Source organism: Pistacia vera, unplaced genomic scaffold (genome assembly GCF_008641045.1).
Source record: "Pistacia vera cultivar Batoury unplaced genomic scaffold, PisVer_v2 Contig52, whole genome shotgun sequence".
Taxonomy (NCBI): domain Eukaryota; kingdom Viridiplantae; phylum Streptophyta; class Magnoliopsida; order Sapindales; family Anacardiaceae; genus Pistacia; species Pistacia vera.
This window is the reverse complement of record NW_022196357.1, coordinates 2,021,253-2,093,341: the sequence shown is the minus strand read 5'-3', so window position 1 is coordinate 2,093,341 and position 72,089 is coordinate 2,021,253. Positions and strand designations below refer to the sequence as shown.

At 36.9% G+C, this 72,089-nt stretch overlaps 2 protein-coding genes and 2 pseudogenes across 2 annotated transcripts; all 4 read right to left on the bottom strand.

Annotated features, from left to right (window-relative positions):
* Positions 1–27,767: 27,767 nt before the first annotated feature.
* Positions 27,768–35,717, bottom strand: LOC116106669 (annotated as a pseudogene).
* A 3,864-nt stretch (positions 35,718–39,581) lies between these two features.
* On the bottom strand, positions 39,582–42,389 carry LOC116106668 (annotated as a pseudogene).
* Positions 42,390–48,739: 6,350 nt separating this feature from the next.
* On the bottom strand, positions 48,740–49,685 carry LOC116106540 (pentatricopeptide repeat-containing protein At5g16640, mitochondrial-like). Its single transcript, XM_031392912.1, has 2 exons — positions 49,512–49,685; positions 48,740–49,195 (listed from the first exon to the last, which is right to left on the bottom strand). The coding sequence occupies exons 1-2, from the start codon at positions 49,539–49,541 to the stop codon at positions 48,959–48,961; spliced, it is 267 nt and encodes an 88-aa protein (XP_031248772.1). The 5' UTR covers positions 49,542–49,685; the 3' UTR covers positions 48,740–48,958.
* Positions 49,686–63,152: 13,467 nt separating this feature from the next.
* LOC116106667 (pentatricopeptide repeat-containing protein At1g62720-like) lies at positions 63,153–65,605 on the bottom strand. Its single transcript, XM_031393020.1, has 2 exons — positions 64,841–65,605; positions 63,153–64,525 (listed from the first exon to the last, which is right to left on the bottom strand). Exons 1-2 carry the CDS (start codon positions 65,603–65,605, stop codon positions 64,205–64,207), a joined length of 1,086 nt encoding a protein of 361 aa, XP_031248880.1. The 3' UTR covers positions 63,153–64,204.
* Between the last annotated feature and the right edge of the window lie 6,484 nt (positions 65,606–72,089).

The following is a 72,089-nucleotide window of genomic DNA, read 5'->3' as shown; positions in this document are numbered from 1 at the left end:
TGTTTTTGATGAATTTCAAACATTCAGGGACTAAAATAAAATTTTACAGAAAACGGTCCAACCGACTGATCCAACCGGAAACCGGACCCTTGAACGGGTCGTAGTCCGGTCCGGTTTTTGGAACATTGCTTTTGGTCGCTATATATGTGACAGACAAATTGCAAGGCAGCTCGGAAGCCTACAGTTCCAAGCATGGGGAAGAAACCATAGCAGATACAAGCAATGTAGCTGAAGAAAAATGATGTTTGAATGAAGCCAGACATATCTGAGCGAGCAAAGTAGTAATACAGGCAATAGGCGTAGATAAAGAGGCCAGCTAATCCACCGCAGAGGAAAGATCTGTAAAAAAATCATACATAAATATCAGTTTGAATAAACTTTCACAGCTCCAAGCAAACAAGTACATGATTCAAGCAATAAAATTTCTAATTCAAGGTAAATCAAATATGCTTCACCAAGCCAACACAATCAGAGCTTCAGTTCTTAAAAGGCAGTAAAGTGCTAAAAAATTAATAAAATTACTTCTTCCAGATTCAGCAAAGGAAATGTTTGCATGAATCGACATATCTGAGCAAGCAAGTAGTAATACAGCAAAGCGTGATTAAAGAGGCCAGTTGCTCCACCGCAGAGGAAAGATCATTAACAAAAATCATACATAAAAGATCAGTTTGAATAAACTTCATAGCTCCAAGCAACAGTACATAATTCAACTAATAAAATTTCTATTCAGGTAAATCAATTATGCTTCACCAACACCAACACAATCAGAGCTTCAGTTCTTAAAAGTTAGTAAGTACTAAAAAAATATAAAATCACTTCTTCCAGATTAAAATATTCTGAAGAGCCCTCCTAAATATGAGAAAAGGAGCTACCTATGATACACACACTTACCACAGTAAAGAAAGCAGTGACTATCACAAAATAATAAGATGATAAACACAGATGCTGTATATAGTGTAATCTTGTGACCCCATACACGGCCAACATATAATAAACTTCGATGTAATAGCACTAAATGCAAGAAACCCTACCATTGCCATCTGTGGAATTGCCCCTCGGTACCACAGCAATGGTGCAGCAAAAGGAGCTTGGAATTCAGCCTTGCTATTTTTCCTCCCTGCTATTCCACCCAACACCAACAAGGTGAAGTAACAGAGTCCGTATATATAAGACTATCACCACTATTGTGCCAAATGGAAGAAGCAGCTGTAGCAGTGTAAGCAACTGCAACGATATTTAAAAGCAAACATAAGGAATAGTGGCCCACAGGATCAGATCATAGGCTTAAAACGTCTTATCAATTTCAACATCCTCGTGGCTTCCTCCATCTTCCTCACCTTGCAAAACCCACTGTACCATTGTCTTATAAGTCAGTAAATTAGGTGCAAACCTCGATCCCCATCTCACACTAAAAAAACTCTCAGACTCCTCCAATTTTGCCAAAAACACCAACCGTAAATTAGAGAGTTAAAACAAACACCATTTGACTTAATTCCTCTACTCTTCATTTCCAAAACAATTCTTTTGCCTTATCTACCAACCCCTCTTGCAAAGACCATTGATAATACTACCATAAGAAACAGTATCAGGCCTTACCCCAAACACAACCATTTTCTTGAACAACTCCATACCTCCAAACTCCTATTCTTCCAACACAAACCTTAATCAAGAATTAAAAGTCACAACATCTAGGTTAAAACCCCCACCCAAAATACTCCTACAATTACTTTATATTAAGTTTACTTTAATATAAAGTAATTGTAAATATTGAATTTCACTAAAATAGATCAAGGGAACTTACTTTGCACATTTTCTTCTTTCTTCACTTCGTTCAAAGATTGACACCAATCCCATCCACATAAGAGCATTTCCCACCATGTCGGAGAAAAGAAGCTTGATATTGTCAATAACCTCCTCCCAAAACTGAATGGCGACTCTGAAGCAACCGTAGTGATCGGATGACTATATCTCACGAGCCATCATAGACATATAAGGTGCTTGGTGAATTTGTCTTCCATCATTGTAAAGCATCGACTGCCTCACGATCCGCCACACCCTTATGACACCTCTCTCCCATAACATCTACCTTAGACTTATTTGGCTCAAATCCCACCACATCTAAAAAACTGCTAAAGTCATCCCAACTCGTAGCTTCTGAAGCCGTTGCCTCCCTCACCACACGCTCCAACCTCCATCCCCTACTAATGGAAGCCCACGGGAAATAGTAATGCTTATTAGCTTCAACATACTCTCCATATAGCTCATACAGTGCATCCTGAATGGTACAGTATTTTGCACGGCTTCTAACTTAGAATACATCTCGGGGAAGGCCCAATGAATTACCCTCATTTTAAATCGGGATCCAATACAGCAGCCATGACATCAACATATTACATTCCCCCCATATTTATTGAACTTTTTCCTTCATCTTTCTCACAATATTTCTAATGAACTCATCTTCGTCTTAACTCTTACTATTCAACATCATTTTCACTAAGTAAACCCCATTTAAAATAATTAGATGTCGGATAATCACTCCCACTAATGAGAGTGGTTGGTACCACTAAACCTTTAAATGTCACACACTTTCTCCCAATCCTCGTCATGTGACAGTATGATAAAATTAAAACTTAATACTCCCTCCCGACTTTAAAAACCCCCCCCCCGCCCTTAAACACCCCCTGGCAAAAAAACCCATAGTAAATATAAATAAAAAATCAGCCCCATCAAAAAAAATAAAAGAAAAAAAACCCCCCCCTCCCCCCGTAGATAAAAAATAATAAACTAAACTATATTTAAAAAAAAAAACCAAACGAAAAAAAAGAAACCCGAAAATAAAAAATAACCCAAAAGGTTCCCCGCCCATACTAAAAAAAAAATACAATAGAAGAACGCCATCACAACGGCGCCCCCTAAAACATACACCTAAAAAAAAATACCAATATACAAAAATAAATACTAAAAAAAACTAACCCGTGCCCCCAAATTCCAACTAAAATAATACAAAAAAAAATAATAAACCCCCTCCTACAAAAAGAAACTCTTGAATCCCTTTCTTTCAACCTGGGAAATACTTTTTTAACTTTATGTCGTTGCTAACATTTCATAAGTTGAATTCCACCTTGTTTTACAATGTAGAATAAGCTTCCGAAATGGCAATTTAAGTTGTTGCACAATCTCAGTAAAAACCCTAATCCTACTCTTTGAAGCATTGATGTATAAGACGCTCTCATGAATGTCGTCGATGATATGCCTAATCTAATAAAGTCCATCTTGAACAATGAGGTTCAAGATACGGGCACAACATCTAACATGAAATAGTTTACCTCCACAAATTAAATTCCCCATAACCTCAAAAATTTCCCTCAGAATTCTGATTGCAACGTCATTACTTAAAGTGTTATCCACTGAGATAGTGTAAACCTTATTTTCAATCCCCATTCCATAAGGCACTTGGAAATGGATCAACAATCGCATACTGGTACGGGGAGGAGGTAAATGCACAAAATTGAGGACATCTATTTATCCTCCAAGTACCATCTATCCAATGCCTAGTGAGTACCATGTACTCCATCTTTTGATTGCCGAAATTCCACAAATCCGTAGTAAAACTAATCTTGGTCACATTCTTAACAATGTCTTCAACTTCACTTTCTCACTCTCATATACTTTCATACAATCATTTTTGCAAGTATGGGGGGAAACCGAACTCCATTCAGGAATCCCATAGTTCATCATATGTTCAAGCCCTCTTCCTCTACAACTGAAAAGGATGCTTATGCATAACCACCCAATGGGCGATAAGTTCCCTTCTTCATCATGTCAAACTTTCCACTTAAAGTAGGCAAAACAGAAGTTCCAATATCAGAACCGACAAGGGGAAAAGTGATGTGTTGTGCCTCATGGAAGCTATTCTCTTTGAACACCATTTTCAAATGTCTATTAAATTGGGTGGTGTTTCTTTCGGTATTAATAAACAGCTTGGCTTTGCAATGAATACACTTTGCCTTTTTTGTACCCTTCGAGAGAACCACCCCCGTAAACTCTGTCCAAACAACTGATGTTTTAGCTCTCTTTTTCCTCTGAATTGGATTCCTATTCTGCCCACCATTATCTGGGCTACTAACACTGTGTTCTCATTTGTAGTGGTCTCATTGAAGGAACGTTTATTGCCTTGTAATCATAATTGTATCTTGCTCTGTAGGGTTACTTGAGGTACTGTCGACCATTTCCAAACCTATAATACAAAATAAAACAAAGGGGGTTGGCTACATTTCATATGAGTAATATAAAGTAAAAGCAAATCTTGCATTTAATATAAAGTTCATTCCAGCCGTGTAGCATGTAATATAAAGTTCATTACTCCTCATTCTCAACATACCCAAATACCATCCTAAATAGCACAGTCCACACTCCATAGCACAAACACATTATACATCACAAAGCATTTTCATTTTTCAACATTTGTTACATAACACATACATTTATTTAAAGCCTATGCTGCATTTAATATAATTTTTTTTTCCAACCGTATAGCATTTAATTTAAAGTGAATGTGTCATTACTCATTTACTCCTCATTCAGTCATCTCAACACACCCGAATAATTTCCTAAACAACACAACACAACAAAAACACTCTGCAACACAAACATTACACTTACACAGCACAAACCTACACTTACACAACACGAACACTCCACAGGACCATAGCAAAAACCTTATAGTTACACAACACAAAACCACAAAAATTACACTTACACAACACAAACAGTTCCTCAACAGTGAACACAAACGCAATAGCCAACAGTAGTTTCAGCACAATGCACAACATTGGCATTTTTCAACTTCACATATTTCACATTTCAATCATTCATATTTCCATACAAGTATTTACATTGGGAAAACAAAGAAGAAAATGGCCAAAAAAAATACCTGACTGAGTTACTATGATGGCGAGAAGACGGCGGACAACGGCAAGATCTTAGGCAGGAGGAGAAGCAGATTGCGACGAAGGAGCCTGGCTTGGCCAACAAAAATGGTGAAACGAGGAGAAGAGGTGAAAGGCGTAATAGGTGACGTCGACGACTGTAATAGTGGAAGAAAACAACCGTGGGCAAAACACACGGTGGAGGTTGATTGGGATTGTCAATTTTGGTGGGGTTCTTTTTTAATTTCGGGATTTGGTTGAATGGGGTAAAATCGTGTTTTAGTTTTTTACAATGGGGGAATTTGTGAAATTTTAAACTATTATGCTTAATAATGCAAGTTTATTTACCCCCCAATAGATTAAAAACCCTTTGCGTTACCCTCTATTCGAGCACAAATGGCTCGCGAGTAGGGATGAGGCACGAGCCGAGTAGCTCGAGAGCTACTCGAGCTCGGCTCGTCGCAAACTCAAGCTCGACTCGAAACCAGTCGAGTCGAGCTCGAGCTCGAGCCTTGTGAACAGTAGAGAGCCGAGTTCGATCCAGCTGAGCTCGGCTCGTCGTGGCTCATGAGCTTAAACGAGCTTAGGGGCCAATTTGCAAGATTTCAAAAGTTGTTTTATTTTTAAGTGGTCAAAATTAACAACAACACCCATGACCCATTCATAGACAAAAATGAAAACTCATTTGGGATTTTTCATTCAACCCTACGTCCTAATCTCCATTGCCATTCATCGTAAATCAGTCACTCAAGAGTCACGCCGCCGTTGTGGACAACTTCTCCAGTGCCATTCGCTGTCACCGACTCATCTAGTCACCGTCATCTCTGTAGACCAGTGATTTCGTTCCAGCCTTCCGATAAGAATCTTATTTGTTAGTCTTTGGATACCTTCATCTTATGTCTACATTAATGGCAGTGAAGTGAGTTATCTTCTCTTACTTCATCTTTAGTCTACAAACAAACATTTGCTCGTCAGTTTGCATTTGCGTTATCTTCTCTACTTCATCCATTAATGGCAGTTTGCGTTTGTCCTTTTATGAACTTTAATATTAAAGTTATGATTTTTTAGCTTCTGGGTTGTAGCCTTGCATATATGTTGTTTGATTTTTGCTCTGTTCAGCATTTATGAATGTAATGAATGGATTTTTTTAGTTTTCCATTTGAATCACAAATCCAAATCCAAATCCAAAGTCCAAACAAAGGTTTCCTGCTGTCAACAAGCAGCATGTTTACTTAAATAAAATACTTTCATCTGATACGGGCATTGATTCTTAATAAAACAAACATGATTGTCTCTGTTAATTCCAAGCCTTACAACCTCACAACAGTTTGACGGACTAGCGTAGTGGACAATGACCACCCTCTAGTTGGTCCAGCAAAAAGTTCACGAACAATTGGAATTAGTCTTGCAAGCTAAGTTGGTTGATCACTGTAAATTTCTGAATACGTGAATTGGAGTTGCTAGTTTTGTTTATCAGCTATAATTTCATTAATTCGTCCCATAATACTAAAGGATTGTTGGCTTTATGTTGAATGTCCAGTATTTGTGGTTGGGTAATGTAATGTGATTTATACATTTTGAAGTAAGAAACTTATGTTTTAGTCTTTTGTTACACATTTGTTTACTAATCCAAAATATGCAATTATTCTTGTACTTTAATCTTCAAAATTAGTAGAATAAGTTTTATTCTTTCTTCCATATAGGCATGGAAGGCTCATCTAGTAGCCGACCCACGTTGATTGACTCAAGTTCACCAGTTCAAACCCCAGGAAGTAATTCGGATCCAACTGTAAGTGCAAGTGCAACTTGTGGTACTAGTGCAGCTATTGAAGAGAAAATGATGATGTTGATAACCCATTCCAAAGGAAAAAGAGTGAAGACATCTCCTGTATGGGCAGAATTTAGAGAGGTTCTTCAACCCGATAATACGAAGAGAGGTAGAATGCATCCTTGTAAGGCCAAATTGTCCTGAATGCAATTGGAAGCACACTTAGTTTGATATTTGAAGGGGTGTCTAAGGCTAGGGTTTTCAGTAATCAACAACAACAGTTTGAACTTTCCAGCTACAGATGCAATGGCAGTAGGTAGTGGGCTGCCTCCTCTTATAGGTGGGAAGTTTGAGATGGCTCGGTGAAGGAACTAGTAGCGCAATGGGTGCTTATGCATGAGCACCCATTTAGAGTTGTCGAACAAGAGGTTTTAATAATTTGCTAAGATATGCGAGTCCTAGTTGGGAAAAAATATCACGCTTCACAAGTAAAAATGATTGTATGAAGGTGTATGAAAATGAAAAGAAGAAGTTGAAGGCTGTTTTGAAGATGTTGATAGAATTAGTTTGACTACTGATCTGTGGAATTCAAGTAATCAGAAACTTGAGTACATGGTTGTGACGGGGCATTGGATAGATACTAATTGAGGTTGAACAAATGTGTGCTCAGTTTTTTTCGCTTAAACCTCCTCGTGTGGTGTCTAGATTACTGATAGCTATTTAACTGTTTGCGGGAATGGGGAATGGAGAACAAAGTCTTCACGATATCAGTTGATATGCATCCAGTAATGACTTGGCAATCAAGGTTCTAAAGGAAAACTTTTCTCTAACCAAGAAGCTTCTTTGCGGGGGAAAGTTGTTTCATGTTAGGTGTTGCACCCACATATTAAATATAATGGTGCAAGATGATCTTAGTCAGATTAGACACATTATCAAGACTTCGTGATAGTGTCTACTACATCAATCAATCGGAGAGTAGACCACAATCTTTTCAGAAATTGTGCAGCAATTACAATTGCCTCAAAGAAAGTGATATTGATTGTAAAACGAGGTGGAACTCAACTTATGAGATGTTGGCAAGACCAGCATTTCACTTCTTTTCCTTGAGGAAGATTGGGTAAAATACTGAAAGTTTGTGAAATTTTGAAGGTTTTCAATGTTCCACTAACATCATTTGAGGGTCTGAATATCTAACATCAAATAAATTTCTTGCCGAGCTTTGTAAGGTGAAAGTTTTTTTGGATAAACTTTGAGGATGAAAATGAATTTTTGAGGACCATGGTGACGAAGATGAAAAGGAAATTTGATAATTTGGGGGGAGTGCAATTTGTTGATATCTATAGTTGTTGTTTTGGACCCTAGTGCAAAATGAGAGTGTTGGACTATGCTTTCCCCAGATTTATGGTGATCTTGACGCACGGGTTCATTCTACAATAGTTCGGGATGCCTTGTACGAGTTGTACAGGAAATGTGGCCGCTAGTCAATCATCTGCTGATCAACATATGCCTGCAACTAGACAGGGTAGGGGGAACGGGAACGGGAACGGGAACGAGAGTGGGAGTGGGAGTGGGAGTAGGAGTGGAACGAATGTAGATGATGACTCTTCTGGTTGGTCGGATTTAATGAATTTTGGACGTAATTGAAACTGTTGCCCTGGAAAAATCGTAGTTGTATCCTATTTCGAAGAGCCATGTTATAAGTGTCAGGTGGATTATGGGAGTTCGATGCCTTAAAGTGGTGGTAAGCAAATAGTTTGAAATATCCAGTGTTATGTAAGGTGGCTCGTGATATACTTGCCGTTCCTATTAGCTCGGTAGCTTCAGAGCGACCTTTATGCGGGAAGTAGAGTTATTGACAATTATCAATCTCGACTGTCTCCGACACAGTGAAAGCATTACTATGTAGGTGATTAGTGTCGCAGTCTCCTAGGACTAACAAAGATTGATGAAGTAATTCAATTACAAATAAATTATTACTGTTTTTATGTCTCGTTTATTTTGAATATTATTTCTTTTACTCTAACGTTAACTTTCTGATTTTTTCTTATAATGTTTTAGACGGATGAAGAACCACTGGAGATTACCCTTCCTATCTCTTTATTTGAAGGGATTGAGTAGATTGTTTGACCCTCGAACATATACCGCAGGTTCGTAAATATATAGCCCTTTTGTAGTTTTTTAATTTCTATGCAGAGAACTTGGTTATTCAATATAGATATTCAGATTATTTAGTGGTTTTTTAATTTCTATGCAGAGAACTTGGTTTTCAATATAGATATTCAATTATTTAGTATTGTTGTGTTGATTTTGATTTGGGAATGGTGATTGTTGTGTTGATTTTGATTTGGTGAATGGTGAATTGCAAACATTGATTTGCAAACTATTTGCTTCCTTGTATTTACACTTTCAGGTGAGAGCGTGGGAGGCCTGGCTTTGGGTGGCTTTTGTGCCTTTCTTCTACTTTGTGGCTTTTGTGCCTTTCTTTCTACTTTGGGTGGCTTTGGGTTTTTCTCTCTCTGGTCTACTCGGATTTTGCTGTCACAAAGTCTATATTTCTTAAATTAGTTTCTGCTCTTTGTCTTTGTATATAACTTCATGGAGTATACTTTTGTGTTTGCATATAGCTTCATGTGTTTGGACATAGGTACATAGCTTCATGTAGTGCACTTTTGGTTTGTATATAGCTTCATGTGTTTGTACAATTGTAATGCTATTTCACCCAACACTTTACACTGTCATTTCTTTTATGTTTTAGAAGATTGTTGGTGTTGGAAATTGAAGATTGTGTTGAATTATGGGTGAAATTTGTATTTATCTAAGTCAATGTTGACAAAATTTGCTTGAATTAGGTTTGTTAGACAGATTCATAGGTGGGATATTGTATTGTATGTAGATGGGTGAAACCGTGGAACTGTGGGAAATTAAAATTACAACTGTACTCTGTCTTGAGCTCGATAAGGCTCAAGCTCGAGCTCGAGCTCGAGTTCACCTTCACACTCACGAGCTCAAGCTTGAACACGAATATTGAAGCTCAACTAAGAGCTCGAGGTGGCTACTGTTCATCACGAGCCGAGCTCGAGTACTGAGTATACTCGTCAGCTCGGCTCATATACATCCCTACTCATAGCAGTCGACTCGATTAAGCTCAAGTCAAGCTCTTGATGAGCTTTTGTCGAGCCGGCTCGTAAGCGGCTTGATTCTAACAGTCCTATTACATACAACCCTAAACTACCGTCTTTAACAATATTGAAGATGGTTTGTTCTTATGGTCAATTGCATCACATTTATCATCCACCTTCTTGTTGGCTTTTGAACGGAAATGAAAAAACAACTTCAAACATTCATAGTAACTTTCATCTACAACTACGAAACTGTGGATCAAGAAACTTCAATACCTTGAGATCTTTGGCATGTCATTATCAAATATTCTACCATACTCGCTTCAGATATCCTCATTAGAGAATTATAACAATTTTATGGCATTAGAAATCTTAACATGCTTTGAATCATTGGAACATAAATCGCAATCAACTTTGAAAATAGGAAAAAGCTCTAAAATTATATTAAAAATTTCTACCATATTCAAAGTACTGAAAATATATTTCCTCATACAAGAAAGAAAAATTCTCCTGATGTACAACAAGACGTGATGAGATTCCTATCTAACTTATCAACAAAGCAAGGAAGTAGGAACATATCCGTCAAATACATATACGAACAAATTTACATCTTGATATGAAAAACTGAAATACAACTTCTATGGGAAAGGAAAATCATACTTCATAAGTCTCCAACAACATGAATTAATTCGAGCAAATACAGATGGTGCGAGCTGATATGGGTTGGAACTTCTAAGGCTATGATTGCATTAGGTCTTCAGAGCCTCAGATGCAGAAGGATATGTCCTAAGATTACTTCAAGCAAATGAGCAACAGAGTCATTGAAGCCCTGGTCCCCCATCAGCAATCAGTGACATAATGACATTTTGTGGTATCAGGTATTGTCTGTTGGTTTCCAGAAAAATAGAAGACTACAACATGCAATCACGACTAAAGAACTTCAGTCAGAATATGCCACAATATATCTAACTTGTAGGACATGTATTGTAAAAGGACAAGAAGTTATCAATGATTGACTAAAATACAGTCCAAAACAATGATATATAGTATTGAGCAAACACCAAGTTGGACAAGTTCCATAAAGCAAAATAATCATTGGATGTTGCAGTTCTAACTTCATGCATTGAGAGAACTTGGGTAAACGAGCATTTAAACAAAGAAAAATGTCTATTTCCTCGTGGATCTCATAAAATTTTCCTTCAGGGTAAACACCTGGCGGCACATATTTGCAAAGACTATCAAGTGTCATCTTACCTCATGGCATTATACTCTCAGAATATCCAGAGCTCATTGCAAAAATAAAGCTAAAATAATTAGAGGAATAGAATTCAGCTGACCATAACAAATTGAAATAACCAAAAAAACTTCAAAAATAATATAAAGGGTTATTATGTCAAGACTTATGATCGCAGGACGGAACATATAAAGATACAATCGGCCTAGGGACTTACAGAGGTCAAGACTAGAAGATCAGATCATAGGCTGCAAGCCTGCACACTCTTTGACTCATTAAATCCACCAACCCATTAGCTTCCTCAATCTTGCCCTCCTTGCGAAGCCAACTTGTCATTGCGGTATACGTCACAACATCAGGCTGCAAACCTCTCTGACTCATCAATTCCACAACCCATTAGCTTCCTCCATCTTGCCTTCCCTCCAAAGCTCACTTTACATTGTGGTATACGTCACCACATCAGGCTGCAAACCTCTTGGCTCATCAATTCCACAACCCATAGCTCCTCCATCCTCCCCTCCTGGCAAAACCAATTTATCATTGTATTAAAAGTCACAACATTAGGCTTCAAACCTCTTTGAATCACAAAATTCCAACAACCCATTAGCTTCCTCCATCTTCCCCTCCTTGCAAAGCACGCTTATCATGTATTAAAAGTCACCACATCAGGCTGCGACCTCTTTGACTCATCAATTCCACAACCCATTAGCTTCCTCCATCTTCCCCTCCTGCAAAGCCCATTTATCATTAAATTAAAGTCACCACATTAGGCTACAAACCTCTTTGAATCATCATTTCCATCAACCCTAGCTTCCTCCATCTTCCCCTCCTTGCAAAGCCCTTTTATCATTGTAGTAAACGTAACCACATTAGGCTGCAAACCTCTTGAATCATCAATTCCAAAAAACCCATAAGCTTCCCCGTCCCCCGTCCCCTCCTGCAAAGCCTCTTATCATTGTATTAAAGTCACCACATCAGGCTGTAGACCTCTTGACTCATAAATTCCAACAACCCATTAGCTTCCTTCGTCTTCCCCTCCTTGCAAAGCCCACTTATCATTGTGTTAAATGTCACCACATCAGGCTGCAAACCCCTTTGACTCATCAATTCCAACAACCCATAGCTTCCTCCATCTTCCCTTCCTTGCAAAGCCCTTACCATTGTAGTAAATGCACCACATCAGGCTGCAAACCTCTTTGACTCATCAATTCCAACACCCATTAGCCTTCCTCTGTTCCCCTCCTTGCAAAGCCTGCTTATCATTGTATTAAAAGTCACCACACAGGCTGCAGACCCTTTGACTCATCGATTCCAACAACCCATTAACTTCCTCCTCGTCTCCCTTCCTTGCAAAGCCCACTTATCATTGTGTTAAAACTCACCACATCAGGCTCCAAACCTCTTCGACTCATCAATTCCAACAACCCATTAGCTTCCTCCATCTTCCCCCTCCTTGCAAAGCCCATTTATCATTGTAGTAAAGTCACCACATTAGGCTCCAAACCTCTTCGACTCATCATTCCAAACCCATTCTTCCTCCATCTCCCCTCCTTGCAAAGCCCATTTATCATTGTACTAAAAGTCACCACATTAGGCTGCAAACCTCTTCGACTCATCAATTCCAACAACCCATTAGCTTCCTCCGCTTCCTGTCCTTGCAAAGCCCATTTATCATTGTAGTAAACGTAACCACATTAGGCTGCAAACCTCTTTGAATCATCAATTCCAAAAACCATTAGCTTCCTCCGTCCTCCCCTCCTTGCAAAGCCCGTTATCATTGTAGTAAATGTCAACATTAGGCTGCAAACCTCTTTGATTCATCAATTCCAACAACCCTTAGCTTCCTCCATCTTCCCCTCCTTGCAAAGCCATTTATCATAAATTAAAAGTCACCAAATTAGGGTGCAAACCTCTTTGAATCATTATTTCCATCAACCCATTAGCTTCCTCCATCTTCCCCTCTTTGCAAAGCCCTTTTATCATTGTAGTAAACGTAACCACATTAGGCTGCAAACCTCTTTGAATCATCAATTCCAAAAACCCATAAGCTTCCCCTGCTTCCCCTCCTTGCAAAGCATGCTAATCATTGTAGTAAACGTCACCAATCAGGCTGCAAACCTCTTTGAATCATCAATTCCAACAACCCATTAGCTTCCTCCATCTTTCTCTCCTTGCAAAGCCCATTTATCATTGAATTAAAGTCACCACATTAGGCTGCAAACCTTGATCCCCCATCTCAATAAACAAACTCTCAGCCTCCTCCAATTTCCACAAAACACCAACCATAAATAGAGAGGTACAAAACAACCACATTTGGCTTAACTCCTCTACCTTCATTTCCAAAAACAATTCTTTCGCCTCATCTACCAACCCATCTTTGCAAAGACCATCGATAATAATACCATAACAAACAATATTAGGACTACCCCAAACGCAGCCATTTCTTGAACAACTCCATAGCCTCCAAACTCCTATTCTCCCACACAAACCTTTAATCAAAGAACTAAAGTCACAGCATCTGGGTTAAAACCCCACCTCAAAATTCTCCAAAAAACAGCAAAACCACACAAACTCGACCCACATTACAAAAACAATTAATCAAATATTTAATGTAATTAGATCTGGCATCAACCCTCTGAACCCAGTCGTTTGTAAAGCAAATAACGTCTTCTAAAACTTCTTCTTAGCAAGAGCTCAACAACCGTTTGAATGACGAAATCGGTGGTTTGGGTTGCATATGAATCATTAAAAAAAGAAATAGCGTGCGTCACCCAGAGTGATATTACCTTGTTTACAGTCTTTTCGAAGGAATACTCAGCCTCGCTATATCTTCAACGTTATATCTGAATCTTGTATGTCAAGCCTCGCTACATCTTCAACGTTATATACTGAATCTTGTATCTCAAGCCTCGCTCATCTTCAGCGTTATATACTGAATCTTGTGGTATGGTTGTAGTCACTTTACATGAATTTGTGAATAAAGATGAGTTTTGGTTTCAGAAGAGAAGAAAAACGACGAAGAAAGGTTTTGGAGGCCATTTGGGTAGTGGCGTTTGTGGATTGGCCAGGGTTCAAAGTGGTTTGGTTTTATGTGCGTTTAGTTTTATGTGGGTTACATTTATCTGAAACCTGTAGGTACAAAGTAATTATCCGCACATGTTAAAGAAACAAAATTATAATAAATTGAGTTATTTGCTCAATTTCAACCCACAATGTTTTCATAATTGACTTTTGTTTATTTTCAGGTTATTTAAATTTGTTTTTTCTAGGTTATTTTAATCATTTTTGTTTATAAAAATATAAATAAATCACACAAACCAAAATATCCAACATTTGAATATTCCTATTAAATAACATTAATACTATAGTATAATTAATCTTAGTCATTAAAGGCTCTCAATAGAACATAATACAATCATATAAATTAAATTATATTTTATACTAACTCAGTCAACCTAGTAAAATTTAAATTATGTAAAAAGGTTTAGTTGAGTTCCTTTTTTAGATAAAATTTTGTCAAAAGCAACCACTATAGCTTGTCAACACCAATGTTTTAATACTTGACCCGAGGTATCACCTGACAAAGTGGCCACGTCATAGGTTGACTTATTGGATTTGACCGACCAATGGATTGAATCTAGGGATGGGCACAAAGCCCGATCCTCGAGGATTTGCCTTGACCAGTCTCGAACGGGCGGATTTTCCCCAATTTTTTCGGGATTTGGGCCGAGATAGGGCCCATTTGGCCTCGAAATTCAGGGACGAGCCGGGTCGGATAAGTGTTACCCCGACCCGAATATAATATATATTAATTTTAATATTAAAAATCAATTAAAATTATACAATAATATATATATGTGGTACATTATATTTAATATAATATGCTATTATCTATAATCTTACGTTATATATAGTATATTGTAATATTTATTGGTTGTTTGATTGATTATAATGAATCAATAACTCACTAATATTTAGTATGATAATTTTTATATTTAATATGTATATTATATATTTAATTTAATTTTTTTTTGGTAATATAATTTGGAGAAAAGAATAATAAAAGTATAAAAATAAAGGATAAAAAATACAAAAATCCCCAAACGGGGAATTCGAGGATGGGCTTTTTTCGGGGATTCCCGAATTCCCTGAACGGGCTTCGGGCCAGGACGGGGAATCCCCTTGGGCTTTCGGGTCGGGGCCATAGATAGTGGTCCCCGCCTGTGCCCATCCCTAATTGAATCAATGACATCATCATGATATAACCCTTGTTTGTAGTTTGATAGATGAAAAAATATAAACTTGAAAATTTAAAAAATATATTCCGATTGTTATTTTGCGCAAAAAGGACGAATTTTGAAGGATTTTTCTAGGTTTTGATTTTGTGAAGAAGATTGCCTGTGCAAATGGAAGATTCACTCAAGCTGAAGTGACAATAAATGAGGTAAAGTGAATTTTAAAATGGTGAAAGATTAACTGTTGGACCTCAAAGCAATGGTTATATTCCATGCAAGAACTACTAATTTTAAGAAGGGCAAAATTGTCATTTTAATAATATTATTATGTACCAAATTGTTGTAAGAAAAGTGTTGCAACTCTTCTTTTGCTTTGAAAAGAGAATATATTCCTATCACTAAAATGTTCCAGTATTATTTCGTTCTTCAATTAATTAATTAATGTGTGTCAAAACCACTTTCATAAGTTGCGGGACTTTCAACTTCTATGTATTGAATTCAATTAATTCAATTCCTGCTGAATTACAAATTGACAATTTCAATCTTTCATCACTTGCATTTTATCAAATGAAAAGAGGAATGTGAAAAATCGGTACTGCATACATTAATTAAATGCATGTGAATCATCCCTATTTTATCAACACCAATAAGCAGCAAACATGGGGACCAATTAACGACATCCTAAATGGCAATCATATAACGATTCTCAGCAATCTTTAAACATAAAAACCCGACTGAAAAAAAAAAAAAGAATAATAACAAAGTATTCTATTATAATCAATATTTGACATATTTTTTTGTGAAACAATAGTCATTTACAATTTCTTAAATATAAAAATTCGATAATAAAATAAAAACAATATAATAAATAAACTCGCGTAACGCGCGGGCGTGCCATTTAATAAATAATACAAACCAAAATATCCAACATTTTAAAAGGGTCCATTTGTTTCATTATTTTGGATAGGATTTTTGATATTTTTAGAGTTGGATGGGAATAACGAGATAGAATTTAAAAATTAACAAAAACACCCCTCTAGGTTTGCTAATTTACTAAACACCCCATTAAATAAAAAATTTGTAAAATAATAAAAACACCCCCACCCATAGTTGCCAGATTTTGCCACCAACGCAGGAATCTGGCGTTACGGCCCACGATCAGCCGGATCTGGCCGTTCGTGTGCGGATATGGCCTTTTTGGCCAGCTCCAGCATGGATCTGGTCGAAAAAGGCCAGATCTACGGCCATTTCTGACAATCGACGGCCAGACCTAGTTGTCAACAACAGCTATATCTTGACCGTTGTTGATGACTAGCTGCGGCCAAAGATCTAGCCATCAACGGCCAAATCTTTGGCCGTTGATTTGGCCGAAAAATGATAGATTGACACACCATCGGCTAGATCCAACTGGTAGCATGCCATTATACCAGATTCCGGCCACCTTTCGGTAGTGGTGGCTTAAATCTGACAAATGTGGGTGGGTGGGGGTGTTTTTATTAATTTTTAAACTTTTTTTTCTAAGAGTGTTTAGTTAAATTAATAAACTTAAGAGATTTAAAAATAGTTGAAGAAAATATAATAGTATTTTGAAGATAATGAAACAAACAATTATTTTGAGGATAGGATTGGAAATAATGAAACAAATAGTTATTTTGAGAATAAGATTGGAAATAATGAAACAAACAGACGTATTCCTATTAAATAACATTAATACTATAGTAAATACTTAATCTTAGTCAATTAAAGGCTCTCAATAGAACATAATATAATCATATAAAATTATATTATATTTTATACTAAGTTCAGTTAGCCTAATAAAATTTAAATTATGTAAAAAGGTTGAGTTGAGTTCCTTTTTTAAGATAAAATTTTATCCAAAGCAACACATGTAGCTTGTCAACACCAATGTTTTAATACTTGACCCAAGGTGTCACCTGACAAAGTGGCCAGGTCTCGGGTTGACCTACTGGATCGGATCGACCGATGGATCGAATCGGTGATGTCATCATGATATAAACCCATTGTTTGCAGTTTGATAGATTAAAAAAAATATAAACTTGAAAATTTTAAAAAATATATTCCGATTGTTATTTTGCGCAAAAAGGACGAATTTTGAAGGATTTTTCTGGGTTTTGATTTTGATGGAATGAAGATTGCCTGTGCAAATGGAAGATTCACTCAAGCTGAAGTGACAATGAAATGAAGGTAAAGTGAAGATGAAATGAAGAAAAAGACAGTGAAGAGAGAAAATGTAGGTTAGGGCTCACTTGTTGAACGAAAATATGGTAAAAGGATTTTGAATGGGGTAAGAGTTAACCCGGTGTTGCCAGAAAATCAGTTGGACCGTCGGTTCGCTACAGTAACCCCAATCCAACCGTGGTTCAAACCGGATGAATTCACACATCTGGTTTTTCATTCTGATTGGCTTGGCTTAATGGCCGGTTCCAGTCCAACCTGTTGAATTGGCCAGGCCGGGTTTTAAAACATTGTTCAACACCACCGTCAAACCCCTACATAGAGATTAGCAACTCTCCATCGTCAACCATTGTTTCGTTACTAAAGTATGCCCTCATTGTATTGAAGGCTGATAATGATGGGGAAGGTAACGGCTTTTGGTCGCTATATATGTGGTAGACAAATTGCAAGACAGCTCGGAAGCCTACAGTTCCAAGCATGGGGAAGAAACCATAGCAGATACAAGCCATGTAGCTGAAGAAAAATGATGTTTGCATGAAGCCAGACATATCTGAGCAAGCAAAGTAGTAATACAGGCAATAGGCGTAGATAAAGAGGCCAGTTGATCCACCGCAGAGGAAAGATCATTAACAAAAATCATACATAAAGATCAGTTTGAATAAACTTTCATAGCTCCAAGCAAACAAGTACATAATTCAACTAATAAAATTTCTAATTCAAGGTAAATCAAATATGCTTCACCAAACCAACACAATCAGAGCTTCAGTTCTTAAAAGTTAGTAAAGTACTAAAAAAAATAATAAAATCACTTCTTCCAGATTAAATATTCTGCAAGAGACCTCCTAAATATGAGAAAAGGAGCTACCTATGATACACACACTTACCAACAGTAAAGAAAGCAGTGACTATCAACAAAATAATAAAGATGATAAACAAGATGCTGTATATAGTGTAAATCTTGAGACCCCATACACTGCCAAACATATAATAAACTTCGATGTAAGTAGCACTAAATGCAAGAAACCCTACCATTGCCATCTGTGGAATTGCCCCTCGGTACCACAGCAATGGTGCAGCAAAAGGAGCTTGGAATTCAGCCTTGCTATTTTTCCCTGCTATTCCACCCAACACCAACAAAGGTGAAGTAACAAGAGTCCATCTATATAATAACTATCACCACTATTGTGCCAAATGGAAGAGCAGCTGTAGCAGTGTAAGCAACTGCAACGATATTTAAAAAGCAGAACATAAGGAATAGTGGCCCACAGAAGATCAGATCATAGGCTGTAAACGTCTTATCAATTTCAACATCTCGTTGGCTTCCTCCATCTTCCTTTCCTTGCAAACCCACTTATCATTGTATTATAAGTCAGTAAATTAGGATGCAAACCTCGATCCGCCATCTCACTAAACAAACTCTCAGCCTCCTCCAAATTTCCCACAAAACACCAACCGCAAATTAGAGAGTTACAAACAACCACATTTGACTTAATTCATCTACTCTTCATTTCCAAAAACAATTCTTTTGCCTTATCTACCAACCCATCTTTGCAAAGACCATTGATAATACTACCATAAGAAACAGTATCAGGCCTTACCCCAAACACAACCATTTTCTTGAACAACTCCATAGCCTCCAAACTCCTATTCCCCAAACACAAAACTTTAATCAAAGAATTAAAAGTCACAACATCTAGGTTAAAACCCCACCCCAAAATACTCCTACAATTACTTTATATTAAGTTTACTTTAATATAAAGTAATTGTAAATATTGAATTTCACTAAAAATATGATCAAGGGAACTTACTTTGCACATTTTCTTCACTTCGTTCAAAGATTGACACCAATCACATCCACATAAGAGCATTTCCACCATGTCTGGAGAAAAGAAGCTTGATAATTGTCAATAACCCTACTCCCAACACTGAATGCAGACTTTGAAGCAACCGTAGTGATCGGGATGACTAGTATCTCACGAGCCATCATAGACAATATAGGGTACTTGGTTGAATTTGTCTTCCATCATTGTAAAGCATCGAATGCCTCACGATCCGCCACACACTTATGACACCTCTCTCCCAAATAACAGTCTACCTTAGACTTACTTGGCTCAAAAGTCTCCACCACATCTAAAAAACTGCTAAAGTCATCCCAACTCGTAGCTTCCGAAGCTGTTGCCTCCTCACCAACGGCTCCAACTCCATCCCCTACTAATGGAAGCCCACGGGAAATAGTAGATGCTTTATTAGCTTCAACATACTCTCCATATAGCTCATACAGTGCATCCTGAATGGTACAGTATTTGCACGGGCTTCTAACTTAGAATACATCTTGGGGAAGGCCCACTGAATTACCCTCATTTTTAATCGAGGATCCAATACAACAGCCACAGACATCAGCACATTACATTCCCCCTAATATTTATTGAACTTTTCCTTCATCTTTCTCACAATATTTCTAATGAACTCATCTTCGTCTTAACTCTTACTATTCAACATCATTTTCACTAAGTAAACCCCATTTAAAAATAAATTAGATGTCGGATAATCACTCCCACTAATGAGATTGGTTGTACCACTAAAAACCTTTAAAATGTCACACACTTTCTCCCAATCCTCGTCATGTGAACAGTAATGATAACTTGAATCACTTTCTTTCAACCTGGGAAATACTTTTTTAAACTTTATTGTCGTTGCTAACATTTCATAAGTTGAATTCCACCTTGTTTTTACAATGTAGAATAAGCTTCCGAAATGGCAATTTAAGTTGTTGCACAATCTCAGTAAAAACCCTAATCCTACTCTTTGAAGCATTGATGTATAAGACGCTCTCATGAATGTCGTCGATGATATGCCTAATCTAATAAAGTCCATCTTGAACAATGAGGTTCAAGATACGGGCACAACATCTAACATGAAATAGTTTACCTCCACAAATTAAATTCCCCATAACCTCAAAATTTTCCCTCAGAATTCTGATTGCAACGTCATTACTTAAAGTGTTATCCACTGAGATAGTGTAAACCTTATTTTCAATCCCCCATTCCATAAGGCACTTGGAAATGGAGTCAACAATCGCAATACTGGTACGGGAAGGAGGTAAATGCACAAAATTGAGGACATGTCTATTTATCCTCCAAGTACCATATATCCAATGCCTAGTGAGTACCATGTACTCCATCTTTTGATTGCCAAAATTCCACAAATCCGTAGTAAAACTAATCTTGGTCACATTCTTCAACAATGTCTTCAACTTCGCTTTCTCACTCTTATATACTTTCATACAATCATTTTTGCAAGTATGGCGGGAAACCGAACTCCATTCAGGAATCCCATAGTTCATCATATTGTTCAAGCCCTCTTCCTCTACAACTGAAAATGGATGCTTATGCATAACCACCCAATGGGCGATAAGTTCCCTCTTCTTCATCATGTCAAACTTTCCACTTAAAGTAGGCAAAACAGAAGTTCCAATATCAGAACCGACAAGGGGAAAAGTGATGTGTTGTTGCCTCATGGAAGCTATTCTCTTTGAACACCATTTTCAAATGTCTATTAAATTGGGTGGTGTTTCTTTCGGTATTAATAAACAGCTTGGCTTTGCAATGAATACACTTTGCCTTTTTTGTACCCTTCGAGAGAACCACCCCCGTAAACTCTGTCCAAACAACTGATGTTTTAGCTCTCTTTTTCCTCTGAATTGGATTCCTATTCTGCCCACCATTATCTGGGCTACTAACACTGTGTTCTGCATTTGTAGTGGTCTCATTGAAGGAACGTTTATTGCCTAGTGTAATCATAATTGTATCTTGCTCTGTAGGGTTACTTGAGGTACTGTCGACCATTTCCAAACCTATAATACAAAATAAAAACAAAGGGGTTGGCTACATTTCATATAGAGTAATATAAAGTAAAAGCAAATCTTGCATTTAATATAAAGTTCATTCCAGCCGTGTAGCATGTAATATAAAGTTCATTACTCCTCATTCTCAACATACCCAAATACCATCCTAAATAGCACAGTCCACACTCCATAGCACAAACACATTATACATCACAAAGCATTTTCATTTTTCAACATTTGTTACATAACACATACATTTATTTAAAGCCTATGCTGCATTTAATATAATTTTTTTTTCCAACCGTATAGCATTTAATTTAAAGTGAATGTGTCATTACTCATTTACTCCTCATTCAGTCATCTCAACACACCCGAATAATTTCCTAAACAACACAACACAACAAAAACACTCTGCAACACAAACATTACACTTACACAGCACAAACACCTTACACTTACACAACACGAACACTCCACAGGACCATAGCAAAAACACCTTATAGTTACACAACACAAAACCACAAAAATTACACTTACACAACACAAACAGTTCCTCAACAGTGAACACAAACGCAATAGCCAACAGTAGTTTCAGCACAATGCACAACATTGGCATTTTTCAACTTCACATATTTCACATTTCAATCATTCATATTTCCATACAAGTATTTACATTGGGAAAACAAAGAAGAAAATGGCCAAAAAAAATACCTGACTGAGTTACTATGATGGCGAGAAGACGGCGGGACAACGGGCAAGATCTTAGGCAGGAGGAGAAGCAGATTGCGACGAAGAGAGCCTGGCTTGGCCAACAAAAATGGTGAAACGAGGAAGAAGAAGGTGAAAGGCGTAATAGGTGACGTCGACGACTGTAATAGTGGAAGACAACAACCGTGGGCAACAACAACGGTGGAGGTTGATTGGGATTGTCAATTTTGGGTGGGGTTCTTTTTTTAATTTCGGGATTTGGTTGATATGGGGTAAAAATCGTGTTTTAGTTTTTTACAATGGGGGAATTTGTGAAATTTTAAACTATTATGCTTAATAAATGCAAGTTTTATTTACCCCCCAATAGATTAAAAACCCTTTGCGTTACCCTCTATATCGAGCACAAATTGGCTCGCGAGTAGGGATGAGGCACGAGCCGAGTAGCTCGAGAGCTACTCGAGCTCGGCTCGTCGCAAACTCAAGCTCGACTCGAAACCAGTCGAGTCGAGCTCGAGCTCGAGCAGCTTGTGAACAGTAGAGAGCCGAGTTCGATCCAGGCTGAGCTCGGCTCGTCGTGCTCATGAGCTTAAACGAGCTTAGGGGCCAATTTGCAAGATTTCAAAAGTTGTTTTATTTTTAAGTGGTCAAAATTACAAACAACACCCATGACCCATTCATAGACAAAAATGAAAACTCATTTGGGATTTTTCATTCAACCCTACGTCCTAACTCTCCATTGCCATTCATCGTAAATCAGTCACTCAAGAGTCACGCCGCCGTTGTGGACAACTTCTCCAGTGCCATTCGCTGTCACCGACTCATCTAGTCACCGTCATCTCTGTAGACCAGTGATTTCGTTCCAGCCTTCCAGATAAGAATCTTATTTGTTAGTCTTTGGATACCTTCATCTTTATGTCTACATTAATGGCAGTGAAGTGAGTTATCTTCTCTTACTTCATCTTTATGTCTACAACAAACATTTGCTCTGTCAGTTTGCATTTGCGTTATCTTCTCTTACTTCATCCATTAATGGCAGATTGCGTTTGTCCTTTTATGAACTTTAATATTAAAGTTATGATTTTTTAGCTTCTGGGTTGTAGCTCTTGCATATATGTTGTTTAGTGATTTTTGCTCTGTTAGAGCATTTATGAATGTAATGAATGGATTTTATTTTAGTTTTCCATTTGAATCACAAATCCAAATCCAAATCCAAAGTCCAAACAAAGGTTTCCTGCTGTCAACAAGCAAAGCATGTTTACTTAAATAAAATACTTTCATCTGATACGGGCATTGATTCTTTAATAAAACAAACATGATTGTCTCTGTTAATTCCAAGCCTTACAACCTCACAACATGTTGACGGACTAGCGTAGTGGACAATGACCACCCTCTAGTTGGTCCAAGCAAAAAGTTCACGGGAACAATTGGAATTAGTCTTGCAAGCTAAGTTGGTTGATCACTGTAAATTTCTGAATACGTGAATTGGAGTTGCTAGTTTGTTTATCAGCTATAATTTCATTAATTCGTCCCATAATAACTAAAGGATTGTTGGCTTTATGTTGAATGTCCAGTATTTGTGGTTGGGTAATGTAATGTGATTTTATACATTTTGAAGTAAGAAACTTATGTTTTAGTCTTTTGTTACACATTTGTTTACTAATCCAAAATATGCAATTATTCTTGTACTTTAATCTTCAAAATTAGTAGATAGGTTTTATTCTTTCTTCCATTATAGGCATGGAAGGCTCATCTAGTAGCCGACCCACGTTGATTGACTCAAGTTCACCAGTTCAAACCCCAGGAAGTAATTCGGATCCAACTGTAAGTGCAAGTGCAACTTGTGGTACTAGTGCAGCTATTGAAGAAGAAAATGATGATGTTGATAACCCATTCCAAAGGAAGAAAAGAGTGAAGACATCTCCTGTATGGGCAGAATTTAGAGAGGTTCTTCAACCCGATAATACGAAGAAGGTAGAATGCATCCATTGTAAGGCCAAATTGTCCATGAATGCAATTGGAAGCACAACTTAGTTTGATATTTGAAGGGGTGTCTAAGGCTAAGGGTTTTCAGTAATCAACAACAACAGTTGAACTTTCCAGCTACAGATGCAATGGCAGTAGGTAGTGGGCTGCCTCCTCTTATAGGTGGGAAGTTTGAGATGGCTCGGATGAAGGAACTAGTAGCGCAATGGGTGCTTATGCATGAGCACCCATTTAGAGTTGTCGAACAAGAGGGTTTTAATAATTTGCTAAGATATGCGAGTCCTAGTTGGGAAAAAATATCACGCTTCACAAGTAAAAATGATTGTATGAAGGTGTATGAAAATGAAAAGAAGAAGTTGAAGGCTGTTTTGAAGAATGTTGATAGAATTAGTTTGACTACTGATCTGTGGAATTCAAGTAATCAGAAACTTGAGTACATGGTTGTGACGGGGCATTGGATAGATACTAATTGGAGGTTGAACAAATGTGTGCTCAGTTTTTTTCGCTTAAAGCCTCCTCGTGGTGGTGTCTAGATTACTGATAGCATATTTAACTGTTTGCGGGAATGGGGAATTGAGAACAAAGTCTTCACGATATCAGTTGATAATGCATCCAGTAATGACTTGGCAATCAAGGTTCTAAAGGAAAACTTTTCTCTAACCAAGAAGCTTCTTTGCGGGGGAAAGTTGTTTCATGTTAGGTGTTGCACCCACATATTAAATATAATGGTGCAAGATGATCTTAGTCAGATTAGACACATTATCAAAGACTTTCGTGATAGTGTCTACTACATCAATCAATCGGAGAGTAGACCACAAATCTTTTCAGAAATTGTGCAGCAATTACAATTGCCTCAAAGAAAGTTGATATTGGATTGTAAAACGAGGTGGAACTCAACTTATGAGATGTTGGCAAGACCAGCATTTCACTTCTTTTCCCTTGAGGAAGATTGGGATAAAATACTGAAAGTTTGTGAAATTTTGAAGGTTTTCAATGTTACCACTAACATCATTTGAGGGTCTGAATATCTAACATCAAATAAATTTCTTGCCGAGCTTTGTAAGGTGAAAGTTTTTTTGGATAAACATGTTGAGGATGAAAATGAATTTTTGAGGACCATGGTGACGAAGATGAAAAGGAAATTTGATAAATATTGGGGGGAGTGCAATTTGTTGATATCTATAGTTGTTGTTTTGGACCCTAGGTGCAAAATGAGAGTGTTGGACTATGCTTTCCCCAAGATTTATGGTGATCTTGACGCACGGGTTCATTCTACAATAGTTCGGGATGCCTTGTACGAGTTGTACAGGGAATATGTGGCCGCTAGTCAATCATCTGCTGATCAACATATGCCTGCAACTAGACAGGGTAGGGGGAACGGGAACGGGAACGGGAACGAGAGTGGGAGTGGGAGTGGGAGTAGGAGTGGAACGAATGTAGATGATGACTCTTCTGGTTGGTCGGATTTAATGAATTATTTGGACGTAATTGAAACTGTTGCCCTGGAAAAATCGTAGTTGTATTCCTATTTCGAAGAGCCATGTTATAAGTGTCAGGTGGATTATGAGGAGTTCGATGCCTTAAAGTGGTGGTAAGCAAATAGTTTGAAATATCCAGTGTTATGTAAGGTGGCTCGTGATATACTTGCCGTTCCTATTAGCTCGGTAGCTTCAGAGGCTACCTTTAGTGCGGGAAGTAGAGTTATTGACAATTATCAATCTCGACTGTCTCCGGACACAGTGAAAGCATTACTATGTAGAGGTGATTAGTGTCGCAGTCTCCTAGGACTAACAAAGATTGATGAAGTAAGTTCAATTAACAAATAAATTATTACTGTTTTTATGTCTCGTTTATTTTGAATATTATTTTCTTTTACTCTAACGTTAAACTTTCTGATTTTTTCTTATATATGTTTTAGACGGATGAAGAACCACTGGAGATTACCCTTCCTATCTCTTTATTTGAAGGGATTGAGTAGATTGTTTGACCCTCGAACATATATCCGCAGGTTCGTAAATATATAGCCCTTTTGTAGTTTTTTTAATTTCTATGCAGAGAACTTGGTTATTCAATATAGATATTCAGATTATTTAGTGGTTTTTTTAATTTCTATGCAGAGAACTTGGTTATTCAATATAGATATTCAAATTATTTAGTATTGTTGTGTTGATTTTGATTTGGGGAATGGTGATTGTTGTGTTGATTTTGATTTGGTGAATGGTGAATTGCAAACATTTGATTTGCAAACTATTTGCTTCCTTTGTATTTACACTTTGCAGGTGAGAGCGTGGGAGGCCTGGCTTTGGGTGGCTTTTGTGCCTTTCTTCTACTTTGGGTGGCTTTTGTGCCTTTCTTCTACTTTGGGTGGCTTTGGGTTTTTCTCTCCTGGTCTACTCGGATTTTGCTGTCACAAAGTCTATATTTCTTAAATTAGTTTCTGCTCTTTTGTCTTTGTATATAACTTCATGGAGTATACTTTTGTGTTTGCATATAGCTTCATGTGTTTGGACATAGGTACATAGCTTCATGTAGTGCACTTTTGGTTTGTATATAGCTTCATGTGTTTGTACAATTGTAATGCATATTTCACCCAACAACTTTACACTTGTCATTTCATTTTATGTTTTAGAAGATTGTTGGTGTTGGAAATTGAAGATTGTGTTGAATTATGGGTGAAATTTGTATTTATCTAAGTACAATGTTGACAAAATTTGCTTGAATTAGGTTTGTTAGACAGATTCATAGGTGGGATATTGTATTGTATGTAGATGGGTGAAACCGTGGAACTGTGGGAAGATTTAAAATTACAACTGTACTCTGTCTTGAGCTCGATAAGGCTCAAGCTCGAGCTCGAGCTCGAGTTCACCTTCACACTCACGAGCTCAAGCTTGAACACGAATATTGAAGCTCAACTAAGAGCTCGAGGTGGCTACTGTTCATCACGAGCCGAGCTCGAGTACTGAGATACTCGGCTCAGCTCGGCTCATATACATCCCTACTCATGAGCAGTCGACTCGATTAAGCTCAAGTCAAGCTCTTGATGAGCTTTTGTCGAGCCGGCTCGTAAGCGGCTTGATTCATATAACAGTCCTATTTACATACAACCCTAAACTACCGTCTTTAACAATATTGAAGATGGTTTGTTCTATGGTCAATTGCATCACATTTATCATGCCACCTTCTTGTTGGCTTTTGAACAGGAAATGAAGAAAACAACTTCAAACATTCATAGTAACTTTCATCTACAACTACGAAACATGTGGATCAAGAAAACTTCAATACCTTGAGATCTTTGGCATGTCATTATCAAATTATTCTACCATACTGCTTCAGATATCCTCATTAGAGAATTATACAAATTTTATGGCATTAGAAATCTTAAACATGCTTTGAATCATTGGAACATAAATCAGCAATCAACTTTGAAAAATAGGAAAAGCTCTAAAATTATATTAAAAATTTCTACCATATTCAGAGATACTGAAAATATATTTCCTCATACAAGAAAGAAAAATTCTCCTGATGTACAACAAGACGTGATGAGATTCCTATACTAACTTATCAAACAAAGCAAGGAAGTAGGAACATATCCGTCAAATACATGATACGAACAAATTTACATTCTTGATAATGAAAAACTGAAATACAACTTCTATGGGAAAGGAAAATCATACTTCATAAGTCTCCAACAACATGAATTAATTCGAGCAAATACAGATGGTGCGAGCTGATATGGGTTGGAACTTCTAAGGCTATGATTGCATTAGGTGCTTCAGAGCCTCAGATGCAGAAGGATATGTCCTAAGATTTACTTCAAGCAAATGAGCAACGAAGTCATTGAAGCCCTGGTCCCCCATCAGCAATCAGTGACATAATGACATTTTTGTGGTATCAGGTATTCAAGTCTGTTGGTTTCCAGAAAAATAGAAGACTCAACTGCAATCACGACTAAAGACTTCAGTCAGAATATGCCCAGATATATCTAACTTGTCAAGACAGTATTGTAAAGGACAAGAAGTAATCAATGATTGACTAAAATACAGTCCGAAAACAATGATATAATAGTATTTGAGCAAACACCAAGTTGGACAAGTTCCATAAAAGCAAAAATATATTGGATGTTGCAGTTCTAACTTCATGCATTGAGAGAACTTGGGTAAACGAGCATTTAAACAAAGAAAAAATGTCTATTTCCTCGATGGCTATCATAAAATTTTCCTTCAGGGTTAAACCCTGGCGGCACATATTTGCAAGAGACTACAAGTGTCATCTTTACCTCATGGCATTATACTCTCAGAATATCCGAGCTCATTGCAAAAATAAAGCTAAATAATTAGAGGAATAAGAATTCAGCTGACCAATAACAAATTGAAATAACCAAAAAAAACTCAAAATATATAAAGGGTTATATATGTCAAGACTTATGATCGCAGGACGGAACATAAAGATACCAAATCGGCCTATGGGTACTTACAGAGGTCAAGACTAGAAGATCGATCATAGGCTGAAGCCTGCAAACCTCTTTGACTCCTTAAATCCACCAACCCATTAGCTTCCTCAATCTGCCCTCCTTGCGAAGCCAACTTGTCATTGCGGTATACGTCACAACATCAGGCTGCAAACCTCTCTGACTCATCAATTCCAACAAAAATTAGCTTCCTCCCTGCTTCCTCGCAAAGCTCTTATCATTGTGGTATACGTCACCACATCAGGCTGCAAACCTCTTTGGCTCATCAATTCCAACAACCCATTGCTTCCTCCATCCTCCCTCCTGGCAAAACCAATTTATCATTGTTAAAAGTCACAACATTAGGCTTCAAAACTCTTGAATCACAAAATTCCAACAACCCATTAGCTTCCTCTTCCCCTCCTTGCAAAGCACGCTTATCATTGTATTAAAAGTCACCACATCAGGCTGCAGACCTTTGACTCATCAATTCCAACAACCCATTAGCTTCCTCCATCTTCCCTCCTTGCAAAGCCCATTTCATTAAATTAAAAGTCACCACATTAGGCTACAAACCTCTTTGAATCATCATTTCCATCAACCCATTAGCTTCCTCCATCTTCCCCTCCTTGCAAAGCCCTTTTATCATTGTAAAACGTAACCACATTAGGCTGCAAACCTCTTTGAATCTCAATTCAAAAACCCATAAGCTTCCCCCGTCTTCCCTCCTTGCAAAGCATCTTATCATGTATTAAAAGTCACCACATCAGGCTGTAGACCTCTTTGACTCATAAATCCAACAACCCATTAGCTTCCTTCGTCTTCCCCTCTTGCAAAGCCCACTTATCATTGTGTTAAATGTCACCACATCAGGCTGCAAACCCCTTTGACTCATCAATTCAACAACCATTAGCTTCCTCCATCTTCCCTTCCTTGCAAAGCCCATTTACCATTGTAGTAAATGTCACCACATCAGCGTGCAAACCTCTTTGACTCATCAATTCCAACAACCCATTAGCTTCTCTGTCTTCCCCTCCTTGCAAAGCCTGCTTATCATTGTATTAAAAGTCACCACATCAGGCTGCAGACCTCTTTGATCATCGATTCAACAACCCATTCTTCCTCCGTCTTCCCTTCCTTGCAAAGCCCACTTATCATTGTGTTAAACATCACCCCATCAGGCTCCAAACCTCTTCGACTCATCAATTCAACAACCCATTAGCTTCCTCCATCTTCCCCTCCTTGCAAAGCCCATTTATCATTGTAGTAAAAGTCACCACATTAGGCTCCAAACCTCTTCGACATCAATTCCAACAACCCATTAGCTTCCTCCATCTTCCCTCCTTGCAAAGCCCATTTATCATGTACTAAAAGTCACCACATTAGGCTGAAACCTTTCGACTATCAATTCCAACAACCCATTAGCTTCCTCCGTCTTCCTGTCCTTGCAAAGCCCATTTATCATTGTAGTAAACGTAACCACATTAGGCTGCAACCTCTTTGAATCATCAATTCCAAAAACCCATTAGCTTCCTCCGTCCTCCCCTCCTTGCAAAGCCCGTTTATCATTGTAGTAAATGTCACAACATTAGGCTGCAAACCTCTTGATTCATCAATTAACAACCCATTAGCTTCCTCCATTTCCCCTCCTTGCAAAGCCCATTTATCTAAAATTAAAAGTCACCAAATTAGGGTGCAAACCTCTTTGAATCATTATTTCCATCAACCCATTAGCTCCTCCATCTTCCCCTCTTTGCAAAGCCCTTTTATCATTGTAGTAAACGTAACCACATTAGGCTGCAAACCTCTTTGAATCATCAATTCAAAAACCCATAAGCTTCCCCTGTCTTCCCCTCCTTGCAAAGCATGCTAATCATTGTAGTAAACGTCACCACATCAGGCTGCAAACCTCTTTGAATCATCAATTCCAACAACCCATTAGCTTCCTCCATCTTTCTCTCCTTGCAAAGCCCATTTATCATTGAATAAAATCACCACATTAGGCTGCAAACCTGATCCCCCCTCTCAATAAACAAACTCTCAGCTCCTCCAAATTCCCACAAAACACCAACCATAAATTAGAGAGGTACAAACAACCACATTTGGCTTAACTCCTCTACTCTTCATTTCCAAAAACAATTCTTTCGCCCTATCTACAACCCATCTTTGCAAAGACCATCGATAATAATACCATAACAAACAATATTAGGACTGACCCAAACGCAGCCATTTTCTTGAACAACTCCATAGCCCAAACTCTATTCTCCAAACACAAACCTTTAATCAAAGAACTAAAAGTCACAGCATCTGGGTAAAACCCCACCTCAAAATTCTCCAAAAAACAGCAAAACCATCACAAACTCGACCCACATTACAAAACATTAATCAAAATATTAATGTAATTAGATCTGGCATCAACCCCATTGAACAGTGTTTGTAAAGCAAAATAACGTCTTCATAAAACTTCTTCTTAGCAAGAGCTCCAAACAACCGGTTGAATGACGAAACTGGTGGTTTGGGTTGCATATGAATCATTAAACAAAGAAAATAGGCTGCGTCACCCAGAGTGATATTACCTTGTTTACAGTCTTTTCGAAGGAATACATCAAGCCCGCTATATCTTCAACGTTATATACTGAATCTTGTATGTCAAGCCTCGCTACATCTTCAACGTTATATACTGATCTGATCTCAAGCCTGTACATCTTAGCGTTATATACTGAATCTTGTGGTATGGTTGTAGTCACTTTACATGAATTTGTGAATAAAGAGAGATTGGTTTCAGAAAGAGAAGAAAAACGACGAAGAAAGTTTTGGAGGCCATTGGGTAGTGGCGTTGTGGATTGGCCAGGGTTCAAGTGGTTTGGTTTATGTGCGTTTGTTTTATGTGGGTTTACATTTATCTGAAACCTGTAGGGTACAAATGTAATTTCCGCACATGTTAAAAGAAACAAAATTATAATAAAAATGAGTTATTTGCTCATATTTCAACCCACAATGTTTTCATAATTGCTTTTTGTTTATTTTTCAGGTTATTTAAATTTGTTTTTTCATAGGTTATTTTAATCTTTTTGTTTAATAGAAAAATATAAAAAAAATCACAAACCAAAATATCCAACATTTGAAGTATTCCTATTAAATAACATTAATACTATAGTATATATTTAATCTTAGTCAATAAAGGCTCTCAATAGAACATAATACAATCATATAAAATTAAATTATATTTTATACTAAGCTCAGTCAACCTAGTAAAATTTAATATGTAAAAAGGTTGAGTTGAGTTCCTTTTTTAAGATAAATTTTGTCAAAAGCAACACATATAGCTTGTCAACACCAATGTTTTAATACTTGACCCGAGGTATCACCTGACAAAGGGCCACGTCATAGGTTGACTTATTGGATTTGACCGACCAATGGATTGAATCTAGGATGGGCACAAAGCCGATCCTGCGAGGATTTGCCTTGACCAGTCTCGAACGGGGCGGATTTTCCCCAATTTTTTCGGGATTTGGGCGAGATAGGGCCAATTTGGCCTCGAAATTCAGGGACGAGCCGGGGTGAGATAAGTGTACCCCGACCCGTATATTATATATATATTAATTTTAATATTTAAAAATCAATTATAAATTATACAATAATATATATATATGTGGTACATTATAATTATATATAATATGCTATTATCTATAATCTTACGTTAATATATAGTATATATGTAATATATTATGGTTGTTGATTGATTATAATGAATCAATAACTCACTATAATTTAGTATGATAATTTTATATTTAATATGTAATATATATTTAATTAATTTTTTTTTGGTATATATATTGGAGAGAAAGAAAATAAAAAGTATAAAAAAAGGATAAAAAATACAAAAAATCCCCAAACGGGGAATTCGAGGATGGGCTTTTTTCGGGGATTCCCCGAATTCCCTGAACGGGCTTCGGCAGGACGGGGGAATCCCCTTGGGCTTTCGGGTCGGGGCCATAGATAGTGGTCCCCGGCTGTGCCCATCCCTAATTGAATCAATGACATATCATGATATAAACCCATTGTTTGTAGTTTGATAGATTGAAAAAATATAAACTTGAAAATTTTAAAAAAATAATTCCGATTGTTATTTTGCGCAAAAAGGACGAATTTTGAAGGATTTTTCTAGGTTTTGATTTTGATGGAATGAAGATTGCCTGTGCAAATGGAAGATTCACTCAGCTGAAGTGACAATGAAATGAAGGTAAAGTGAAGATGAAATGAAGAAAAAGACAGTGAAGAGAGAAAATGTAGGTTAGGGCTCACTGTTGAACGAAAATATGGTAAAAGGGATTCAGAATGGGGTAAGAGTTAACCTGGTGTTGGTAGAAAATCAGTTGGACCGTCAGTTCGCTACGTAACCCCAATCCAATCGTGGTTCAAACGGATGACTTCACACATTGGTTTTTCACTCTGATTGGTTGGCTCAATGGTGATCAGTCCAACTGGTTGAATTGGCTAAGCTGAGTTTTAAAAAATTGGTCAACACCACCGTCAAACCTCACATAGAGATTAGCAACTCTCAACGTCAACCATTGTTTGTTACTGAAGTATGCCTCATTGTATTGAAGGTTGATAATGAGGAGAAAGTAACGACTTTGGTCAATGTTCTGAAAACCGGATCGGACTGTCTGGTCGGACGGTAACCGTTAGCATTTATCCGGAATACTTCAAAACTTGTTAATTGCATTTAAATCGGATTGGACATGGTTGGACAGTCGGAATAGGGCTGAATCGCAGTCCAATCGCAGCTGAATCCCGCCGAATTCCGGCATCGATCGAGGGAGAAAAACACGCCATTAGACTACGGCATTCTCACTACAAAACCCTGTCATGTTCAGTGGCGTCGTCCAGCCATCGTCGCTCGCCGTCCATTTTCAGGGTTTTGGATAGATTTCAAACCTTAGGGAGTTGTAGGGGTGTTTTTGATGAATTTCAAACATTCGGGACTAAAATAAAATTTTACAGAAAACGGTCCAACCGACTGATCCAACCGGAAACGGACCTGTGACGGGTCGTAGTCCGGTCCGGTTTTGGAACATTGCTTTTGGTCGCTATATATATGACAGACAAATTGCAAGGCAGCTCGGAAGCCTACAGTTCCAAGCATGGGGAAGAAACCATAGCAGGTACAAGCAATGTAGCTGAAGAAAATGATGTTTGAATGAAGCCAGACATATCTGAGGAGAAAAGTAGTAAACAGGCAATAGGCGTAGATAAAGAGGCCAGCTAATCCACCGCAGAGGAAAGATCTGTAAAAAAATCATACATAAATATCAGTTTGAATAAACTTTCACAGCTCCAAGCAAACAAGTACATGATTCAAGCAATAAAATTTCTAATTCAAGGTAAATCAAATATGCTTCACCAAGCCAACACTCAGAGCTTCAGTTCTTAAAAGGCAGTAAAGTGCTAAAAAATTAATAAAATTATCTTCCAGATTACGTATTCTGCAGAGACCTCCTAAATATGAGAAAAGGAGCTAATGATACACACACTTACGCCTCAAAAGACCAAACATATTTTCAGAAACTAAATTGAGCAATAAATTAAAGTAGTTCTTTAATGGTTAAGAAAGTGTAGTATCCAATGTTATGAAAGAATGAGAATTCGTGCAAATAATAAATGGTAACTACATGGAAATTCAATTCACCAATTATGATGCCTATACTTGGCAAGTAACCAATCAAATGCCTAACCTAAGTCAACATACCTCCACCACCACTCATGGCCCAGCAGCCAGTTGGAAGTTGGTCAACGCAAACGTAAAGAAGCAGAGTGATATCAATAGAATAATAAAGACGATAAACAAGATGCTGTATATAGTGTAAATCTTGTGACCCATACACTGGCAAATATATAGTAAACTTCAATGTAAGTAAGCACTGAATGGAAGAAACCCTGCCATTGCCATCTGTGGAATGCCCCTGGGCCGCGGCAATGGTGGAATCTCTCGGGATATTGGTAGTGCGGCAAGGAGCTTGGAATTCAGCCTTGTAATTTCCCTGCTATTCCACCCAACACCAACAGGTGAAGTACCAAGAGGTCTATAAGAACTATCACCACTATTGTGCCAAATGGAAGCAGCTGTGCAGTGAAGGCAATTGCAACAATTATACAAGCAGAACATAAGGAACTATGGTCCACAGAAGAGACATCCAGTCAACAACAGAGCTCTAACCGCCAAGTCAGAAAAAACAAACGTATAAGAAATAAAATAAGTAACTTAGGGTCAGATAAAAACCTAAATCCCAGCAAAGAACAGAAATAAGCACATTCCCAGTTTGTTCCTCCAACTGACAATAGGAGGAGGCCGCTATATAGCCGGCAATTCCTGATGTGAGAGCATATATGACAACCAATGCAGTAAAGAGAGCCCCTCTGTTGCAAGGATAACATACTCCATATGATGCAAGCAGGAAGATGAAACACAGTGCTACAAATGCTTTATGCAAACAACTCAAAAACACATTACTAAAAAAATTTCCTAGAGAATTGAGTTTTAGTGCTTTGGATATACTAAATGAGCAAGTTACTTACAGAGTAATAGGGGGGTACCAGAACCAAGTGAAGCCGCAAATAGAGACTTGTATTTGGGGTACTGAATACATCTCCATGAATGTATTTCCATCCAGTCTCTTCCTATCTTCCGCTGCTTCTTCTCATGGGCAACCTTACACGGTAATATAAACAAAGTTTAACAGTAAACAAATCAAAGCAAAATCAAAAACCCTACCAAAGTAGACATGTACAGCCAAACTTTGAGAAAATGAAACACAAAAGTAGTTCTTACTTGACAAAGTCATTCTTGAGGATTCGCATGAGAATTGCGGCAAGAAACCCATTTAACAGAAGACCTGTCACTAGGATTGTAATAAAAAAAAAAACCAGTGGATCCAAATACTGAGAGTACTTGTCCATCCTCTTCTCAAATGGGATGTTTGTCTCATTCCATTCACAGTATATAAAATTTACTTCTACTCTTGGTCCTCAGTAAGATCAGCAAGGGTATTTGGGTCAACGTGGACATTAATTTCAACACACAGTCCTTGTTGTAACCGACATCAAAGCAAAATGCTTGAAACGGTATATTGCAATCGCTGGGTCTTTCCCTTCCTGTCGACCTTCCCAATGAAACCTCAAATGGGTAAGTCATCTAGTACATGAAGTAGTAATCCTTCTTGACAAAAAATGGTTGTCTACAAATTTTCTTCATTTTTTTTTTTTAATGTTTAGAAAACTTAAGACAAAACAAACACACTTCCTTCTTTAATTCATTAATATAAACATTACACTCTTCACTAATACATTTGCAAATCCCATGAGTAATCTTTCATATAATCAAATGTTCATCTTGGTAATCCTTAAAACAAAAAAATACCAAAAACAGAAAACAAATTATACAATCAATTATTGCAGATATAATTTTCCACACAACGACTCAGTTCAGTTTCTCTGAAAGAGCCTTGACTATTGGATCCATGGCTGGTCTCTCAGTTTCTATCTTCTTCCACACCAGACATGCCAATTTAAACAAAAAATTTGCAGCTGGTTCATGTAAAAGAGCTTCCAAATGTGTGACTATAGCCTAAAATGCTTCTTCTCCTCAATTATATCTCTAGTCTCCTCACGGCAACGCCTTTTCATCAACTAAAACACCCTGCTTAGATTCTTCACACCAGAAATCATATAAGCAAAGTTCAGTAAAATTGAGATCAAATCCTTAGAAATCAAATCTTGGAACAGTAATTAGTAATTAGTTCTAGTGTTGTTGTATTTTGCTTTCTTTTGATTGATGGACATTCTTGATAAACCTCTTGATTCATCAATTCAAACAACCCATTAGTTCCTCCATCTTCCCACCATGCAAAGCCCACTTATCATTGTAGTGAATGTCACCACATCAGGCTGCAAACTCTTTGACTCATCAATTCAAACAACCCATTAGCTTCCTCCATGTTGCCCTCTTGCAAAGTCACTTATCATTGTGGTATACGTCACCACATCAGGCTGCAAACTTCTGTGCTCATCAATTCAAAAAACCATTAGCTTCTCTATCCTCCCTCCTTGCAAAGCCCATTTATCATTATATTAAAAGTCACCACATCAGGTTCAAAACTCTATGACTCATCAATTCAACAACCCATAGCTTCCTCCGTCTTCCTCCTTGCAAAGCCCATTATCATTGTAGTAAATGTCACCACATCGGCGGCAAACCTCTTGAATCATCAATTCAAACATACCATAGTCCTCCATCTTCCCCTCCTTGCAAAGCCATTTATCATGTAGTAAACGTCACTACATTAGGCTCCAAACCTCTTTGAATCATCAATTCCAAAAACCCATTAGCTTCTCATCTTCCCCTCCTTGCAAAACCCATTAATCATTGTATTAAAGTCAACACATTAGGTTGCAAACCTCTTTGAATCATCAATTCCAACAACCTATTAGCTTCCTCCATCTTCCCCTCCTTGCAAAGCCCATCTATCATTGTATTAAAAGTCACCACATCAGGCTTCAAACCTCTTTGACTCATCAATTCAACAACCCATTAGCTTCCTCCATCTTCCCCACCTCGCAAAGCCCACTATCATGGTAGTAAACGTCACCACATCAGGCTGCAAACCTCTTTGATTCATCAATTCCATCAACCCCTTGCTTCGTCTATCTTCCCTCCTTGCAAAGCCCACTTATCATTGTAGTAAACGTCACCACATCAGGTTGCAACCTCCTTGACCTATCAATTCAAACACGATTAGCTTCCTCCATCTTCCCCACCTTGCAAAGCCCACTTATCATTGTAGTAAAGTCACCACATCAGGCTGCAAACCTCTTTGACCCATAAATTTCAAACCCATAGCTTCCCATCTTTCCCTCCTTGCAAAGCCCATTTATCATTGTATTAAAAGTCACACATTAGGCCTGCACACAAACAAAGCCATTTTGTTCAGAAACTCCATAGCTCCGTACCCCTATTCTCCAAAACCAAACCTTTAATCAAACAAGTCAAAGTCACAACATTTGGGCTAAAACCCCTCAAAATCCTCCCGAAAACAATAAACCATCACAAACTCGACCCATGTTACAAAAACAATTAATCAAAACATTTAAAGTAAAAAGATCTGGCATCAATCCCATTTAATCAGCTCGCTTGTAAAGCAAAATAACGTCTTTAAAAACTTCTTCTTAGCAAGAGCTCCAAAAATCGGTTGAATGATGAAATCGGTGGTTTGGGTTGCATATGATCATTAAACAAAAGAAATAGCGTGCTTGATTAGAAGTGATATTACCTGTTTACAATCCTTTTGAAGGAATTTATCAAGCCTCGCTCCTCTTCAACGTTATGTACTGAATATTGTGGTATAGTTGTAGTCACTTACATGAATTTGTGAATAAAGATGAGATTTTGGTTACAGAAGAAGAATAACAACGACGAAGAAAGGTTTTGAACGCCATTTGAGTAGCGTCGTTTGTGGATTATTAGGGTTCAAACTGGCTTAGTCTTTTGTGGGTTTAGGGTTCAATAATACAATCTCATTGGACACGAGTGTGGGAATGGGATAAAATGCACTTTTATATACTCTAGTCACAAAGCCGTAAATCTGGTTGCAGCCTGCGGTTTTTCTTCAGTCGCTCGGAGTCAAATTTGTTGAGACTTCATCCAATATCACCCGTTTCGACACAAAGCTAGATACTAGTTTTATTTCTAACACAAATTTTGAAGGAAAAACAGAAGAGTGGGGTTATTTCTATTAAAACGTCAAGTCTCAATGGATCCTCCACCAGCCCCAACAGCATCTCTACACATGTATGTGTTTTAAAACTCAGTGGCTCGTGTTGGTGAAATGTTTAGAATGGACCTATGGAATATTTTACTCTAGGTGTATTTTTGTAAGTTTTTAAACTTTAGGGATTTATTAATTTTTGGATAACTAAAGAGGTGTTTATTATTTACCTTTTGGATAAAGATCATATGATTGTGATACAACTAGTTTGCTTCTTTCTACGATAAACCCAGTTGAACCAGATTTTTAACTGAAATCCGTGGGATTGGTGGTAGCTGAATGAAATGAGAATTACGTTTCGAGGTTGTTGTGTAGTTTTTAACTTTTAAGGATTTTTGTTCGTTGTGATAATATGAGGGCTTTTGAACTATCCATGGATAGTATTTGTGGAGACTTTTGGGTTCAGATCATAATATCATATGATTTAATGGTAGTTATGGTAGTTAGAATAAAACCCATCAGTTTCAGAATCAAGAGAAATCACTCTAATGATTATATGAATGTTTGTGCTTTCAACTTTGGGGATTACGATTTTGTTGGAATTATTTACAGGGTGTATGTACTTAACATGGATAGCTATTTTTGCAGCCTTTGGATAGATATATGATAAAGAACAAACTATTTATGTGTAGAACTGGCATCAAATTTTGTTTATGTAATTTTACATGGAATATACATATTGGAACTGAGCGTTCGAACTAGTTATAAACCTTGGATGTCCCAACTAAGTAAATGTGTTTCGACAGAAGAACGTTCATGTAAAGCTAAAAAGCAAACTGTAAGGTGTAGGAACTCTTTAACTGTGATTAACAAAGCACATAGTAACTGATTTCCCTCTCTGTATGAACAGTACTGATTTCCAGTCTCTCTAACGTTTGATCTTTATTGTAAATTATAGACAAATTAAGTACTCAGACCAGAATCTGGTTTGTATTTGGGTTTATGTCACTGTGTTTATTCTTCTGTTCATCCGATTGAATCATTTTTGACTGCAATATCAACCAGAAATAGTCCGCTTTCGTGCTCTGAGTTTTCGCTTACTTGATATTGCAGAGGTAGTCATGGAGTTACACACTCCTTTTGTCCTTCCAAAGCATTGGAATCGTTTATGGTGCTCCTTTACATGTTTTGGAACACTTTCTACAAAAAGGGATCATCCTTTCCATGCTTTCAAATCAGAGGAGACGACTTATGAACTCTTGTTATTTTCTGGACTCTGACCGCTGTTTCATACTGAAGTATGCCCTCATTGTATTGAAGGCTGAAGATGATGGGAAGGTAACGGCTTTTGTCGCTTATATGTGGCAGACAAATTGCAAGCCAACTTGGAAGCCTACAGTTCCAAGCATGAGGAAGAAAACCATAGCAAACAAGCAATGTAGCTGAAGAAAAATGATGTTGCATGAAGCCAGACATATCTGAGCGAGAAAAGTAGTAATACAGGCAATAGGCGTAGATAAAGAGGCCAGTTGATCCACCGCATAGGAAAGATCTGTAAAAAAATCATACATAAAGATCAGTTGAATGAACTTTCATAGCTCCAAGCAAACAGTACCGAATTCAACTAATAAAATTTATAATTCAAGGTAAATCAAATATGCTTCACCAAGCCAACACAATCAGAGCTTCAGTTCTTAAAAGGCAGTAAAGTGCAAAAATTAATAAAATCTCTTCCAGATTACATATTCTGCAAGAGACCTCCTAAATATGAGAAAAGGAGCTACCTATGATACACACTTACGCAACCGTAAAGAAGCAGTGACTATCAATAGAATAATAAAGACGATAAAAGATGCTGTATATAGTGTAAATCTTGAGACCCCATACACTGCCAAACATATAATAAACTCGATGTAGTAGCACTGAATGCAAGAAACCCGTCATTGCCATCTGTGGAATTGCCCTCGGTACCACGGCAATGTGGAATCTCTCTGGGATATTTGGTGGCAGCAAGGAGCTTGGAATTCAGCCTTGCTATTTTTCCTGCTATTCCACCAACACCAACAAAGGTGAAGTAACAAGAGTCCATCTATATAATACTACACCACTATTGTGCCAAATGGAAGAGCAGCTGTAGCAGGGTAAGCAACTGCAACGGTATTTAAAAAGCAGAACATAAGGAACAGTGGCCCACAGAAGATCAGATCAAGGCTGCAAACGTCTTATCATTCAACATCCCGTTGGCTTCTCCATCTCCTTTCCTTGCAAACCACTTATCATTGTTATAAGTCAGTAAATTGGATGCAAACCTCGATCCGCCATCTCACTAAACAAACTCTCCGCCTCCTCCAAATTTCCCACAAAACACCAACCGCAAATTAGAGAGTACAACAACCACATTTGACTTAATTCATCTACTCTTCATTTCCAAAAACAATTCTTTTGTTATCTACCAACCATCTTGCAAAGACATTGATAATACTATCATAAGAAACAATATCAGGCCGACCCCAAACACAGCCATTTTCTTAACAACTCCATAGCTCCAAACTCCTATTCCCCAAACACAAAACTTTAATCAAAGAATTAAGTCACAACATCTAGGTTAAAACCCCACTCACAAATACTCCTACAATTATTTTATATTAAGTTTACATAGTATAAAGTAATTGTAAATATTGAATTGCACTAAAAATATAATCAAGGGAACTACTTTGCACACTTTCTTCACTCCGTTCAAAGATTGACACCAATCACATCACATCGAGACTTCCATCATGTCTCGAGAAAAGAAGTTTGATAATTGTCAATAACCCTACTCCACCACTGAATGCAGACTTTGAAGCAACCGTAGTGATCGGGATGACTGTATCTCGCGAGGCATCATAGACAATATAGGGTACTTGGTTGAATTTGTCTTCCATATTGTAAAGCATCGAATGCCTCATGATCCGCCACGCACTTATGACACCTCTCTCCCAAATAACAGTCTACTTAGACTTACTTGGCTCAACAGTCTCCACCACATCCAAAAAACTGCTAAATCATCCAACTCGTAGCTTCCGAAGCTGTTGCTCCTCACAAAGGCTCCAACCATCACTAATGGAAGCCCACGGGAATGTAGATGCTTTATTAGCTTCAACATATCATATAGCTCATACAGTGCATCCAAACAGTACAGTATTTGCAGGGGCTTCTAACTTAGAATACATCTTGGGGAAGGCCCACTGAATTACCCTCATTTTTAATCGAGGATCCAATAAACAGCACATCAGCACATTACATTCCCCTAATATTTATTGAACTTTCCTTCATCTTTCTCCCATGTTCTAATGAACTCATCTTCGTCTCACCTTACTATCAACATCATTTTCACTAAACAAACCTCTTTAAAAATAAATTAGATGTTGGATAATCACTCCACATAATGAGATTGGTTGTACCACTAAAAACCTTTAAAAGTCAACACATTTCTCCCAATCCTCGTCATGTGGACAGTAATGATAACTTGAATCACTTTCTTTCAACTGGGAAATAATTTTTAAACTTAATTTGTTGCTAACATTTCATAAGTTGAATTTCAGCTTGTTTTACATGTAGAATAAGCTTCCGAAATGGCAATTTAAGTTGTTGCACAATCTCAATAAAAACCCTAATCCTACTCTCTGAAGAATGAGCATAAGACGCTCTTAGGATGTCGTCGATGATATGCCTAATCTGATAAAGTCCATCTTGAACAATGAGGTGCAAGATACGGACACAACATCTAACATGAAATAGTTTACCTCCACAAATAAATTCCCTAAACTTCAAATTTTCCTCAAAATTCTGATTGCAATATCATTACTTAAAGTGTTATCCACTGAGATAGTGTAAACCTTATTTTCAATCCCCATTCCATAAGGCACTTGGAATGGAGTCAACAATGCAATACTGGTACGGGAGGAGGTAAATGCACAAAATTGAGGACATGTCTATTATCCTCCAAGTACCATATGTCCAATGCCTAGTGAGTACCATGTACTCCATCTTTGAGCCAAATTCCACAAATCCGTAGTAAAACTAACCTTGGTCACATTCTTCAACAATGTCTTCAACTTCGCTTTCTCACTCTTATAACTTTCATACACATTTTTGAAATATGGCGGGAAACCGAACTCCATTCAGGAATCTCATAGTTCATCATATTGTTCAAGCCCTCTCCTCTACAACTGAAAATGGATGCTCATGCATAAGACCAACGGGCGATAAGTTCGTCTTCATCATGTCAAACTTTCCACTTAAAGTAGGCAAAACAGAAGTTCCAACATCAGAACCGACAAGGGGAAAAGTGATGTGTTGTTGCCTCATGGAAGCTATTCTCTTTGAACACCCATTTCAAATGTCATTAAATTGGGTGGTGTTTTGGTGGTATTAATAGACAAGCTTGCTTTACAATGGATACACTCTCCTTTTTGTACCCGGGAGAAACCATCCCGTAAACTCTGTCAAACAACTGAGTTTTAGCTCTCTTTTTCCTCTGAATTGGATTCTTATTTTGCCCACCATTATGTGCTACAACACTGTGTTCTGTATTTTTAGTGGTCTCATTCAAGGAATGTTTATTGCCTGGTGTAATCGTAATTGTATCTTGCTTTGTAGGGTTGCTTGAGGTACTGTCGACCATTTCCAAACCTATAATACAAAATAAAACAAAGGGGTTAGCTACATTAATATAAAGTAATATAAAGTAGAAGCAAATCTGCATTTAATATAAAGTTCATTACTCCATCTCTCACAAACCCAAATACCATCCTAAACAGCACAGTCCACACTCCACAGACAAAACACATTAACATCACAAAGCATTTTCATTTTTCAACATTTGTATAACACATACATTTATTTAAAGCCTATACTGCATAATATAAAGTTTTTTCAACCGTATAGCATTTAATTTAAAGTGAATGTGCATTACTCATATCCTCATTCCGTCACCTCAATACACCCGAATAATTTCCTAAACAACACAAACACATACACTTACACAGACACAACACCTTACACTTACATAGCACGAAACACTCCACAGGACCATAGCAAAAACACTTACAGTTACACAACACAAAACCACAAACATTACACTTACACAGCACAAACACTTCCTCAACAATGAACCAAACGCAATGGCCAACAGTAGTTTCAGCACAATGCACAACATTGGCATTTCTCAGCACACATATTTCACATTTCAATCGTTCTATTCCATACAAGTATTTACATTGGGAAAAAAGAAGAAAATAGGCCAAAAAATACCTGACGAGTTACTATGACGGCGAGAACACAGCGGGACACGGCAAGATCTTGGGCAGGAGGGAAGCAGATCACGAAGAAGAGAGCCTGGCTTGGCCGACAAAAATGGCGAAAACGAGGAAGAGAAGGTGAAAGGGAATAGTGAAGTCGACGGCGTGTAATAGTGGAAGATAGCAACCTGGGCGATGACAATAGCGAAGTTTGATTAGGATTGTCAATTTGGGTGGGGTTCTTTTTTAATTTCGGGATTTGTGGGTAAAAATCGTGTTTTAGTTTTTTTACAATGGGGGAATTTGTGAACTTTTAAACTATTATGCTTAATAAATGCAAATTTTATTTACCCCCAATAGATTGAAAACCCTCTATGTTACCCTCTAATCGAACCAAAATCGGCTCGCGAGCAGCCGACTCGATTAAGCTCAAGTCAAGTCTTGATGAGCTTCTGTTGAGCCAGCTCGCAAGTGGCTCGATTCGTATAACAGTCTATTTACTGAACTACCATCTTTAACAACATTGAAGATGGTTTGTTCTATAGTCAATTGCATCACATTTATAATGTCAGCTTCTTGTTGGCTTTGAGCAGGAAATGAAGGAAACAACTTCAAACATTCACAATAACTTTCATCTACGACTATGAAACATGTGGTGCGAAGAAGTTCAAACTATTTTTCCAAAGAACACGGCTACACATGCAACTTGTCACCACCACCGTCAAACCCCCAATAGAGCTAGCAACTCCTTTTCATCATCTCCTTTCATCATCAAATCTACGCAACAAGCAATAACATCATCAAGTGCCATAAATAATCCTCTTTGGTATAATGTTTACCACCTTCGTAACAATATAGTTTTAAGGGTACGATAACATTCATTAATGGGCTAAAAGATTTTTGTTGAGTATACTAGCTTTACAAAGAGTACGAAGCATTGTTTTAAAACCCGGATCGGAGGGGTAAACCGTTTTGCTGTCGGGTCAGGGTCAACCGTCACGATTGGACCGCCGGTTGGACCGATGACATCAGCCTATTTATTTTTAAAAAATTATATATTAACCTCTTAAATTTCAATATATTACAAAAATTCCGCTAAGAAAGTTCAAATTGGTCCCTAAAATTTTTATTTATTCCAAAAATGCCCCAATAAAATTACCAATTAATCCCCAACTTTTTATATATCTCCAAAATACCCCTATAAAATTACAAGTAGCCCTTATAATTTTAAAATATTTCAAAAACCCCCCTGAGACCTAAACCGGACCGAAGAAGCTGCTGGTTCCCGGTCTAACCGATCCGACCAACCGGTCCAGTCCGGTTTTTAAAACAGTGATACGAGAAAGCATACAAAGAGACAAATTCAAACCCTAAAAGAAGGGAAAAAGAAGAGAGAGAAAGAGAGACAATCATGAATTTTAGGCTTAATTTGTTTCTTTGTATCCCTAGTATTACTCTTGTATTCTAGAAATCATAAACGTTTTATTATTCATTACTTTAAGAATGTTTATGTTTTTTAAACTTTACGTTAAGAATTCATCCTCAAATTTAACTGACTTTGATGGTTCCGTTTACCAGCACAAAGTCACAAACTATTTCTTTAATACATTTGCAAATCCCGTCAGTTAATCTTTCATATACCAAAAACAGAAAAACAATTTAGCTCAAATATTGCAGTTATTAATTTCCACACAATTGACTTCAGTTCAACTTTCTCATTCTGAAGAGCCTTGACTATTGAATCCATTGCTGGTCTCCTGTTTCAGTTTCTCCACACCAGACATGCCAATTTCAACAAACTTTTGATGATTGATTTCTTGATAGCCTTGGTCAATGTTAAACTTATCAAAACAAATTTACCTTCGGTTGGATCAAGAAAACTTCAATACCTTGAGATCTTTGGCAAGTCATTATCAAATTATTATACCATACTGCTTCAGATTCTCATTAGAAAATCATACAAATTTTATGGCATTAGGAATCTTAAACATGCTCTGAATCATTGGAACAAATCAGCAATCGACTTTGAAAAAATGAAAAAGCTCTAAAATTAATTAAAAATTTCTACCATATTCGAAGATACTGAAATATATTTCGTCATACAGAAAGAAGAATTCTCCTGATGTACAACAAGGCGTGATGAGATTCCTATACTAGCTTATCAAACAAAGCGAGGAAGTAGGAACATATCCCCAATACATGATACGAACAAATTTACATTCTTGATATGAAAAACTTAAATACAACTTCTATGGGAAAGGAAATCATACTTCATAAGTCTCCAACAACATGAATAATTCGAGCAATACAGATGGTGCGAGCCGATATGGGTTGGAACTTCTAAGGCTATGATTGCATTAGTGCTTCAGAGCCTCAGATGAAGAAGGATATGTCCTAAGATTTACTTCAAGCAAATGAGCAACGAAGTCAATGAAGCCCTGGTCCCCCATCAGCAATCAGTGACGTAATGACATTTTTGTGGTATCAGGTATTCAAGTCTGTGGTTTCCAGAAAAATAGAAGACTACAACATGCAATCACCACTAAAGAACTTCAGTAAAGAGATATGCCACAGATATATCTAACTTGTCAAGACTGCTTGTAAAAGGACAAGAAGTATTCAATGATTGACTAAAATCAGTCCGAAAACAATGATATAATGTATTTGAGCAAACACCAAGTTGGACAAGTTCCATAAAAGCAAAAATAATCATTGGATGTTGCCGTTCTAACTTCATGCTTGAGAGAACTTGGGAAACGAACATTTAACAAAAGAAAAATGTCTATTTCCTCAATGGCTATCTTAAAATTTTCCTTCAGGGTTAAACACCTGGCGGCAGATATTTGCAAAACTATCAAGCGTCATTCTACCTCATGGCATTATACTTCAGAATATCCAGGCTCATTGCAAAAATAAGAGCTAAAATAATGAGGAATAAGATCAGCTGACCGATAACAAACTGAAATAAGAAAAAAAAACTTAAAAATAATATAAAGGGTTATATATGTCAAGACTTATGATCGCAGGATGGAACATATAAAGACACCAAATCGGCCTATGGGTACTACAAAGGTCAAGACTAGAAGATCAGATCATAGGCTGAAGCCTGCAAACTCTTTGACTCATTAATTCCACCAACCCATTAGCTTCCTCAATCTTGCCCTCCTTGCAAAGCCAACTTGTCATTGCGGTATACGTCACCACATCAGGCTGCAAACCTCTCTGACTCATGAATTCCAACAACCCATTAGCTTCCCCATCTTGCCTTCCTGCAAGTCACTTATCATTGTGGTATATGTCACCACATCAGGCTGCAAACTCTTTGGTCACTCAATTCCAAAACCCATTAGTCCCATCCTCCCTCCTTGCAAAGCCAATTTATTATGTATTAAAAGTCACAACATTAGGCTGCAAACCCTTTGAATCATCATTTCCATCAACCTATTACTTCCTCCATCTTCCCCTCCTTGCAAAGCCTTTATCATTGTAGTAAACGTAACCACATTAGGCTGCAAACCTCTTTGAATCATCAATTCAAAAAACCCATAAGCTTCCCCGTCTTCCCCTCCCTGCAATGCACGCTAATCATTGTATTAAAAGTCACCACATCAGGCTGCAGACCTCTTTGACTCATGATTCCAACAACCCATTAGCTTCCTCCATCTTCCCTTCACTGCAAAGCCCATTTACCATTGTATTAAATGTTACCACATAGGCTGACACCCTCTTTGACCCATCAATTCCAAAACCCATTTGCTTCCTTGTCTTCCCTCCTTGAAAGCCGTTTATATTGTATTAAAAGTCACCACATCAGGCTGCAGACCTCTTTGATCATCAATTCAACAACACCATTAGCTTCCGTCTTCCTATCCTTGCAAAACCTTATATTGTATTAAACGTCACCACATTAGGCTGCAAACCTCTTTGAATCATCAATTCCAACAACCGATTAGCTTCTCCATTTCCCTCTTGCAAAGCCCATTTATATTGAAGTAAAAGACACCACATTAGGCTCCAAACCTCTTGACTCATCATTCCAACAACCCATTAGCTTCCTCATCTTCCCCTCCTTGCAAAGCCCATTTATCATTGTAGTAAAAGTCACCACATAGGCTCCAAACCTCTTCGACTCATCAATTCCAACAACCCATTAGCTTCCTCCATCTTCCCCTCCTTGCAAAGCCCATTTATCATGAATTAAAAGTCACCACATCAGGCTGCAAACCACTGATTCATCAATTCCACAAACCATTAGCTTCCTCCGTCTTCCCTTCCTTGCAAAGCCCATTTTCATTGAATTAAAGTCACCACTTAGGCTGCAAACCTCTTTGAATCATCAATTCCACAAACCCATTAGCTTCCTCCGTCCTCCCCTCCGCAAAGCCCATTTATCATTGTAGTATAGTCACAAAATTAGGCTGCAAACCTTTTTGATTATAATTCCAACAACCCATTAGCTTCCCGTCTTCCCCTCTTTGCAAAGCCCATTTATCATTGAATTAAAAGTCATGACTCAGGCTGCAAACCTCTTTGATTCTCAATTCAACAACCCATAGCTTCCTCCGTCTTCCCTCCTTGCAAAGCCCATTATCATTGAATAAAAGTCACCACATCAGGCTGCAAACCACTTTGATTCATCAATTCCAACAACCCATTAGCTTCCTCCGTCTTCCTTCCTTGCAAAACCCATTTATCATGAATTAAAAGTCACCACATTAGGCTGCAAACTCTTGAATCATCAATCCAACAACCCATTAGCTTCCTCCATCTTGCCTCGTTGCAAAACTCACTTATCATTGTGGTATATGTCACCACATTAGGCTGCAAACCTCTTTGGCTCATCAATTAACAACCCATTAGCTTCCTCATCTCCCCTCTTTGCAAAGCCAATTTAACATTGTATTAAAAGTCACAACATTAGGCTGCAAACCTCTTTGAATCATATATTCCAACAACCCATTAGCTTCCGTCCTCCCCCTCCTGCAAAGCCGATTTATCATGTGAGTAAATGTACAACATTAGGCTGCAAACCTCTTTGATTCATCATTCCAACAGCCCATTAGCTTCCTCCATCTTGCCCTTCTTGCAAAGCATTTATCATTAAATTAAAAGTCACCACATTCGGCTGCAAACCTCTTTGAATCATCATTTCCATCAACCCATTAGCTTCCTCCATTTCCCTTGCAAAGCCCTTTTATCATTGTAGTAAACGTAACCACATTAGGCTGCAAAACTCTTTGAATCATCAATTCAAAAAACCATAAGCTTCCCCGTCTTCCCCACCTTGCAATGCACGCTTACATTATATTAAAAGTCACCACGTCAGGCTGCAGACCTCTTTGACTCATCAATTCCAACAACCCATTAGCTTCCTCCGTCTTCCCTCCTTGCAAAGCCTATTACCATTGTGTTAAACGTCACCACATCAGGCTGCAAACCCCTTTGACTCATCAATTCCAACAACCCATTAGCTTCCTCCATCTCCCTTCCCTGCAAAGCCCATTTACCATTGTATTAAATGTTACCACATCAGGCTGCAAACCTCTTGACCCATCAACTCCAACAACCATTTGCTTCCTCTGTCTTCCCCTCTTGCAAAGCCCGCTTATCATTGTATTAAAAGTCACCACATCAGGCGTAAACCTCTTTGACTCATCAATTCCAACAACTCCATAGCCTCCGAACTCCTATTCTCCAAATACAAACCTTTAATCAGAGAATTAAAAGTCACAGCATGGGTTAAAACCCACCTCAAAATCTCCCAAAAAACAACAAGACCATCACGAACTCGACCCACATTACAAAAACATGAATCAAAATATTTAATGTAATTAAATCTGGCATCAACCCATGAATCCAGTCGTTTGTAAAGCAAAATAACGTCTTCATAAAACTTCTTCTTAGCAAGAGCTCCAAAACACCGTTGAATGATGAATCGGTGGTTTGGGTTGCATATGAATCATTAAACTAAAAAATAGCGTGCGTCAGCCAGAGTGATATTACCTTGTTTACAGTCTTTTCGAAGGAATACATCAAGCCTCGCTACATCTTCAGCGTTATATACTGAATCTTGTGGTAGGTTGTAGTCACTTTACATGAATTTGTGAATGAAGATGAAATTTTGGTTTCAGAAAGAAAAAAAAACGACGAAGAAAGGTTTTGGAGGCCAGTTAGCGGCGTGTGGATTATCTAGGGTTCAAACTGGCTAGTCATTTGTGGGTTTACGGTTAAATACTCTGATTCATAAAGTCGTAAATCTAGTGCAGCTTGAGGTTTTTTCTTTAGTCGCTCGGATGTCAAATTTGTTGAGACTGCATCCAATATCAACCTATTGACACAAGGCTAAATACTAGTTTTATTTAACACAGATTTTTAAGGTAAACAAAAGAGTGGCGTTTACTTTTCAACCAGTCAAGTCTCAATGGATCTCCACCACCCCAACACCTTCTCAACTTAAACCTACATGTGTGTGTTTTAGTAGAGGTGGGGGGAGGGATCGGTCCCTTGTGAGCCCAGGCCTGGGCTGGCCAGGCCATGAGAAAACAAGACGGACCAGGCCTTAGGCCAGTCGGGACTGGTCCCATGGGCCTAGGACCGGTCCTAGGACGGGTCCATGGGGCTTGAATAATTTTTTTTCCCCCCTCAATTTTATATTTTGGAGGCAAAACAAAATTTATAGGGGGTTTTTTAGTATTTTTTAGGGGTTGATTAGTAAGTTCTGAAAAAATTTAATTATTTAAAAAATAATAAATTAATAGTTAATTTTAATTTTTAACATAAATGTAATATCACATTTCACACATTCACGCTTCACAAATAAACATATAATATTTTTTTATTAAATTATTCATCTTCAATTTCATCGTCAACAATAGTTACATTATCAAATGTATTCCTAAAGAGTTCGAGTAGTTCGGGATCTTCAGGGTGTTGTAGTCTTCTTTCTGCATGAGTCCAATCCCGTAAACAGTTATCACTTCAATCATCTCATCGGTTAAAGAAAATATTATCTCAACAATCCGACCACTCGTTGAAAATGTTGACTCGGATGCAATTATAGAAACCGGCACAAATAAAATGTCACGTGCCATTTGGGATATAATGGGGAATCGACTTTCATGTTGGTTCCACCATTGAAGAATATTCATGTAAGTTGCCCTTCATCGTCATAAAGGCCAGGTCCACCAGTAGTAGGTAGAAGTCATCTCATTTGGTCATGTATGTATGAGCTGGAGTTGGAGCTTCCGCCACGTTCACATACGCCCACTTGCTCGATTCTGAGGGGGGCTGCATCAAGGTCCTGATCGCCTCTCCTAGACGTTCCAGTTTCAGTTCCACTTCCATTTCATTGTACTATTCTCATATTAAGAAAAAGCCTATCTAATTTGTGTTTAAAGTCAGTCAAATAAGCGTATAATCATGTCCTAAATAATGGCCTAACTCAATAATTACACCGTTAACTACGGATAATTTAAACCAGGATCTAGAAAAAGGTCTAATCCATATAAGATGGAATATCTAACCAATATCTCTTATATTTTTCTTCCATACTTGAAACAATTTCACTTAAAATGTTATCATATCTAATTGAGCAAAAGTTTTAGCAATTTGAACTAAAATATCTAACACTAAATTAGTAGTTGGATAATAAATACCACTTAATGTATTGTAGCATCATAAAAATTTTTAAGAAATGAATAAAAAAGTCACAAACCGCCCAACATCATAGTTGACAATTCCTTGATAGTTCGGTTGACGAAATCTGTAATTTGTTGTCGAGTTGTAAAGCTTTTTCCAACATCAAGTAGGCAGAGTTCCAACGGATAAGCATGTTTGTACATAACTTCAAAGGTCGAACCGGTGGCTTCTCTTGCTTACAATATTTGACGTACTCCTGCCATTTATTGCTACCGCCGACGATAAATCCGGTAGCTTACGTACCTCTCCATCTTTGAATATATAGCATCTAAACCTGCTTTAACTATCAATTAATGATGTGACAAGCACATTTCTGGTGATAAAATTTGTTTTCACCAAGCGGATCAATTTCTTTTCAAATAAAGAGATTGCTGCGGTGTTAGCAGCTGCATTATCAAGCGTTAGCGCTAAACTCTATCAGTTAATAAATATTCTTGCAAAACTTCAAGAATTGTAAAATAAATAGTTTCAGCACTATGTTTTTCATATATGGTTTAAAACCTATCAATTTTTGTTGTGAACCCAAATTATGATAAGAAATGTACTGTAACAATTAAAAAATCGGTTTTTGATCTACAAGCCCTATATTAATGTAAGTGCAATAGATATATTCCTAAAATTTGAAATTCGTTTTTAAGTTTATTATTTATGTTTAAAGTTTTAGTATACTCTTCTACTGTACTTCTACTAACAGGGGATATGTGGACAAAAGCAGTTTTAACCTATTAACAAAAAAAAGATTTTCAGAAAACAAATGGGAGGATCCGTAGCAACTATATCTTGCTATTCCTCTCGTGCAACAGTGTCTTGTATTGCCATGTTGAGAGAGTTGAGGATTGTGGATTAAAATTAAGTTGAGTTTGAATTTGTTACCGATCCGCTTGAAGATGCATTTATTTGGGGATGCTTCTTCTCTACGTGTCTCGCATCGTCGAAGTCCTCTTCTCAGGCCAATAATGGTTCCACATAAATTACATATCCCACAGATTCTCCCCCTCCCCATTGTCTTTGGCCATTTTGATTTGGTAAAGTATAGCAGACATCAGACACGACCCTCTTTGATGGTCAGGGGGGTTGGGCTATGTCCGTGCCCGTTGACTCGCAGCTCGCATATGTTTTGCTACACCTCGTCCCGACCGAATGGGTGTGGAATTACAACTGCTTCCTCTGGAGGAATGGTGAAAATGGATTGAAGGCTTCATTTCTTCGGTGGATGGACGTAAAACCATTTGGGGAAGACATTATAAATTTATGATAAAATAATAAATAATTAAATGAAAAGAAATTAAATAATAATAGGAAATTATGATATTGAAAAATAGAAAAAAATTAAATAATATAAATAAATAAATGAAAAATTAAATATAAATTGAATGAGAATTGATTGGAGATTTGGAGTAGAGAGATTGAGAGAATGAAAGAATGAGAGATGATTGGTGTGAAAAAAATGAAAGGTTTTAGGGTATTTATAGTGTAGTGTAGTGGAGGGGGGGGGGGGGAATAAAAAAAACTATAATATAAATAATTATAAGTTATAACTGTGGCTGCTCTTGTGACCATTGGCAGCCAACGGTTATAAAAGGTTAAATTTTTTTTTTTTTAATAAATTTCGTACAATTTATTTAACCCTTATAATTATACTTATTTAATGGGCTTAATGAATTTTACAAAGGACTAAAATGATAAATACGAAAAAATTTTGAACCCAGGCCCGGGCCTTGGAGGAAGGCCCAGTGGAGGGTCTGGGCCCTCTTCCTTAGGCCTGGTCTTGTTTGGGACCAGACCTCCTAGGACCGGGTTTGATGCTAGCTTTGGGCTTGGTCCCAAATGCCCAGCTCTAGTTTTAAGTAAACTCAGTGGCTCTTGTGTGGTGGAATGTTAGAATAGACCTATGGAATATACTCTAGTTGTATTTTGTGGAAGTTTTTAAACTTAGGGGTTTTATAGATTTTTGGATAACTAAGAGTGTTTCTTTATTACCTTTGGATACAATCATATGATTGTGATTAGAGTGACAATGGGCCGTGTCAGCCCACGGCACAGCAGACTTAGCACGAAAAAAACATGACAAAATAAGGCATTGCACAAAAAGAAAAGCACGGCACGGTCCGACATGAAAATATGCGGGCCGTGTCGGGGCTTAAAAGAAGCCCATCCAAGGGGATAACAACTATTTTAAAATAGCCGTTACCCCTGTGCAGGTGGGTAACGGCTATTTCATATATATATTTTGATTTTTCCTATAATACCAAATTTCTCTAATTTTTTCGCACTCAATTCCAATCTTACTCTCTCTCTCTCTCAACTCTCAAGCTCATAATCTCTTCAATTTCAATATTTTTTCATGAATTTATTTTGATTTTTAGCGAATTTCAAGTGGATCAAAATTCAAATGAATTAATTCTTTTGATTGAGTCACCACCACAAAATCTATCACAACCACCCCCCAGAAAAGAAAAGAAAGCAAAAATCAATTGTTTGGAGAGATTTTATTCAAAACAAAGAACAATTCATGGTGAAATCGTGCAATGTGCAGTGTGCAAATATGTGGTTCTATTTGGCTGGTTCAAGACAAGTGGCACTAGGCATCTTCAGAGGCATATAAAGGAACATTGCAAAAAAAATGTCACAACATTAAAAGGGCACCAATGAATTTCATTTACAAGGGCATTTGTTGCATTGATATGTTATCAACTAGTAGTCAATCAAATAGTATAATGGGTGAGATTTCTAGCTTCACATATAGTCAAAAAACATGAGAGACTATATGGCCAGGTATGTTGTCGCAACCGATCAACCTTTTTCATATGGTGATAATCCAATTTTAGAATGGTATATGCAAAGTGTACAACCTGTTTTTAAGAGAGTTCCTAAGAAAACTTTAAGAGCTGTATTTTTAGAATTTACAATGAAATGAAAACAAATATTAAAAATCACTTAGTAAATTTAATGGAGTTATTTCATTTAGTTCTGATTTATGAACGCGCCACTAATCAAGATTATGATATATTTGTGCAAAGGTCATTTTATTAATTCAGATTGGCAATTGAAAAAAAGAAACAAATTCTGACATTCGTGTATTAGAATATCCACATACTGGCGTGACTATTTATGAAGAATTAACTAAAATTTTTAGTGAATATGAAATAAAAGATAAAAAAATTTCTCTCACATTTGATAATGCATCATCAAATGATAGAGTTATTGATTTTTTGTCAAAACAATTAAATCCACCTTATGAAGGTCAATTATTTCATATTAGAAGTGTTTGTCACATAATAAATTTAATTGCACAAGATGGAATAAAATCAATTGAAAATGAAATATCTTTAATTAGGCATGCAATTACATTTATTTCATCATCTCCTTCAAGTTTACAACAATACCATAGTATGTGTAAGCAAAAAGGGTTACAAAAGAGAAAATTGAAAATGATGTTAGGACTCGTTGGAACTCCACATATTTAATGTTAAAATCTTGTGAATCATATGAAAATGCTATTACACAATTTTTTAATAAAAAACAATATGATCATTTATTGACTAGAAATCATTGGGATCTTGGTTTTTCCTTAATGAATATTTCAGAACATTTAAATGATGCTACTGAACAATGTTCTGGTATTTATTATCCTACAACTTGTTTAGTCTTTTATCATATAGTAGATACTAGTTTTATTTTTAAAGAATATAGAGATCATGCAATTTTTGGAAATATTGCAAAAAAAAAATGGAAACAAAATTTAGAAAATATTGGAAAAAAAAATGTCTATATTGTTTGCTTTAACTACTGTAATGGATCCAAGGGTAAAATTATTCGGAGTAAATAATATGATACAAGAAATTTTAGCAATCCAGAGACCCCATTAAAAATTGTAGTGGAAGATTTAAAACTATTACTTCAAATGTATTCACATTATGAAGCCAAATATGGAAACATGACAAGTATGCTACCAGCAATACCATCAATGTCAAGTTCCTCCATAGGTAAAAAAGAGCGTATTTGGTCTATCATCACTAAAGGTAAACAATCGGTAGGTGCAAGCTCTTCATATGATGAAATTACAAATTATTTTAGCATGAATCATTTGGCTGAAATTACGATTGAAGGTGATCAATTTGATATTCTTCAATGGTGGAAAGTTCATTAAAAGACTTATCCTATACTTTCCACAATTGCATGTGATTTACTAACGCCTTCGGTTTCTACTATAGCATTAGAATCAGCTTTTAGTGTAGGTGGGCATGTATTAGACGAGAGAAGATCAACTTTACATCCAAGTGTTGTTGAAGTCATTATGTGTATGAAAGATTGGGTAGCAGTAGATTTCAAGCTTCAAAATCGTGTTGCTGAAGATATATTTAAAGATTTTAAGAATTTAGAAATTAATGAAAATGAAGATGTATAATAATTCCTAATCCTAACTTCTAAGTTTGTATTTGTAATTTATAATTATAACTTAGAAGCAATAAAAAGTGTTGAAATTCAATTAATATTTTCAATGTCTCATTATTTTATTATATTTCATAGTGATTATATATTTTTAATTAATATAAATACAAAATGTCACTAAATATAACATATAAAATATTTTAAAAATAATTATTAATAATAAATCAAAATTACCATTATTTATAAATATTAAAATTAAATAATTTTACAAAACACGTGAGCTGGCCCAAGGCATGGCCCAAAGCATGGCACGATATTAATGGGCCGTGCGATGGGCCTTCAAATTTTGTGGGCCGGTAAGACACAACAGGGCACGAAACTGTGCAGGCCTTGGCACGACACGACCCACGACACGATGGGCCTTGAATTTTTAGGCATGGTAGGGCACGGCACGGCCCACCGCCACCTCTAATTGTGATATAACTAGTTTACTTCTTTCTACTACATAAACCCAGTTGTGTGTGTTAAACCAGATTTTTAACTGAATTCCGTGGGTTTGGTGGTAGCTGAACAAAATGAGAAATACTTTTTGAGGTTGTTTGTGTTAGTTTTTAACTTTTAAGGGTTTGATTGTTTTTTGAGATAATTATGAGGGCTTTTTGAACTATTCATGGATATTTATTTGTGGAGACTTTTGGATTCAAATCATAATATCTTATGATTTAATGTTAGTTATGGATCGTTAGAGTAAAACCCATTAGTTTCAGAAACAAGAGAAATTACTCTAACGATTATATGATATGTTTGTACTTTCAACTTTCTAGGGTGGATTTTGTTGGAATTATTTATAGGGTGTATTGTACTTAACATGGATATCTATTTCTATAGCCTTTTGGATAGATCATATGATTATGATATGATAAAGAACAAACTATTTATGTTGTAGACCTCTTTGACGCATCAATTCCAATAGCCCATTAGCTCCCTTCATCTTCCCTTCCTTGCAAAGCCCATTTATCAATGAGTAAACATTACCACATTAGGCTGCAAACCTCTTGAATCATTAATTCCATTAACCCATTAGCTTCCTCCATCTTCCCCTCCTTGCAGAACCCACTTATCATTGTATTATAAGTCAGTAAGAATTGCTCTTCATTTCCAAAAACAATTCTTTTGCCCTATCTACCAACCCATCTTTGCAAAGACCATTGATAATACTACCATAAGAAACAATATCAAGCTTGACCCCAAACACAACCATTTTCTTGAACAACTCCATAGCCTCCAAACTCTTATTCTCCAAACACAAACCTTTAATCAAAGAATTAAAAGTCACAACATCTGGGTTAAAACCCCACCTCAAAATCCTCCAACAAACAACAAACCATCACAAACTCGACCCACATTACAAAAAAAATTAATCAAAAAATTCAAAGTAATTAAATCTGGCAACAACCCCATTGAATCTAGTCATTTGTTAAGCAAAATAACGTCTTTATAAAACTTCTTCTTAGTAAGAGCTCCAAACAACAGGTTGAATGATGAAATCGGTGGAGTGGGTTGCATAGGAGTCATTAAACAAAAGAAATAGCGTGCTTCATTAAGAATGATATTACCTTGTTTACAGTCTTTTTGAAGGAATATATCAAGCCTCGCTGCATCTTCAATGTTAGATACTAAATCTTGTGGTATAGTTTAAGTCACTTTACATGAATTTGTGAATAAAGATGAGATTTTGGTCTTAGAAGAAGAAGAACGACGACAAAGAAAAGTTTTGAACACCATTTGAGTAGTGGCGGTTGTGGATTATCTAGGGTTCAAACTGGCTTAGTGGTTAAATAATACAATCTCATCAAGAATAAGATTGTTGTATTGTATTACAACTTTGCCCTTGTTTTTATAATTGCCTTTTTTTTAATTACTTTGTCTTTGATTAAGGTATTTAACTAATTTGTCAAATCTTGAACATGTTTTTCTTTAGGCTCCCGTTTGGAAATCTCTGTGATGGCTGATGTTTTACATTAATGAAATATATAAGATGACATTATTTGATGTATCAAAACAACTTTTACATATAGGGATCTTAACGAACCAATTCGAGCTGAGTATTCAACTAAACGAGCTGGGCTGGGGGGGGGGGGGGGGGGTTTCACTAGTTCGAGCCGAGCTGCAAATTGCTGGCTCAGCTCGAGCTCATTGAGGAATATAAGGCAATCAAGCTTGGGTCGCGAGCCGAGCTCGAGCTCGAGCTAGCTCGCGAGTTAGTACTAAAACGTCAAATTTTTTTTCTCGAATCAGACTTGGTTTTTTAATGGTATTCAATCCATTTTCTGTCATATACATTAAAACAACAACTAAATCTCTTTACAAGTTAAACATAAAAAAAAAAAATGTTGGGGACATGCATGTATAATATATTCTATTTTAATGCCACAAAGGCACAAAATATTTGACAAACACAAGTAAACTTGCATGTATTTGGCAAACAACTGATACTCCACGTGTGATCATTTCATCATACTATATAAAAAATATTGCAGTCGACCTGTTTCAACAAATTAAGTGGAGTGAATTAAAGTTTTTGTTTGGTTCACTTCACTTAATTCATCTTTCTTCAGAACAAAAAGAGGACTATATACAAATTTAATCCCAAAACATCAAAATATAATGTTTCATTAAAAAAAAAAAAGGTTGTATGTTGGCAACTACATCCCAAAACCATTCTTGCCCCACTCCTACAAACAAAATAATAATAATAATAATAATAATAAATAAATAAATAAATAAATAAATAATCACTTAAGGACATAAGTACATAAAGGTGAATATGCAAACCAAAAGAAACAATCAATTAAGTCAAACCTGCCCAATCCTGTTGCCACACCCAATGATGTGCTGGAGAATTAAACAATCTACTGATTCTTGCCAACTGACGGGATAAGAAGAACAATCTCCAAGTGGTCCTGCTCTTTTTGAAATGAAATAAGAAATAAAAATTAAGTTTACATTAATATAAAGTAATTGTAAATATTGAATTGCATTAAAAATATAATCAAGGGAACTTACTTTGCATGCTTTCTTCACTCCGTTCAAAGATCGACACCAATCACATCCACATAAGAGCATTTCCACCATGTTCGGAGACAAAGAAGCTCGATAACTGTCAATAACCCTACTCCCAACACTGAATGAAGACTCTGAAACAATCGTAGTGAATGAGATGACTAGTATCTCACGAGCCATCATGGACAATATAGGGTACTTGGTTGAATTTGCCTTCTACCATTGTAAAGCATCAAATACCTCATGATCCCCTACATACTTATGACATTCCTCTCCCAAATAACAGTTTAGCTCATAATTACTTGGCTCAGCAGTCTCCACCACATCTAAAAAATTGCTAAAATCATCCCAACTCGTGGCTCCAACTCCATCCCCTACAAGGGGAGGTCCACGGGAAATAGTGGAGGCTTTATTAGCTTCAACATCTCATACAATGCATCCTGAATAGTTATAGTACTTGCACGAGGTTCTAACTCATAATACATCTTGGGGGAGGCCCATTGAATTACCCTCATTTTCAATCGAGGATCCAATACATCATCCACATGCATCAGCACATTACATTCCCCCTAATATTTATCAAACTTCTCCTTCATCTTTCTCATCATGTTTCTAATAAACTCATCTTCGTCTTCACTCTTACTATCCAACATCATTTTCACTAAACAAACCTCCTTTAAAAATAAATTAGATGTAGGATAATCACTCCCACTAATGAGATTGGTTGTACCACTGAAAACCTTTAAAATGTCACACATTTTCTCCCAATCCTCGTCCTATGGACAATAATGATAACTTGAATCCCTTTCTTTCAACCTAGGAAATACTTTTTAAAACTTAATTGCCATTGCCAACATTTCATAAGTCGAATTCCATCTTGTTTTACAATGTAGAATAAGCTTCCGAAATAGCAATTTAAGTTGTTGCACAATCTCAGTAAAAACTCTAATCCTAATCTCTGAAGCATTGATGTATAAGATGCTCTTATGGATGTTGTCGATGATATGCCCAATCTGATAACGTCCATCTTGAACAATGAGGTTCAAGATATGGGCACCATCTAACGTGAAATAATTTACCTCCACAAATCAAATTCCCCATAACTTAAAAATTTTCCCTCATAATTTTGATTACAACGTCATTACTTAAAGCGTTATCCACTGAGATAGTGTAAACCTTATTTTCAATCCCCATTCCAGAAGGCACTTGGATATGGAGTCAACAATTGCAACACCGGTACGAAGAGGAGGTAAATGCACAAAGTTGAGGGGACGTCTATTCATCCTCTAAGTACCATCTATCTAATGCCCAGTGAGCACCATCTTTTGATTGCCGGAATTCCATAAATCCGTAGTCAAACTAATCTTGGTCACATTCTTCAACAATGTCTTCAACTTCGCTTTTTCACTCTCATATACTTTCATACAATCATTTTTGCAAGTATGGTGGGAAACCGAACTCCATTCAGGAATCCCATAGTTCATCATATTGTTCAAGCCCTCTTCCTCCACAACTGAAAATGGATGCTTATGCATAAGTACCAAATGGGCGATAAGTTCCCTCATATTCATCATGTCGAACTTTCCACTTAAAGTAGGCAAAACAGAAGTTCCAACATCAGAATTGGCAACGGGAAAAGTGATGTGTTGTTGCCTCATGGAAGCTTTTCTGTTTGAACACTATTTCAAATTTCTATTAAATTGGGTGGTGTTTCTGGTGGCATTAATAGACATCTTTGCTTTGCAATAGATACACTCTCCCTTTTTTGTACCTTTCGGGAGAACCACTTTGGTAAACTCTGTCCAAACAACTCATGTTTTAGCTCTCTTTTTCCTCTGAATTGGATTCTCATTCTACCAACCATTATCTGGGCTACTAACACTGTGTTCCGTATTTGTAGTGGTCTCATTCAAGGAACATTTATTGCCCAGTGTAATTGTACTTGTATCTTGCTCTATAGGGTTGCTTGAGGTACTGCTGGCCATTTCCAACCTATAATACAAAATAAAAACAAATGGGTTAGCTACATTTAATATAAAGTAAAAGCGAATCCTGCATTTAATATAAAGTTCATTCCAATCGTGTAGCATTTAATATAAAGTTCATTGCTCCTCATTCTCAACACACCTGAATAACGTTCTAAATAGCACAGTCCACACTCCACAGCAAAAACATGTTATACATCCCAAAGCATTTTCATTTTTCAATATTTGTTACTTAACACATACATTTATTTAAAGCCTATACTGCATTTAATATAAAGTTTTTTTTCCCCCCAACCGTGTAGCATTAATTTAAAGTGAATATGTAATTACTCATTTACTCCTTATTCAGTCATCTCAACACATCGGGATAATTTCCTAAACAACACAACACAAACACTCCATAGCACAAACATTACACTTACACAGCACAAACACTTCACACTTAGACAACATGAACACTCCACAGGACCACAACACAAACACCTTACAGTTACATAGCACAAAACCACAAACATTACAGTTACACAGCACAAATACTTCCTCAAAAGTGAACACAAACGTAACAGCCAATAACAGTTTGAGCACAGTGCACGACATTGGCATTTTTCAACATCACATATTTCACATTTCAATCATTCATATTTGCATACAAGTATTTACATTGGGAAAACAAAGAAGAAAATGGGCCAAAAAAATACCTGATTAAGTTATTGTGACGGCGAGATAACGAACAAGATCTTGGGTAGGAGGAGAAACAGATCGCAATGAAGAGAGCCTAATCTGGCCAACAAAAATGGTGAAACAAGGAAAAAGAAGATGAAAGGCGTAACAGATGACATGGACGACTGTAATACTGGAAGAAAGCAACTATGGGCGACGACAACAACGAAGGTTGATTGGGATTGTCAATTTTGGGTGGGGTTCTTTTTTTAACTTAGGGATTTGGTTGATTTGGGGGGTAAAAATTGTGTTTTAGTTTTAACAATGGGTAGAATTTGTGAAATTTTAAACTATTATGTTTAATAAATGCAAATTTCATTTACCTCCCAATAGATTGAGAACCCTCTGCGTTACCCTCTATATCGAGCCAAAATCGGCCCGTAAGCAGCCGACTCGATTAAGCTCAAGTCAAGCTTTTGTCGAGCCGAATCGAGCTGGCTCGCAAGCGGCTTGATTCGTATAACAGTCCTATTTACATACAATCCTGAACTACCATCTTTAACAACATTGAAGATGGTTTCTTCTATAGTTAATTGCATCACATTTATCATGTCAGCTTCTTGTTGGCTTTTGAACTGGAAATGAAGGAAATAACTTCAAACATTCACGGTAACTTTCATCTACAACTACGCAATATGTGGTTGCGAAGAAGTTCAACTACTTTTACCAAAGCAACACGGCTACACATGCAACTTGTCACCACCACGGTCAAACCCCCACACAGAGATTAGCAACTCCTTTGCATCGTCAAATCTACGCAACAAGCAATAACCATTCATCAATGTGCTATAAATAATCCTCTTTGAATATAATGTTTAGTTGTTTACCACCATCATAACAATATATGGTTTAAGGGTAACAGTTCATTAACGGGCTAAACAATTTTTGTTATTTTAGAAATCATAAACGGTTTTTATTATATCATTACTTTAAGAAGGTTTATGTCTTTTAAACTTTTTTACATTAAGAAATTCATCATCAAATTTAACTAACTTTGACGGTTCCGTTTACCAACACCAAGTCACAAACTATTTCTAATTTTCTATAATACATTTGCAAATCCCGTCAGTTAATCTTTCATATGATCAAACTGTTCATCTTGGTAACCCTTAAAACAAAAACACACCAAAAACAGACAACAAATTTATAGCTCAAATATTGCAGTTATTAATTTCCCACACAATTGACTTCAGTTTCAACTTCTCATTCTGAAAGAGCCGTTACTATTGAATCCATTGCTGGTCCCCTGTTTCAATCCTCTTCCACACCAGACATGCCAATTTCAACAAACTTTTTGCAGCTTGGTTCATCTAAAAGAGTTTCCAAATTGTACTCACTTCAGCCTAAAATGGTTCTTCTCCTCAATATATATCTCCTAGTTTCTCCCCGGCAGCCGCCCTTTCATCAACTAAACACACTGCTTAGATGCTTCACACCAGAAATCATAAAAGCAAATCCTTAGAAATCAACTCTTGGAACAGTAAATAGTAATTAGTTCTAGTGTTGCTTTCTTTTGATTGATGGATACTCTTGATAAGCCTTGGTCAATGTTAAACTTATCAAAACAAATTTACCTTCAGTTGGATCAAGAAAATTTCAATACCTTGAGATCTTTGGCAAGTCATTATCAAATTATTCTACCATACTGCTTCAGATATCCTCATTAGAGAATTATACAAATTTTATGGCATTAGAAATCTTGAACATGCTCTAAATCATTGGAACATAAATCAGCAATCGACTTTGAAAAATAGCAAAAGCTCTAAAATTATATTAAAAAGTTCTACCATATTCAAAGATACTGAAAATATATTTCTTCATACATGAAAGAAGAATTCTCCTGATGTACTACAAGACATGATGAGATTCCTATACTACCTTATCAAACAAAGCGAGGAAGTAGGAACATATCCCTCAAATACATGAGACGAACAAATTTACATTCTTGATAATGAAAAACTGAAATACAAAGTCTATGGGAAAGGAAAATCATACTTCATAAGTCACCAACAACATGAATTAATTTGAGCGAATACAGATGGTGCGAGCTGATATAGGTTGGAACTTCTAAGGCTATGATTGCATTAGGTGCTTCAGAGCATCAGATGCAGAAGGATATGTCCTAAGATTTACTTCAAGCAAATGAGAAACGAAGTCAATGAAGCCCTGGTCCCCCATCAGCAATCAGTGACATAATGACATTTTTGTGGTATCAGGTGTTCAAGTCTGTTGATTTACAGGAAAATAGAAGACCACAACATGCAATCACCACTAAAGAACTTCAGTAAAGAGAATATGCCACAGATATTTCTAACTTGTCAAGACATGCATTGTAAAAGGACAAGAAGTATTCAATGATTGACTAAAATACAGTCGGAAAGCAATGATATAATAGTATTTGAGCAAACACCAAGTTGGACAAGTTCCATAAAAGCAAAAATAATCATTGGATGTTGCAGTTCTTGCTTCATGCTTTGAGAGAACTTGGGCAAACGAGCATTTAAATAAAGAAAAAATGTCTATTTCCTCAATGGCTATCCTAAAATTTTCCTTCAGGGTTAAACACCTAGCGGCAGATATTTGCAAAAACTATCAAGTGTCATCTTTACCTCATGGCATTATACTCTCAGAATATCCAGAGCACATTGCAAAATATAAGAGCTAAAATAATTAGAGGAATAAGAATTCAGGTGACCAATAACAAATTGAAATTAGCAAAAAAACTTAAAAATAATATAAAGGGTTATATATGTCAGGACTTATGATCGCAGGATGGAACATATAAAGATACCAAATCAGCCTATGGGTACTTATAAAGGTCAAGACTAGAAGATCAGATCATAGACTGCAAGCCTGCAAACCTCTTTGACTCATTAACTCCACTAACCCATTTGCTTCCTCAATCCTGCCCTCCTTGCAAAGTCCACTTCTCATTGCGGTATACGTCACCACATCAGGCTGCAAACCTCTCTGACTCATCAATTCCAACAACCTATTAGCTTCCTCCATCTCGCCTTCCTTGCAAAGCTCACTTATCATTGTGGTATACGTCACCACATCAGGCTGCAAACCTCTTTGACTCATCAATTCCAACAACCCATTAGCTTCCTCCATCTTCCCCTCCTTGCAAAGCCCATTTATCATTGTAGTAAACGTAACCACATCAGGCTGCAAACCTCTTTGAATCATCAATTCCAAAAACCCATTAGCTTCCTCCATCTTCCCCTCCTTGCAAAGCCCATTTATCATTGTATTAAAAGTCACCACATTAGGCTGCAAACCTCTTTGACTCATCAATTCCAACAACCCATTAGCTTCCTCCATCTTCCCCTCCTTGCAAAGCCCATTTATCATTGTAGTAAAAGTCACCACATCAGGCTGCAAACCTCTTTGACTCATCAATTCCAACAACCCATTAGCTTCCTCCATCTTTCTCTCCTTGCAAAGCCCATTTATCATTGAATTAAAAGTCACCACATTGGGCTGCAAACCTTGATCCCCCATCTCAACAAACAAACTCTCAGCCTCCTCCAAATTTCCCACAAAACACCAACCGCAAATTAGAGAGGTACAAACAACCACATTTGGCTTCATTCCTCTACTCTTCATTTCCAAAAACAATTCTTTCGCTTCATCTATCAACCCATCTTTGCAAAGACTATCGATAATACTACCATAACAAACAATATCAGGCCTGACCCCAAACACAGCCATTTTCTTGAACAACTCCATAGCCTCCAAACTCCTATTCTCCAAACACAAACCTTTAATCAAAGAAGTAAAAGTCACAGCATCTGGGTTAAAACCCCCCCTCAAAATTCTCCAAAAAACAACAAAACCATCACGAACTCGACCCATATTACAAAAACAATTAATCAAAATATTTAATGTAATTAAATCTGGCATCAACCCCATTGAATCCAGTCGTTTGTAAAGCAAAATAATGTCTTCATAAAACTTCTTCTTAGCAAGTGCTCCAAACAACCGGTTGAATGATGAAATCGGTGGTTTGGGTTGCATATGAATCATTACACTAAAGAAATAGCGTGCTTCATCAACAGTGATATTACCTTGTTTACAGTCTTTTCGAAGGAATATATTAAGCCTCGATACATTTTCAACGTTATATACTGAATCTTGTCGTATGGTTGCAGTCACTTTACATGAATTTGTGAATAAAGAAGAGATCTTGGTTTCAGAAAGAGAAGAACAACGACGAAGAAAGGTATTGAACGCCATTTGAGTTGCGGCGTCTGTGGATTAGGTAGGGTTCAAACTGGCTTAGGGTTAAATAATAAAATCTCGCTGGAAATGAGTGTGGGATAAAATAAAATGCATCTATGCAAAACCTGTAGGGTACAAATGTAATTATTCAGACAGCGAGGGCATGTTAAAAGAAACAAAATTATATATAAAATAAATCATGAACTAAAATATAAATCATTCAAGTTTCACAAGCATATATATGATATATCCAAGGTAATCCATATTAAATAACATTAATACTATAAAATTAAATTATATTTTATATTAAGTTCATTCGGCCTAATAAAATTTAAATTATGTAATAAGGTTGAGTTGACTTCCTTTTTTAAGATAAAATTTTATCCAAAGCAACACATCCACACTTGTAGCTTGTCAGCACCAATATTTTAATACCCAACTTGAGGTGTCACCCAATAAAGTGGTTCGGTCTCAGGTTGACCGATTGAATCAATGTAAACTCATTGTTTGCAGTTTGATCGATTAAAAAAATATAAACCTGAAAATTTAAGAAAATATATTCCCATTATGATTGGTGAACAAGAAGTATGTATGTGATTTGTGAATCCTTGATAGTAGTCAAATGATAATACAACTACAAATAATCAGTTGTAAACATCTACCATTTATCCCGTGCGAGTTAAAAATAATCAAGAGGTATAGAAATAGCGTTGGTCAAACAATTTATCAAACACTTGGTGAACAAAAATAACAACAATGGTCTGGTTGGACTGAGTTTTAAAATAATGGTAACCATCGTCAAACCCCCACATAGAGATTAACAGTTCTTTTGCATCATCAAATCTATGCAACAACCAATAACCATTCATCAATATGCTATAAATAAATTTGTATGGTTGCAAATCTCTTTGGATATAATAATGTTTCATACCTTCATAACAATATAATGTTTAAGAGTACACTAACAGATCATTAACAAGTATAAAGTTTTTTGCTATTTTAGAAATCATAAGCGGTTTATATTATATCATTACCCTAGGAAGGTCCATGTCTTTTAAACTTTTTAACATTAAGAAATTCATCCTCAAGCATTGTTTTAAAAACCAGACCGGAGGGCAACCCGCTCTAATGGTCAGGTCACGGTTCAACCGGTCTAACCGGTGGGACCGTTGGTTGGACCGGTTGAACCGTGACCTGACCATCAGAGCGGGTTGGATCGGTGATGTCATCACACATCATGATGATGTCAACACATTTTTAAAAAAAAATTTTTTTTTTATATTTCTATTTTTTAATAAGACAATACCAACTTAATTACTGTCAAATCCAACATGATTCAAAGTTCAAATTTAACAACAATCATAACATAATTTAAGTATTTAACAGCAATTCAAAGTCCAAATCCAAACATGATGTTGTATTTATATATTAAATGTCAAAATACATACTAATTAATAATAATAACAAAACATTTGATGAAAGTGTTTTTTCTTTGAAGAACCTAAATGGTTTAGCGGCTAGAGAGACCATACTATCTGATGATGTCTGATAGAGGAAGTATGATGCAACGTTTAAACCAAAAAATGAATTGCTACATTGAAATTTAAGTGTTCATACAACAGTATATTTTAATCTCCAACAAGGATGATCTCTACTCTGTTATTTTCAATTGGATTATATTTTCCTACTCCCCCATTTTCAGTTACTTTTGGTACTGAACAACAAAATTAGCTAATAGAACGGAAGCTTACATTTGCTTATACTATGACGCCTACCAAAACTAGCTGTGGGGCAACCTGCCGGAAGCCGTAGGTGCTCTTCATTATAATTAACGGCTACAAGACAGAGTCCATGAGGTGGGGCAGACAAAGCATATTTAGCAAGCTCCCTGCGATCTCGAGTTGCCAGAATCTTCGGAACAATATCAGGAGGAATTGCTTCTTTTCCAATTTGAAGCAGCAAAGCACCCTGCAAATTGAAACTAATTCATAAACTTCCAGAAAACATACGCATTTATTCAGCAAGCTTAAGTCAATTACCATCAACTTCATTCATCAAATGGTTGGAGATTAAAATCGGTAAGATGCATAATAACTCATCATTAACTCTTTTATTTGGAAGAGGTGTGAATGATTTACCATGTTTCGCACTTGTCTATATAAGAAACCCGACCCTTCAACTTCTAGCTGCAAAAGAGCTCCCTAAACGAAGGTACAATGAAATAATCAGTCATAAACTCTTGAGCCTTAAAATTAATATCAGATACAAAAATGATGTTGTATTTATATTATTGATTATTGAAGCTGGATCGAAGAATGATGTGTTTATTACCTGGATCGAAGAATGGAGCTGTCGTCGTCGATTTTCGGTGAGGAAGGAAGACATTGTCGATTTCCAACGAGGGAGGAAGACGACGTTTCGATTTCAGAGAGTTCAGATGCGATTTGGTGGGATTTCAGAGAGAAATCTTCACAGAGAATAGACAACAGAGACGAAGCTAAAATTTTTTTGCAGAGAAGAGAGAAGAAGCTGAGAAATTTGCGTAAGAAACTAAGAAAGAGATGAACTGAACGCGATGAGAAGAAGGCTGCACATATTAGGTTTAGGGATTTTTAATTGGACCGGTTTATCGGTCGGTCTGGTTGGACCAGTGGTTCGCTGAAAATATCTGATTTTTTAAAGATTTAACGCGGTCCATTGCATTATAACGGTTCTAGGGTTGACTCGAACTGGACACGTGACCGGTTCTCGATCTAACCGGTTGGACCGGCCGATCCGATTCGGTTTTTAAAACAATGTCCTCAAGTTTAGCTTTGACGATTTCATTTACTAAAATGAACTATTTAGTATAAATACGAAAAAACTCTTAAACACCTTCCCCCATACACCAAATATTGTTCTTACAAACCAATACAAAACTATTTTTTTTTTTTCAAACCCTAAAGGGTTGGCTTGACAAACATCAAGGTTTGTTGTCTTCATTGACTATCTGGGTTCGAATCATTGTAGGGCCACCTATGAAACATTAGACTTGTAGGATGTTCAATAGACCCTTATAGTTAATCGAGGAGCACGCAAACTGGTCTGAAAACCTCAATCATAAAAAAAGATCTATTTTTTCAATTTTTCTAAAATTTGGTTTGTCTACACATTTTGTTCTTCAATTTTTTTGATTTTTTAGAAAACACAACACAAATCAGTTACCCACTAATCGGTTGGCCGGATGGTTCTTGGTAGATTGGTTTTGGCTTCGCTAAGACTTCTTGGGTATGGGCATTGTTTTAAAACCCGGACTGGAGGGCAAACCGTTTTGCTGTCCGGGTCACGGGTGAATCGGTCCAACCGATTGGACCGACCGGTTGGACCGATGACGTCAGCAATATTTTATTTTTAAAAAACTATATATTAACCCCTTAAATTTCAATATATTACAAAAATTCTGCTAAAAAAGTTCAAATTGGTCCCTAAAATTTTTATTTATTCCAAAAATGCCCCAATAAAATGACCAATTAATCCCAAAACTTTTGATATATCTCTAAAATACCCCTATAAAATTAAAGTAACCCTCATAATTTTAAAATATTTCAAAAAAGCCCTTGAGACCTAAGCCGGACCGGAGAAGCTGCCAGTTCCCGGTCCAACCGGTCCGACCGGCCGGTCCGGTCCGGTTTTTAAAACAGTGGGTATGGGTTCAACTCCTCATTTCGGNACATATGCATTTATTCAGCGAGCTTAAGTCAATTACCATCAACTTCATTCATCAAATGGTTGGAGATTAAAATCGGTAAGATGCATAACAACTCAACATTAACTCTTTTATTTGGAAGAGGTGTGAATGATTTACCATGTTTCGCACTTGTCTATATAAGAAACCCGACCCTTCAACTTCTAGATGCAAAAGAGCTCCCTAAACGAAGGTACAATGAAATAATCAGTCATAAACTCTTGAGCCTTAAAATTAATATCAGATACAAAAATGTTGTATTTATATTATTGATTATTGAAGCTGGATCGAAGAATGACGTGTTTATTACTTGGATCGAAGAATGGAGCTGTCGTCAACGAATGGAGCTATCACCGTTGATTTTCAGCAAGGAACGGAGCTGTCGTCGTCGATTTTGGGCGAGGAAGGAAGACGTCGTCGATTTCCGGCGAGGGAGGAAGACGTCGTTGTCAATTTCAGAGAGTTTAGATGCGATTTGGGTGGGATTTCAAAGAGAAATCTTCGCAGAGAATAGACAACAGAGACGAAGTTGAAAATTTTTGCAGAGAAGAGAGAAGAAGCTGAGAAATTTGCGTAAGAAACTGAGAAAGAGATGAACTGAACGCGATGAGAAGAAGGCTGCGTGTATTAGGTTTAGGGATTTTTAATTGGACCGGTTTATCGATCGATCCGATTGGACCGGTGGTTCGCTGAAAATATCCGATTTTTTAACAGTTTAACGCGGTCCATTGCATTATAACGGTTTTAGGGTTGACTTGAACCGGACACGTGACCGGTTCTGGGTCCAACCGGTTGGACCGACCAGTCCGGTTCGGCTTTTAAAACAATGTCCTCAAGTTTAGCTTTGATGATTTCGTTTACTAAAATGAACTATTTAGTATAAATACAAAAGAACTCTTAAACACCTTCCCTCATACACCAAATATTGTTCTTACAAACCAATACAAAACTATTTTTTTTTTTTTTCAAACCCCAAAGGGTTGGCTTGGCAAACATCAAGGTTTGCTGTCTTCATTGACTATCTGGGTTTGAATCATTGTAGGGCCACTTATGAAACATTAGGCTTATAGGATGTTCAATGGACCCTCATAGTTAGTCGAGGAGCACGCAAACTAATCCGAAAACCTCAATTATAAAAAAAGATCTATTTTTCAATTTTTCTAAAAATTGGTTTGTCTACACATTTTGTTCTTCAATTTTTTTGATTTTTTAGAAAACACAACACAAATCATTTACCCACCAGTCAGTTGGCCGGATGGTTCTTGGTAGATTGGTTTTGGCTTCGCTAGGACTTCCTGGGTATCGGTTCGACTCCTCATTTCCGCACATGCGTATAGTTGGGGCTGGTTAGCCAAAAAAAAAAAAAACATTTTTCAAATATAATCAAACTGTTCATCCTTAAAACAAAAACAGAAAATTATAGCTCAAATATTGCAGATATCAATTTTCCACACAATTGGCTTTAGTTTCAGCTTCTCATTCTGAAAGAGCCTCGACTATTGGATTCATTGCTGGTCTCTCATGTTTCTATATTCTTCCACACCAGACATGCCAATTTCACCAAACTTTTTGCAGCCTGGTTCATCAAAAAGAGTTTCCAAATTGTACTCACTTCAGCCTAAAATGCTTCTTCTCCTCGATATATATCTCCTAAACTCTTCACGGCGACGACCCTTTCATCAACTAAAACACCCTATTTAGATGCTTCACACCGGAAATCATATATGCAAAACTTTAGTGAAATCGAGATCAAATCCTTAGAAATCCACTCTTGAAACCTTGGCCAATGTTCTGGTGTTGCATTTTTAAATTGCTTTCTTTTTATTGATGGATATTCTTGATCAGCCTTGGCCAATGTTAAACTTATCAAAAAAAAATTTATCTTTGGTTGGATCAAGAAAATTTCAATACCTTGAGATCTTTGGCACGTCATAATATCAAATTATCCTACCACACTGCTTCACATATCCTCATTGGAGAATTCTAAAAATCTTATGGCATCAGAAATCTTAAACAGGCTCTAAATGATTGAAACATAAATAAGCAACCGACTTTGAAAAATAGGAAAATGATTAAAAAGATAGTAAAAACAGAGTAAGAAAGAGTACTTTAGGAGGAATTCTGTATTTTACTTTTCTCACTTATCAATAAGCTGTACATGTTTCCTATCAATAGGAGAATACAAGGCATAAAATCAGGAACTAATTTGCCTAATTAGCCTAATTTATAGCAACTAATTAGCCTAATTATAGCAAATAATTAGCCTAATTTACATAAACTAATTAGCCTAATTAGAGGAAATAATTAGCCTAATTTACAGGAACAAATCTTCTATTTTCCAACAGATAGAAACTCTAAAATTATATAAAAAATTCTACCATATTCAAAGATACCCAAAGTATATTTCCCCATACGAGAAAGAAGAATTCTCCTGATGTACAACAGGACGTGATGATGAGATTCCTATACTACCTCATCAAATAAAAAAGGAGGAATGAATCCCTGAAATACATGATACACGCAAATTTACATTCTTGATAATGAAAAACCGAAATAGAACTTCATATGGGAAAGGAAAATCATACTTCATACATGACCAACAACATGAATTTAATTCGAACGAAAACAGATTGTGCGAGCTGATATGGGTTGGAACTTCTAAGGCTATGATTGCCATTTGTGCCTCAGATGCAGAAGGGCATGTCCAAGGATTTACTTCAAGCAAATGAGCAACGAAGTCAATGAAGCCCTGGTCCCCCATCAACAATCAGGGAC

What these genes read in the sequence shown, in the direction of transcription:
- LOC116106540 (XM_031392912.1), bottom strand. Translation starts at nt 49,541, where the DNA reads ATGTATTCCTTCGAAAAGACTGTAAACAAG. An exon ending in TCGAAAAGACTGTAAACAAG is followed by an intron (nt 49,196 to 49,511) that starts GTAATATCACTC and finishes TTTGGAGAATAG; the next exon opens with GAGTTCGGAGGCTATGGAGT.
- LOC116106667 (XM_031393020.1), bottom strand. Translation starts at nt 65,605, where the DNA reads ATGGCGTTCAATACCTTTCTTCGTCGTTGTTCTTCTCTTTCTGAAACC. An exon ending in AAGGTTTGCAGCCCAATGTG is followed by an intron (nt 64,526 to 64,840) that starts GTGACTTTTAAT and finishes CAGCCTGATGTG; the next exon opens with GTTACGTTTACTACAATGAT.